This window comes from Lactuca serriola, chromosome 2 (genome assembly GCF_051521515.1).
Source record: "Lactuca serriola cultivar US96UC23 chromosome 2, Lser_US96UC23_V15, whole genome shotgun sequence".
NCBI classification, from domain to species: Eukaryota; Viridiplantae; Streptophyta; class Magnoliopsida; order Asterales; family Asteraceae; genus Lactuca; species Lactuca serriola.
Window position 1 is genome coordinate 73,867,830 of NC_136409.1, and position 72,089 is coordinate 73,939,918.

The following is a 72,089-nucleotide window of genomic DNA, read 5'->3' on the forward strand; positions in this document are numbered from 1 at the left end:
GCTGAAGCTAGGTAGGGGAAGCCTCGAACTCACGACCTCCACCCCCCATTATTTCACCAAAACCTTAACCAGTTGAGTTGATTGCTCACTTGGTTATAACACCCCAAAACTAATTTATATAATAACAAAAAAGTTAATATTTAAATAATTAATAAATTACAAAAAACATTTTTTTACATAACTTATTTTTAAAAATAAAACAAAATGTATTTTAGTCATATTACAAATTTTTTTTTTACAAACAATTTGTAAAAAATGGGGGCCGGAGGTTGTGAGTTCGAGCCTTCCCCCTACCTAGCTTCAGCAAATTTATACATTTTTTCAAACAAATTTCAAAAATGGTCCCTGTGGTTTCTCAAATGTCATGAATTCAATCCTTCTATACTTGAAAAGACGAAAATGTCGTTACAGATTTAATCCCTACCGGCATTTTACTAACGGTGTTAGTAAAAAGGGCCAACTTTGCAAGTTTCACAAACCACAATGACCATTTGCATAAAAAAAAATAAAATAATAGGGACTAACTTTGTGACTTTTGGTAAACCATACTGGTTCGATGGTTCAAGTGGTCCAATCGGTCGGTCCGGTCTCAAAAACCGGAAAAACGGATGATGTCATAATTATATTTAATTATATAAAAAATACAAAAAATGAAAAAACTAAATATTTTTTAAATTTCCGGTTTTGACCGGTTCAACCAGACCGGTTTTTACCAGTTTTCACTGGTTCAAACAAATACCAGTTTTTTTGACCTTTATGAACCGGATCCGGGACCGGTTCCTGGTTGAACCGATCGAACCGCCGGTCCGGTCCGATTTTCAAAACATGGTTTGTGGGTAAAAAAAACTTTATGGAAACATATTTATTTTTCTTTAATATCCAAAAAGTTTAAACCAAAGTTATAAATAATGTGAGGATTGGGTTTGACGGCAATGCCAAAGTTAAGCAATGAAGAGTTTTAGCGAACCATGATGTTTTTCAAAGAATGATTATTTTATATACATTAAATTAAGATAAATCACATAATTATTGAATTTTATCAAATATATCAAGTTCCTAAAAGTGTTATATTAATATTTAATATACAAAGTTAACAAAAACTTACTTATTTTAGACCCAATCAGAAAAAACAAAAAAATGAAATAAGCAAAATAAAAAAAATCATGCCTTCAAAAAAAGTCGCACTGTAACGCGATAAGGTGCGCGTTGACACATTATTTGGGCGTTACATTTAACATATCCGTCTTAAACGTTTTCGTAATGACTACATCACGCCTTGCGTCTTGACATGCATTGAGTTGCGCCATGACATGATTTTTAGAACCATGGTTTTAATCATGGACAAAATTAGCAATGTATATGTAACGCCCCAAAAATACGAGCCAAAAATTTCATTTTTGAAAACATATACTTAGCAAAACATTCGAAATAAAACGTTTACTGTGTTGGGTTTTGAGCAATCTAACACTTCCTAAGTGTGCATGCAACCCTAATAAACCTTGGATCTATGTTTGTCTAAATACATGCAAAATAATAAATTTTCCAAGGTTTATAACCTATCTAACATGGCATGGGGAACATTTCAACATAAAAGAGTTAGAAGAGATTACATACCTTTTGATGAGTTTGGTTCTAAAGAGTTTGAGGGCCAAGCACCAATAGTGTGAATGCCTCAAATGGAATCACAAAACACCACAAACTCTTGGAAAACTCTGAGAGAGTATACACACTTGTATAAATTCGGCCACACACAAACACACACACACTAGTTCACTAGTTTTTCCTTAGGCCCCATTTCATGCTCCATAAGCATGCTTATATAGTGTGCATGGTTAGGGTGAAACCCTAATAACCCATGTATTTTCCTTTCCAAGGATCCATGTGTTAAAAGCTCCATGGATCATCCATGGACTTCCACATAAGCCTAGCCCATTAACAAATGAGTATTAGCCCACACTATATAAAACAAATAGCCCATAATCTAATTAGTCTTCCTTTTAACCTCTAAATTAATTCATAATTAATTTAAGACTAAAACTAATTAAATAACGTAACTTCATATTAATATATTATAACTTATAATATATTAATAAACATATGTGTATAACTCTCATAAAATTATCCATAATAGTTTGGATGAGATGCAACCCAAATGGACCATGCCGGTCGGGTCAAGTATATACCAAATAAGTTATGGACTTAGACACCTTATCCAACATACTGATCATAACATTTTATAAAGATATCACATGTCTGGAAAACATTTCATAAAACATAATAATATCAGAGTACAAATCCCTAGGAAGATCTCATGATGCGGAATACGAAACATGTGTGTGATGGGCCGCTACCGCGCCAGCTCCTTCCCCTTCGAAGAGGAGGTACCTGAAACCAAAAATGAAAACTGTAAGCACGAAGCTTAGTGAGTTCCCCCATCATACCGCATACCATACAATCACATATCACACATATTGTTAGGCATTTCTGGGGTGCCCGACCTACCCGGTACGGCCATTCTGGGGTGCCGACCTACCCATGTCAAGCCATTCTGGGGTGCTGACTACCCATGTCAAGCCATTCTGGGGTGCTGACTACCTTTCGGTCCTGACGAACGAACCTCGGGGACTATTTCACCCCCTACTGCTACTATCACATATATCATAACATAACATATTATCAGACATATCTGGGGTGCCTGAACTACCCTTCGGTCCTAGCAACCGAGCTCGGGGATTGGTCCCCTCCTACTACCTCTATCGCATATAACATAACAAGCCAGCATGCAAACATATAGTCATATACTGTCAGACGTATTTGGGGTGTCTGACTACCCTTCGGTCCTAACAACCGAACTCTACTACTATCACATATAACATATCATGCTAGCATATAACATATCAGGTAGTAGCAAACCTAGATGATATCACAAAGACAATCATCTATCATACATCTCCTACTGGTGGGCCGGCATTGTGGCCTTAGACCCACCGTTACTGGAAGGTAACTCACCTCGTAGTAGCTGCTGATCTGTGTGGGAATAGTCTATCTGCTGCTGCTGCTGCTGCTCCGGAAATCCTCCGGCTGTAATTCCCACCAAACACATAGTCAAATACTGCTAACCGCCCTCAGGGTAAATTTCCCATTTACCCTTAACAAGTCATGAGTTAAGTCATAGTCAACTACTAGTTGACCAAACTCGGCGAGTTGGCTTGCCGACTCGCCGAGTCCCTTTCTCTATACCCCAGTCTTAATAGTCCTGCATCCTACTCGCCGAGTTGTATGAATAACTCGCCGAGTTCGCCTTCATCCGAAGAACACTCTACGATGTGACTCGCCGAGTTGTATGAACAACTCGTCGAGTCTGTTCTTGATCTAAGAAGATTGTCTTGAACTCGCCGAGTCATGGCATTGACTCGCCGAGTTACTTCATGTGTGAGTCTGGCTTCCAACTCACTGAGTCATACCCTATGACTCACTATTCCAACTTGCAGACACAAAAGGGAACAACCCTGGGACTCGCGACCCGACTCGCCGAGTCAGATGGACGACTCGCCGAGTCGGCCACATGCAAAAACCATACACACGATTTTGCTTGGATCCAACTCATTCCATTCATAGATCTGGGTTCCTAGGGCCTGGTTTACACGTAAAGTTTCCAACTTTACGTGTAGAAATGCATATAATGGGGATTAGGGGAGAAATAATGGCTAAGAAGGTAGATCTAGGACATTCCAGCAATTTACTCCCATAAAGGTTATAGATCTGAGCTTTTGGAGCTCAAACAAGACTAGTTCTAGTGGATACTCAACCTATTACGAATTCTATTTCATGCACAAGCTTGGAAAAGGTTCAAGAAGAGCTCAAAAGGTGCTCTAATGGGGTTTTAAGCATGCAAACAGAATAGAGTAGAGATATACCTCAGAGAACTCTGAAATAGCACCAAGATATCTGGTCTCCTTCTCCTCTTCTTGCTCTACTCTCCTTCTTCTCCCAAAAACTTCAAGGAATCACTTTAATCCCTTCAATCTCACAAGAAACGAGTTAGGGTTTGATGTTGGGCGCTCTGAGGGTGAAAGGGGGCGAGCTTGGGTCGCACAAGCTAGCTTAAATAGGAGGAAAACCCTTGGAATTAGGGTTTCATCAAATATCGATGACTCGCCGAGTCCAGGATATGGACTCGCCGAGTCGCCAACTTAAGCGTGCACCCGGACCGCGTCCCTACTCGGCGAGTCGGACCTACAACTCGCCGAGTCCAAGGCTAAAATAACAATTACTTAGATAAATTTTACGTACCAGGAACCAGGTGCTACAGTATATAAAATTTAAGTGGAAGAAGAAAAATCAATCCTCAATATAACTATCAATATATGGAGAGTTCTATATTATGCAAAATATAGTTGTATATTATGCAATGTTTTAAAAATCACGTTTTTAATTAAAGTTGGTATACCGATTGGTTTCGGTTTAACCGGGTTTTTAGAATTTTTATTTTCATATTTTTTCATATTTTCCTATACATACAAACACAAAAATTTAAACATTAAAAATACACACACAAAAAAAAAAACAAATTTTAAATCATTTAAAATATATTACAAAACACATAATCATAAGTTTTATATCAATTTAAATACATAAAAAAGAAAATAAACAAAATATAGTTTTAGATGAATAAACATTTTCAAAATGATTCATAACATTCCCCCATGTGTTTTTCTACAATTTAAAAAAAGTTTAAATAGATATGAAAACCGACCTTTCGATAGGGTTTTAAATTATTGATATTATGTAAAAAATGACATTCTTGCATAAATTAGGAAAATACAAAATATTGTTATACACAATTTTCCCTTATTAGTTTCTTCTTAACTACTTTTCTTAATAAAAACTATGATTAATAGCCAAATAATTAAATTTCAAATTAAATATTATTTGATAAGTATTATTTAAAAACACAATTCTTCATAGTTATGATCACCTCAGAATTAAACATTCCAAAGAAAAAATCATATTCAAATCTTACGTGTTTCGATTTTGGAATGACCCGTCTTTAAAAAAAGAAGACGTTATGTTACTAAAATCAATTTAATACTTTACTACAATAATAGATTTGGTGTAAATCTTATTAGTGACTATTTTCCATAAGTTTATAGATCTAGCTATTTGAAATCATATAATATTCAGATATCAAACAATAACGGTAGGGGATATTTAATTTCCCTAATTTAAATCAAAAGATGTATTTTTCTTAAAATATAAAATAAAATTATGTGGGTGTGAAATCAAAACACATAAATATCCTCTACAAGTCCATTTCGAGAATTTAAAATAATTAATTAAATTTTAATATTTTCACAAATAAACTTATCTAATGTATTGGGAGCCCATTCTAGAGACTAATGAAAAGATACGCATAACACCATTATTATTATTATTTATTTATTTATTTATTTATTTATTTTATTTTTTTTTTTTTTTTTAAGAACCAATCAAATTTCAAACAATGGAAACATAAAATATATATGATATGAAAGAAGAAAAAGATATAACATATACCGTACTTTTTGGCCTTCAAACGAATTTATCGATACTAGTAATTAACTAAAAGAAAACATAAGGTTTACCATAACTCATAGACTACGGTTGTTGCTAAATGTCCATAATGTTCATGTTGATGTTGACTCGCTATATGTTAGCTATACATCATCATGTTGTGTCACATGTCCAAAATTAGTTTGATGTGTAGAGGGCACATGTGACACTTTGATTCTTTCTAACTCAGTAACGACTTCTTTCATTGTTGGCCTATTTTTTCCATTGAAGTTCAAGCATCGCATTGCCATGTTAGCCATAGCCAACAACTCATTCGTAGAACCCTCCTTAACAACCATTGCATCAAAAATAGACATCACACGACCTTCTTCCATGGATAGCATAAAGTATGTAGCCAAGTTTCTATTTTCACCAAATCTAGTAAAGGAAATAGGCTTCTCTCTTGTCAAGAGTTCCAATAAAACAACACCAAAACTATACACATCACTTTTTTCAGTGAACTGGCTCGATTGAAAGTACTCTGGGTCTAAGTAACCAAATGTCCCTTTGACTAAGGTAGTTAAATGAGTTTGATCAATTGATACAAACCTTGACGTTCCAAAATCAGATACTTTGGCTCTATACTGTTCATCCAAAAGTATATTAGTCGTCTTGACATCCCTATGGTATATCGGAATGGAGGTTGCGGAATGTAAGTAAGAGAGTGCTCCAGCAACCTCTGTAGCAATGTGTAATCTCATTGATAAAGAGAATGAGAACTCACCCGTTTCATCTTGAATAAGGTCATATAACGTACCATTTGAGATGAACTCAGAAACAAGTAGTGGGACCTCAGTCTCTAGGCAACATCCCAATAATTTAACAACATTTCTATGGTTGACCTGTGAGAGAATGACTACCTCATTGATGAACTCTTCTAGTTGGCTTTCATCAACCATCTTTGATTTCTTGATTGCTACGATCCTTCCATCAGCTAACATACCTTTATATACTGTACCTTGACCTCCTCGACCCAAAATTCTATTCTCATTAAAATTGTCGGTGGCCTTCCCCAATTCGTTGGAAGTGAAAAGTATGGTTTTATCAACTAAAGCAACATCAGTTGCTTGTTGTTGTTTAAGAAGCAGACCACCATTGCGTTTAAAAAACCTTTGTTTCCTTTTCTTGTCTTTAGTTTTCTTGATTATTTTGTACAAAGTATAGCTGATCACCGATAAGAGAAACAATCCCATACTTATACTAACACCTAAAAGAAAGAAAGTATATCATAATTAATAAATTAACATTTGTTCTAAAAAGACATTTAGCAATTCACGTTGATGTAATATTGAGTATGCCTCCCACAAAAGATATATGTTAGTCTATTATATCTTTAAAAGTCATCAGTTTTTTCTTCACTATCAAACTTATTATTCCATTAGTAAATAGCATAGAAAAATTCTTAGGGAGATTGATTTTTTTTATTTTATTTTATTTTAAATTTTACAAGTAATCCAATTAATATAAAATAATTAACTATACATAGATAAATAACTTGAAGAACTCTTATAAACAAGAGTTTGATCATTTTGAAAAAACAAACAAAGTAATTAATTTCAAATTAAATCCTGGTTAGGTTTTTATATTCTCTGTATATAATTTCTACTTATGAAAAAAAATCTCCATTTAAAAACCCTACAACGACATCTATAGGGAATATGACTAACGCCAACCAACGATAGAGAAATGCTAGATCAGATTGAGATAATAGAAGAAATAACAGGTGTGAGCGGCGATTTCAGAATGCCAAGAAGAGAAACACAAACAATAATCATGAGCTACAAAATAACACGAAATAAAGAAGGTCAATGAAACAAAAGGGAATTAAAACGAAAAATAGTGGGATAAGTGAATCAAATCATTTCTAGAGGTTCTTAAAGGGAATCAGAGAGAAATTGTTGGAAAAAGAAGTCAAGGTGCTTCAAGAACGATCACAATTGAGTCTTGGGACCCGTTAACCATCCCAGACTCGATATGTGTCATTGTGGATAATGATGGAGAGGTGTATTCTATTGCTAACCTGTTCAAGATTTGAAAAAAGCAAGGATATGAACATATTATGATGAAGTACATCATAGGAACATGAGTGTGCTTGGAATTTAAATCTAAAACTGAATGTGATAACTTTAAAAAGATGATGATGTTACTTGTATTTTACATAACTGAAGCCATCAATGAGAAACTTTATAATTAAAGAACATTTGGTGTGATTGGAAATATAAGGTCTTCTGTTATGTGCATGGAAGTCACGTGCATTTGAGATGGTGACGAGATTGTTTTACTAATGACGGTCAACAATATAACATGCATGGCTAATGGTCATGTTTGTATTCAACCGAAGTCAAGAATATAATCCCGGAAAATGTTAATATTTTGATTAATGAGATTAAGCATCATGTAAGGGTAAGATATAACTTTTTATTTCAAGTAGCACTTTATTTTTGTACTTCGAGAAGTATATGCTTCTTGTACTTTTGTGGTCAGTCGATGACACTAGGCATGTCACATATATAGTGATAGACACGCTTGCACACTCTTGTATTTCCTTACATTCATACATTTGTACTCTCTAACCTTTTTTTAATCAATATGATCTGAAACTTATTATTTACTTGTATTATTTCATTACATTTGATTTTGATTCGTATATTTATTGAATAACTCATCAATCGGTATAAGGGCAGGGATCTTTCAAGTCTTTCGAAGAATTTCTTTCGTCTTTCATATTCTAGATCTAAAACTGTTCTTAGATCTAGTTTCCACATTGATAAACATTTCTTTGGTTTTGGTTGTGATTTTTGATCATGTATTTTCTTCTAATCAATTCATACAAATCATATCTTTTTGTCATGGAAAATTCCTCTACTAATACAAATAACATAATGAGTTACACAAATATTCTTGGTTATGTAACGAAAACCTCGATGTTACTTCCAGAGCATTATGATCAATGGGATGATCGTATAGAAGAATATCTTAATGGTCTTGATGAAAGTCATTGGAGTTCACTAACAGATGGTCCTAACGATCCAAGCAAAGTTACCGTAGTTAGTGTCACTGGAAGTTCTAAATCGTTGGCGAACACAAAATTAACAATGAAGCAACATGATGAAAGATGATGAGAGAACTACGTGGACCTCTACCTCTAGTTGTCTACGGTTACATCAGAGTATGTAAACCTGGTAAAGAAATTTGGTAAGGCTAAAAGAAAATTTTAAAGGAAGAGAAAGAATAAAGAAAAGTGTACATATAGATCTAGCTTTTGATAGATTCTATGATTTGGTGTGTCAAATGTCAAAGTATGGTGTGGATAGGAGTACTTAGGAGAAAAATATAATGTTCATTCAAGGATTACGTAAAGAATGGAAAGGAATAAATATTATTTTGAATTTTGATACATATTCCTTATTTGTACTCTTTAACATTCTCAAAACACATAAACATGATGTCAAGGAAATTACTGAGGATAAGGAAGAAGAGGATGAAGAAAAGAATGTTAATGATGATGATGAGATATCTGTATTTGATTTTTAAGTAGTTAGATTAAATTGAATTATCCCTTATAAATTTAATAATGAATTTAATTGTAAAGTAACTAAAAGATAATTGTAAATTAATTATGTATTTAAATTGATTAATTAGTTATATGATAATTTAGATAATTGACATTTAAACCTCGTAATTTGAAAATATTTAAAATACACCTTATACTATATACGATTAAAAAATGGTTGTTGAATGAGTGTTAATTCTCACCCACCGCTCCCTTGCGTGGTGGAAGGTCATTATCCGAACGGATTGATATGACATAACCTCTCAAAAGTATGATGCCATACAGTACTAGAACCCACTTTAAAATCCCACTATAGTTACTTTAGGAAAAATTTGAAATTATATGCTAATCTATGAAAACACATATCATTTCATTATGAGTCGTTAGTGGACCACGTGTGGTTAACCTGCACACGAGTTTGGTACTATAAGGATGAAATGATGAAACAACTCGTGTTTATGATTATTTATGGAATGTGTGTGGTTAACCGACATATCATTGAGAGATTATAAATCGATCGAGGGTACTTAAGCGGATTTGCATGGTTATTCACATCTTAATTGTGATCCTCGGCATCCCAGTCATAATTGGTAATCACATAATCGAGATTAAACATACTATTGATAAGATTCAATGAATCTTAAAGATCTAGGAGTTTCATGTGATTGAAATTGGTGAGTTGACCCTACCTACCTAAAATAGATTCGAATTTGATTACGAGATCCCTCTTCAAAGTTCAAATAAAAAATATGGATCCTAGCCTTAATTTAAATTATGGGTTAATTAAGGATTAAAATCAATAAACTTGAATTCTCTCTTTTCCCAACTTTAGATGTCTTATGAAGATAGAAATGGTCTTCCACGTTCTTATGGAAATGGTTTTCCTAAATCTTATGGAGATGGTCTTCCACATTCGATTCAAGGTTAAATTGTTTTCCCTTCCTTAGGAAATGGTGGAATTGAACATCTTCCTCTTTTAACTCTTCCACCTCCTCCTCATATGATTCTCCGAACGTCATGTTTTCCTTGAGTTGAGAAATATGAAACAACTCAAGCCTTGTTGGCATGTAAACAAAAAGATGGAAATTATGTGTGTGCGCATGTTCTAAAAATGAAATCTTACATTGACAAATTGGAAAGAATGGGTATCATAAAGGAGAGAGCTACTGATGTGGTTCTTATCTAGCTTCATGATTCATATGATCAGTTCGTTAAGAATTTTTGTATGCAGAATCTTGATGTGACCCTAAATGATTTCACATATATGTTGATGGTTGCTGAAGCAAAAAGGCTTAAGAACACAACTAAAGAAGAAAACATGCTTATAAGGTCTAATCCGAAATTTTCCAGGGACATTGATAATGGAGACATTTGTGATCGAGAATGATTTCTCTTCCCATCGAAAGGGATCGGCAAAGGTCAAGCCTTTTAATCGTATAGTAAAAAGAAAGGCTCATTTTGAGATCATTCCATATGTTGAATCCAATGAGTCCATTTGTTTCTACTACCAATTAAAGGAACAATGGAAGCAAAGCTACCTAAAATACTTGAAAGATCTTCGAGATAGTAAAGTCAATTCATGTGACTCTACTTTAGCTACATCCATTATTTGACTCCATAAGTTCCTATTCTTAGACTCTTATAGGAAGAAGGAAGCTTAAGAAAAGTGAGCTAAATTTGATCCTGAAAGAAGGACTTTGGTTGCATGGTTCAATGGTCAGAATTTGGAGCTACTACTAGGGAGTTAGGATAAATTAATAGATTACTATTAATCTTCAGAGAAGTTTAGAAATATAGTTTTAATTCATTCATTTTAAGGACAAGTTCAAATTTTCATTGTATTTCAAATAAAAGCGAAGTTTTGGTATATGTAGTTTCCTTATCTTATTTCCTTGCAATGGAATTAATGAAAGAGTTGGTTATGTTTCTAATAATAGAAATATTAACTGTGGATATGATTCTTATGATATCGCTTGTGGTATTGTCATAATTGACCAAGTGAAAAGAAATCTCATCACCAACTGGACATATACTTGGTGGTGTATAAGTCGTATTGTATAATATATGAGAATCTTGTTCATTGGAAAATAATGACTTAATTCATTATTCACCTGCTTATGTGAGACAAGTGAATGAGTAATGGATGTAGTACATGTTGATACGGACTATTCAGATCCACCACAAGGGAGGATAACTCTTTTCGTCATGATTCACTGATGTTTCAGTAAATATGGTATTGTTTAAAAGATTAAACAAAATTCTAAATACTTTTGAAAAGATTCAAAGAGTAATATAACGAACAAAAGAATCTATTAGGCAGAAAGATAAAAAATTCTCTAATCTGAAAAGCAAGGAGAGTGATTTAGTATCATGTTTTATGATCATCTTGGTAAATGTGTAACTTTATCACAATTAATCCTCCAATAAAGTCTTAGTGCAATTGTATGGCTAAGAAAAGGAACCAAACATTGTTGGAAATGGTTCGATCATAGATGATTCATGCTTCATTCCAATAAAGGTTTAGATCCGTTCTCTAGTAACTATGAATCGTATCTTGAAAATCAAACTAATAAGCATGATACCGCCTCGTAATATGTAGAGTAATAATTTTTTGTTACACTAACACATTTAGAATTGGAGTTTTGATGTTTTTCGTTGATCAAGAAACAAAAGATAAACTGAGTCCTATTCTACGAAGTGTTTCCACATGACTTTTAAATGTTTATTTTAGCGCGTCAAGGAATGTTCCTTGAGAGAAAACTCACATGTCAAGAAGGAAGTGGGAGTCATGTTGATCTTGATCCTGCAAGATTCAACTGACAATGATCAATTTAGTTATCACTAGCACACAACCAGAGTTTGAAAACCTGTTGGGTTTAATTGACATATTTTTGTGCACTTCCAATTTAGTTGGAAATGCTTATGAGTTCTATGTTCTACATTTAATTGAAAAAGAAAAACATGTTAATCAGTGAAAGTACACTGATCAATATGGGTGGGTTGCTAACAACATGCAAGCACTGGTGGGCTATTAAGCTGATAGAAGGCAAGAGATTAAAATAATAGCAAAGTTCAGTCCATGAAGGAAAATTGATTCTATATATGGTTTGTCCTAAACCTTATCTTATGACTGTAGGGTGGAAATGATTGATCCACTTGGATGGGAATGTATGCACCTTTAAATCTAGGTGGCAAAAGGTTTCACTCTAATTCATGAAAATGATTATGAAGGAATACTTTCGCTGAAAGATTTTAAGGATCTGATAAAGATCGATATGGATATTGGTTGTATAAATTGTATTCTCAAATTCACAATATGATTTCAACACCCCTCTTCATATTTTGAATTGTGAGGAATAGCCATGAATTATTTAAACTTTCAGGAGATATGTTGATCATGTCTTGAAAGAGTTTGAACACATACACTATCCAGATAAAGTGCATAAGCTTAAGAAGCCTAATTAGAGGCTTGGCGAAGCATTGCGAAATAGTAATCTGCACTTCCATGAGAAAGTCAAAAGGTATTGATTTCTAGAAGTCTAGTTGATTTTTGAGTATGGGTCAGAGCTACTGGGAGCGTAATTGTTATGCATGGTATTACATGTTGACAATACTATTCGTAGGAAACAATGTTTCTAGTTTGCAAGTTGCAAATTTATATAATTGTTTCGCTATTATGGACTTAAGGGAGAGGGTACTCAGACTTCGTTACCAATCTAAAGGTTTAGATTGTATAGTTTAATAGAACTTAGTCAAATACATATATGAATGGCATGTTGAAATGTTTCGAAATTGGATATTCAATATATGGAAATATTATAACAAGGAATTGAACATATATTGGACCCTTGTAATAATGAGTCGAGCCTCATATGCTTCGGATATAGGATCGATTATATATGCTATAATATTCGATTATTCTATTTATCAAATGATTTTAGCATTATGTGGAACATGATTAGGATTACATGTGACTGAAGTTGTCAAACAACTATTAAGAACATTCTAAGGTTTTACCAAAGAACTGGTTGCTTGTGGACTGTTGGAAGTATGTTACTAGGATGAATTATAGTGACACGTTCTGGATTGAGATGATTCTTTTTCATATGAGAATATGGGAATGGTTCCATAATGGGAGATGCTTGTGAAATCTACATGTGAGTTGGAAACTTTAATGGAAAGAAGTGTTCAAGGAGTGTACCTTGAAATTGAGACTTCATAATCATGGAATTGTTCTGAGTAACAAGTTCCAATGGAACATTCTGTAATATCAAAGGCTGAGTCTGTGAATTTAGAACCTTGACATCACAGAAAGACAATGCATGAAATTTCACTACATTATAAATAATGATAAGAATTTGGAATTAGGAAACGTGCATCATTGAAATAGTGTCTAGTGGATCTATTCACAAAGGAAGGACCATAGGGAGGCATAGTATACATGTTCATAACATAGACATGACTAATGTTATCTAATTCAAAATATTAGTTGATTACTCAAAAAATTATACAATGAATAAATTCGCAATTACTATGGTGATTAAAGAATTGGAATTATTTGTGTTCATTAATTTTGAAACCATCAATAATTAATTTATGATTGTGTTTCACTTTGTATGTTTACTTCCCTGAGTAATTTTAAGATCATTCAAAATCTCACAGTGTCTCATACCTTTGGAAGTAAGTAGTGAATTAAGACTGTCAAGAATTGATTGTAGATTGTCGATTAAGGTTAAGACATTGCAATTGGAATTGCTACGATATTCATGAGTACTTTGAAAATAGAGATTTTAAGTATTGGATAAACCCATGCTTAGATATTACTTCTTGGCTTTTATCACAAGTAAGCGGATATATATATATATATATATATATATATATATATATATATATATATATATATATATATATATCGTAGTTTACGAAGTAATTGTGCATTTTTTTACCCAAACACATCTCGTAACTAAGTGTTAAAAAGTGTAATTCCATCCAAGATTTTGTTAGTAAAATGTATGACAATATAGTCAAAGTAATTTGTTCCGTTTTCCTTAACAGGAATAGCGATATCTTTGAGTCACTCGATGATTTGTTGCCGACATTTGGAGTGCTTGGCAGAGCTCAGACTAAATTGATGTTTTCAGTTAGTAGTCTGAATTTAGTCGTCATAATTCAGGAAATCGAGAAACAAAATCTTGGACTATGAGATTGATTTTAATCCATGTTTCACGCCCATACAATATCTTATAGAACGAATGAATAGTTGATCACTTATCTTAAGGTCGACGTTTGATTTGAGTCAGAGTTTGGCAGTGGCTTTGGAAATCACTCTTTGCTGTTTAGTTCAAGATCAATACTTGCAATAATAGTCACAGATTTATCCAAGTGGGAGATTATTGCATTAAGGTATCTAAGGCAGTAACTAAATTGATATATTTTTGTAATTAGAAGCAAAATCCTTTTTGGGTTGCCCTCATAACTAGAACTTGATTAGAATGAAATCTATAAAGAGATGATGATTTATTAGACTATTATATAGTTAATAAACTAATTGAAAGTTATGAGGATATACTTTATTAATATATTATATGATTAATACAATAATTGGAAATAAACAGTTGGTTTGTTAATTTATTATGTGATTAATAAATTAATATGAGATCAATTGTTAATAATTGATTTGTTAATTTATATGATTAATAAATTAATGAGAATTAATTAGAACTAATTAATTATTAATCAAAATTATCTGGAATTAATTTGGGATTATTTGGAATTAATTAAAGATGTAATGGGTGAATTGTAATTTTTCATAGTTGAGAAAAGAAAGAGAATTCTAGAACCTACCATCAAGGTAGACTGTTTTGGGAGCCTTTATAGGTTTCCAGAAACCTCCCGGATGATAATAAAGAAATGATTTAGATTAAGATTAAATCTATTATTTTATCATTCAAATCTTGCTTTGTCCGTAAGTTAGTTAAACTATAAATAGGACCCATTGGGATCTCAAATTTGTTCATACTCTTCTAAGGAAGATACTTTGGCCGAAAATCTCCTCCTTCCTTTCTCATCTTGTGCTCTAGTTCTAGAGTTTGGATGTGAGCCATTAGAGGCATCATCCTTTTGATAATAAGCTTTCCAACTACACTACAAGGAGATTGATGTGATTTGTTTACTACAAAAAATTGAAGGTATGTAACCCTAATACCATGATTTTGATTATACTAGGGTTTATGCTAGATTTAGTTATCCATTGTAAGTTGCTATCAATATGTATACCATATATCTTTTGTAGGGTGCATGTACTCTATTAATAGTTAATTGTTTTTTACGTATTTTACAACATTGTTTCCTATAAAACCCAACAATATGATTCAAAATAAGATGATTTAACATATATATGATTCAATTTTTTTATTCAACATGTTTATGATCTTTAATTTGTTAAAATCTAAAAATATTTTGATTCAAATATTTTATTATCGTTAATTATATCTTTTATAATTCAAATTTAGATAATTCAAAATATATAATGATCCAAAATTTATTTTTCAACTAAAACTTTATTTAATTGGATATATTATTGATCCAAAATCATATAATTCAAAAATGATATAGTCCAAAATATTATGATTCAAAATTTATGATCGAAAGATAATATGATTATGAAAAAAGTAAGAACGGAAACAATATCATGGTTAATATTTTTCTTATTTAAAACTTTTATAAGTGTTAAAAATTAAAAACTCGAACTAATATTTAGTTCAAAAATATGAAATAATAAAAATACATATAAATAAATAAAAAATACAAAAAAAAAACACTGGTAACTTTAAATATGTAGTAAAGATATTAAATAACCCAAAAATAAATAAATAAAATAAAAATTAAAAAAAAATGAAAAAAATAAAAAAAATCTTAAAACCATATATATATATATATATATATATATATATAATTTTTTTAAATATAAAAAAAATTAAAACTCACTTAAATGACGTTCTATAAACGTTCGTCGCACGTGATTAAATAATCAAAGACTGTATTACCACGAACTTGCGTCGCATGCGAACGCGTCACATCTAAATATTGAGTTTGACGTTTGTGCTCTTGAGAAAGTGAGTGATTGAGACTTTTTATCGCAATACTCAACATTTTTTGAGTTTTCACCGGATCTACACTCACTCCGTGAAGAACACAAATTGATTTTTCACACAGATATAGAGTTTTCATTTCCTTGGTTTAATAGTATGAATTTGAAAGTTGTGATTAAATGGTTAAGGATAACACTTGACTGAAACCGAACAAGCGCTAACAGAAACAAAACTTTTATATAGAAACAGTCTCAGTTTCGGTTTGACTATCAAACCGGTATCCCATTATATGGTTGCAATTAAACAATAAACATAATTTTGATTAAAGAATTATAGTACCTTTTAGTTATCTTTTACAAAGTTCGACACATGGATTAAAATTGCGTTCCTATTTTTTGGAATCATGACTCAAATGTTATATGAGAGTTGAATAATGACCTTTTAGTTAAAAGGGTCCTTCATTACCGTCAAATCAAAAGTCTTTTGGTTATTAAAATTGACTTTCTAAATAAAAATATTGATATTTCACGAGGAAGTTAAACATAGTGTCTGATCAACCATTTTTTAACAACTATTGATATAATACTGCAAATATACTTACTTTTAACAAATATTTGATTAAATATTAAAAATCTTTTAGATCGGAAAAAGTTTGAGTAAATTACACGAATGGTCCTATGGTTTGGGGTAATTTGCATACTTAGTCCCTAACTTATTTTTTTAACTCGGAAATACCCTACTGTTTGTTTTTGTTACGTGCTTGGTTCCTACTGTTTGTTTTTGTTTCGTGAATGGTCCATTTCTTACCTAAAAAAACTATTATTTAAATAGAGAAAAATAATTGGGTAGGTAAGGTAAAGTGAAGAGGTGAGGTTGAAGGTGTGTTTTAACTACATTAAAAAAAAAATAAAGGACAAAATAGTCATTTTAGGTAAGACATGGACCAAACGTGTAACAAAAACAAACAGTAAAGACCTTTCAAGTTAAAAAAATAAGTTAGAGGTGAAACGCACAAATTACCGTAAACCATAGGGACCATCCATGTAATTTACTCAAAAAGTTTTAAACAAATATTAGATCAAATATTACAAAACTTTTAGTTCTCATAACAAAAGCTTGAACTATATTTTATTAAATTCTAACATGAAATCATAAAATTTTTTATGATACTAATACATGAACCCTGGTTGCCTTTAAAACATGTGTGTTTAACTAACGGTGGTTGATGAGCTAGGTTAATACTGTACGTTTTACTTTTTAGGTTATTGAACAATGAACATTACTTAGGTTATTATCTGAAAAGTAAAACATATTAACTTTATCACCGGAAAATGAATGTTTTAATCAATTTTCAGATTTTATAAAAAATAAAGAGAAAGTAGAGAGCAAACAAAAAACCGACAAAGAACATATAGTGATTAAGAGAACAGCTTACCCAGAATGACACCTATTTTTTTGCTCCTTCCGTAAATATAACAACTCGTACCCGAGGCTGCGTCAACATTTATGGAACAATACCCTCCCTTGATTTCACACCATTTGCATTCTGGCGAACTTATATCTCCGGATGTTGAATAAATCAAAGAAAGTGTTATCGGAACATAAATGTTGTCCCCATCAATAGATTGTCGAGGAAAGCCTTTTTCGAAGTATGCACTGTTCATGAAGAAGGCAGTCCCACAGCTTCCATCTCCAACCGGCCTTTTCAACCTAGTTCGATTCAAGTTAAACGATTCGAGATAATAAGAAAACGTACTTTGGCAACAACCGACTCCAAAGCAGTTGTTTCTGTCACTAACAGTTTTTTTGCGACAAATCGTTGAACAACCAGCGACAATGCTCCCACTCTTTGTCACGTTAGCATAAATATTGCCACATCCCTTAACGAAGAAGCTGTTGTCGTATACCGAAATAGCAAAGGGACTCTCGTCACTTAGGACAAGAGTGCTATTCTGCATTGAATTCTCGCAATCAAAAGTCATGGATACGTTAACAATGACATCTCCGGTGGAGCTTGCATGCAAGACCTCCACGTTGTTGAGTGAAGGTAGATATGGTATCGAGGAGTTACAGTCAACGTTGTACCATTTGTTCAGAAAACAATTTCTTCCAATCCCAAAAGGGAATGGAATCAAGATCCCTCCGCACGTATCATTGCATCCTTTTTTGCTGATGCTCTTGGCTTTTGTTAATGTTGTTGTTCTTGTTAAGGAGATCAAGATAAGTAGATGCAAAACTCGAAAGACCTGCATTTTCTTTTTAACAATAACGATGGAAGGCTTTGAAGAAAGAAAACTATATAAGTCAATTTATGTGCTCCAGGGTGGTGCATGATTTGGTTATTTTTTGGAGAAATTTTATTCTTAGTTGACTTTGTGTCATATTTTTGCCATTCTAAAATCAAGTGGCTGATATTTTTTATGTATATGTTTTGGAATATTTGACTAAATCAAATACGTAAAACTAATTAATCTTTTCGTTCCCAGAAAATTATTATAATGCCTAATAAATTTTTGGAAAGAAGAAACCCTTTTTTTATTATTATTTTTTTTATAGCAACGACTTTATCAAAATATTATAGGTAAAATGAGATTTAAGGAAAAAAAAAACCCCATATCGTGTTTGTCCCTGAATAGAAAACTAAAATAAGAAACTATTATTGTCGACTATTTCGTACAAACATATTTAATTTAGAGAAATTAAACATCCTTTTATTTTTTGTTTTTACAAATCTTTCCATCTAATTAAATAGTGACATATAACATTTAATATTTATTTAATGATATTTTAATATAAAGAGAAATTAAATTACCTCTTACCTTTTATGTCTACAATTATTCATACATACTAAAATTATGACAAATGACTATTCAATTTAATTTTATTTGATATATTTCTAATATAGCCTTAACGAGTTAGTTTAAAAAATATGGAATGATGATAGTTGTCATAATTTTATTGAGTAAGAACATTTGTAGGCATAAAAAGTAGGGAAAAAAATTTAAGTTTACTTTAATATATTAATATGACACATGTCATCATTTAATTCGGTAGAAAGATTTTGTAGGAACAAAAGTATGAGGATATTTAATCACCTATTTATTTATACAGAAAATCAATAAATGAGCTAAAAGGGGATATATAACAAAACATCCAACACTTTTTGCTTTTATAAAACTAACCATGAATTTTACACAACAGAAAAGCAGGAAAGTCTGTAAGCCCCAAAATTAGATTGATGTATCAATCAGATCCACTTAATGATGCAGAATCACAATCAAGTGGATGATGCAAGATAGAGTGGAGAAGAAGAAGAAGAAGAACTTGATGAATCTCTATGAATTGATAATAAGAATGATGCTCCACATAAGATTCACACACACACACACACTCTTCTTCTCTCTAACTTTCTCTCTCTACTCAACAATGACTTCCCTTTTTGATATCCCCCTTCTCATATGCACTCTAGCCTCACCTAACTCTCCTTTCTCAAACTATATATATATATATATATATATATATATATATATATATATATATATATATATATATATATATATATGGACCTAAGGTGAAGCCCAAAATACTAGGCCTTGATCGAAAACACATGCGTTCTCGGTCCAAGCTATAAATAAACCAATAATATTTTCGGCCCAAGACTAAAAACAATAAATATTTAGAAAAGCAAAGTATAAACCATATTTTTAACCCAACAATCCCCCTTGGTTTATAGCTTTCTTTTCTTTTGACCCAACAAACTCCCCTAGGTTTGTAGCTTGCCTTTCTCTTCAATCTTCACTTTGAGCTTGACTTTAGCGTTAATCTTTAAATTCTTCACAACTTCAAGATGAACATATGAATCTTCTATGTGAGTGACTTCATCTTGAGCAGTTGGACTTTTCTTCAAAATTTGACATTGAACGCACGTTGAGTGTGAAAGCTTCATGTAGAGATTCTTGAAAATCAACACTTTTAGCTTAAGAATCTTCAGAGAGAACGACAAAGAACGAATCTTCTGGATCACTTCAGCAGGTACATAGATAGCAGCAAATTGATTAAGGAGGCTTCAATGCAATCTGTCACATAATCTTCAAGTATAACTTCACCTTGCTTCTAGGGTTGAAAGAATAATCTTCATTTCTTGTTCTTTCGAATGAGAATTCTTCGACAATCACAAATGAAGCTTTGGCTCAGAAAATCTCGATACAGTCTCCATGAGTCCCATCTACATCTGAATTCAGTTTTCAAGACAAATAAAAATTTGAGATAAAAGTGAAACTAAAAGAAAACTTAACACACAATATTTTTTGAATTTTTTTATATTTTCTGGAAAAATAAAACAGAAACAAAAATATTTTTGGATTTTTTAAATTTCTAAAAAAGAAATAAAACAGAAATAACACTATTTTTGAATTTTGAATTTTTTATTTTTCTGATTTTTGTTTGACTATTAAAATTTTTAACTCTCCCCCTTTAATTTGTGCATAGAGGAAAACTATGAACAAATTTAACAGAAACAAAAATCATAGCTAACTTTAAGACTGATTTGGGATCAAAGTTGTCAAACAATTCAATATCGTTTATCAGCACACACTTGCATGTTTAGATCTGGTCAATCACCGGTATTATGGTCCACTTAAACACGAAGGATGTTGACAAATTGGACAGATAATAAGTGACAATACATTTCACCTATATTCATATATGGACCATTTAGCTGACGATGACCAAGGATATTGTTGTCCACTTAAATTCAGCAGCGAGATCTACAGACAACCTTTAAATTGTTCAATTTTAGATGCACTAGAACGTGTTTCCTACTTCCTGATATACCCCGGTTATCAAGAACTTCCAAAGAACTCCTTACTTTAGATGAGTATTCAATCATTAAGAAAGAAGTCATATATAGAGCTACATATGTTGTATCCCAGGTCGGATGTCTTCCAATCACGCAGAGGGAACAACATATGACTAACATAGATAGAGGGATAAAGAAGTAGAAGGGTACATATGTTGTGCCCCAGGTCGAATCTTTCGATCACGCAGAGGGGACAACATATAACTAACAGATAGAAAGAATTGCATATATAAGGAGGTGCATAGAAATAGAGTTGCATATGTTGCATTCTAGGTTGGATCTCTTCCAATCACGCAGAGGAGACAACATATGACTGACATATAGAAAGCTAGAAAACAATTTCCTACAGACCTACTTTATCAGAATCCCCCAGTCACCCTATCAGTACCGGAATTAAGGACATGAGTCCATACATCGAGGAAATGTTAAACCACAATTCTAGATACATAAGACTTTAGTGTATCCTACAGGTTCCCATGTTTATCTCACTGCTCAATCTACCCGAGCGTCGTATTGTTAGACCAAATAGAACTATCTAAGTCCACAATGTTAAGTCCTTTCATTGTCAATCTACGTCTAGTCCTTTTAAATCCTCCGTGCCTACCAACGCATTAAGCACAAAGTCTAAACAACTTAGCTTCAGTACATTACACGAATCACAAATTACCATTTAGCACTAGACTTCATATCACTTCCCAAATGATTCCCTACAGACAAACGACAATTAGAACATATTTTTGTATTTTGATTTTTCTTAATTAATTATTATTATTATTTTGTATTTTGATTTCTCCCCCATAAATTGAGCACGGGGAAGAAATAAAATAAATGCACAAAATTAAATAGAAATTTGTCTTTGAAACGAAGCATTTTAAGAAAAACTTAGGAGCATCGAAAGAATTCAAACCGAAAGTCAGTAATTGAAGACGCAAGCAACAACGAATTTAGCCTTAGCTGTGTTTCAATCTCGGAACAGATCCAAAAATTCTGCATTGGACACGTTCCATCACAGTGTCCCAATCGTGACCCATCAACAATTCGTCCACCAAGACAGGTTCCACAAGCAAACTTTACTGATTATCACTCACACGCATCATCATCATGGTTGCCGGACACCGGTGCAAACAGTCACGTGGCGCCTAATCTCAACGGTTTTGACAGCTCCGAGCCTTATTATGGTGAGGATACACTTCATGTTGGTAATGGAAAAGGTTTTCCTATTCTTCATATTGCTTCTACATCTTTTAACTCACCAAACAAAACCTTTTCAATAAACAAAATTCTACATGTCCCTCAAATCAAACGAAACCTTCTTTCTGTACAACGTTTTTGTCAAGACAACAATGTGCTCTTTAAGTTTCACTCTACCTTTTTTTGTGTGAAGGATACAGTTACCAGAACTATCCTCCTCATGGGTCCTAGTAAAGATGGTCTTTACTCTTTCTCTCTACCAAAGATTCATCCCGTTTCCAATGTTGCCTTTTCCACTATTCGAGCTTCTCCAACAACTTGGCATCAAAGACTTGGACACCCCCACCCACAACTTTTACACTCTATGATTTCGAAAAACCATCTTCCTATTACAAAAAATTCTGCCATTTCTTTTTGTAATCCATGCCCTATGGGAAAATCCTTAAAAATGCATTTATCTTCTTCAAATCATACAAGTTCACATGTCTTGGATTTAGTACTCTGTGATGTTTGGGGACCCGCTCCTGTTACTTCCTTTTATGGTCATTGTTATTTTTTACTTTGTGTTGATCATTATACTAGATATATGTGGCTATTTCCCATAAAACAAAAATCTGATGTTCTCAACACATTTAAACAGTTTCATACAATGGTTGAAAGACAATTTGAAACTGAACTCAAATCGGTTCAAACTGACTGCGAAGGGGGAATTTCAATACTTATCCTCCTTTTTCACAACTCTTGGAATCATACACCGTCTCTCTTGCCCTCATACAAGCAAACAAAATAGATTTGTTGAGTGACGACACCGCGGTATGGTGGAAACCGGTCTCATCCTCTTGGCTCAATCTGGCGTTCCAAAGCATTTTTGGAACTTTGCCTTTGAGTCTGCTACATATTTGATAAACTGTATGTCCTCTCGCACTTCATCAAATATCTCTCCTTTTGAACATCTTCTTAATCGCAAACCCGATTTGTCTTTCTTACGTGTCTTCGGGTGTCAACGTTTCCCTCACCTTCGTCTATACAATCCACATAAGATGGATTTCCGCTCTCTACCTTGTATCTTTTTAGGGTATAGCTTATCTCATCATGGGTATCAATGCCTAGATCCCACTACATATCACATTTATGTTGCCTGACATATACGGTTTAATGAAGCATATTTTCCTTTTATCCAAACATCATCACCTACACCTCCTACGCCCTCACCCGATCCATATTTCTCATCCTATCCATCACTTATCCCACTTAACTCAACCCCAACCGAAATACCTACCCCATATACAACCCAAAATACAACCGACCCTAACCAAACAACCTCCTCACCCTCCTTTCCAACACATAACACTGACATTCCCACCACCAACACCTCATCGCCTCCTAATAACCATTCACAACCACCTCTACAACATAGCTATCGCCGCCGAAAAACCACCCAACCCACTACTACTACTACTCAACCTCCTACAAATACCACCACAACCGAAAGCCAACCGCGTACTCGACCTCCAAACCTTTGTCAAAACCCTAAGCATAAAACTCCATACAATGCATTTGCCTTTCACACCTCCACAGACTCTTCCCTTACCGAACCCTCCACTTTTTCTATTGCCAATCGAATTCCTCATTGGTGTGCTGCCATGAATGAGGAATTCACTGCCTTGATGAGAAACGACACATGGACCCTAGTACCACCTGTTCGTAATGCTAATGTTGTTGACTGTAAATGGGTGTACAGGTTGAAACTTGATCAAAACGGCAATATAAAACGTTACAAAGCATGTTTGGTGGCAAAAGGTTTCAACCAATAGCCGAAAATTGATTATCATGAGACATTTAACCCTGTGGTAAAATCCACAACTATTCGTGTAGTTATGTCACTTGCTGTTACAAGGCAATGGTCTCTTCGTCAACTAGATGTTTAGAACGCCTTCTTGCATGGTGATCTCCAAGAAACCGTTTATCTACGCCAACCACAAGGTTTTATTGATCCACATAAGCCGAATCATATGTGTCTGCTTCACAAGTCCTTATACGGACTCAAACAGGCTCCAAGGGCCTAGTTTAATCGCATTTCCGGAGTCTTGTTACAACTTGGATGTCAGGGGTCTAAAACAAATCCCTCATTGTTTATTTACTCCTATAATGGTAATCTTCTATATATGCTTGTTTATGTGGATGACATCATCTTGACCGGCAACAATCCTTGACTCATTGACCACATCATTCAGTGACTAGGTACTACTTTTGGGATCCAAGACATGGGTCGACTTTCATATTTTCTAGGGATTGAGGTAGTTCCCAAAGGTAGTGATTTGCTTCTTTCCCAGAAGAAATACATCGCTGAATTCACAAGGCATGTCTCTCAAACTCCAAAGCGGTCGACTCTCCCATGGCTACAAACTCAAATTTGACTCTTGCTAATAGCCCTTTGCTTGAGAATCCGGTTCAATACAGACAAACAGTTGGGGCGCTACAATACCTAACTCTTTCCAGACCAGACATTACCTTTGTAGTTAAAAAAGTCTGTCAGTTTATGCACTCCCCCACAGAAAATCATTGGTCAGCGGTCAAACGAATTCTTCGGTATCTTCAAGGAACCTCTCATTTCGGCTTGCTGATTTAACAAAAATCAGTCCCTGTCATCCACGCATACACTGATGCCTACAGTCGATCTCTCACAGCCTTTTTCGATGCAGACTGGGTTGGCTCTCTCGATAACCGTCGATCCACAAGGGGATTTGCCATCTACCTTGGATCTAATCTCATTTCGTGGTGTGCTCGTAAACAACGTAGCATCTCTTGGTCATCTACAGAGTCCGAATACAAAGCTTTAGTAGACATGGTTGCTGAGTTAACTTGGCTTGAGGCGCTTCTAAAGGAACTTCGTGTCTCCTTGATATCAGTTCCTATTTTGTGGTGTGATAATTTAGATGCCACCTACCTTTCAGCAAATTTGGTATTTCATGCTCGCACAAAACATGTGGAAATTGATTTTCACTTTGTCAGAGAAAAAGTCGCTCAATGAAAGCTCTCAATACAATTTATCAAGACAGATGATCAAATTGTTGATGTGTTCACAAAGCCTCTTTCCTCTCAACGATTTCTACTTCTTAGATCCAAGCTACAGGTCTTACCCCAACCTTAGCTTAACGGGGAATATTAGACAGTGATGGTGTGCTAAATATGTCACTGATTGTAATTATCAATTAGTGTTATTAGACAATTAGTTTACTATAATTAGATTGATTATGACTCTATGTACAGTAAAATATCAATATACAATATACATAATTCTTATACCAAGTTTGTAAGTTGCCAATATCTCATAAAGCTTAAATCTATCCGCAAAATCTTCTTCACTAGTGGCATTATGGCATCCTGTGTGTTGTTAGCATTGAAAAAACAATTAATGCTATATATATGTTAGATGTTAATAACACATTTCTTTACGGCTACTTTACCGCATTATTCTAACAATGTTAATAATAAAGTACGAAACCATGTTTAAGTCTTTGTATATAAAAACATCTTCTTTATTTTTTTTTATCCAAAATAGCAACATACTTACATTTTTACGTAAAATAATAGCAATATGTAACTCAATATAACAACGTACTTACATGTTCATTACACAATAAAAATGGTAAACACCATTCGAACAGACAACGTTATCCTGCATCAAGGCCCACATGGGAGGTCAATAACAGAACATTAACAATATTTTTAGCATGTCAATTTTTAAACACTAGACCTCCTGCGTGAAATTTTGCACCTCAACTAATTTCATTACACATAATACCAACATACTTATAATGTTTGTTTTTTTTACCAATAATAACAATATATAAAAAAACCCCACACCATTATATGAAGCAAATTATTATGGGTAAAAGAACAAAGCACATTACCCATACCATTCTACTAGCAAATTACTATTATAGGTAAAAAAGAGAGTAAATTACACGAATGGCCCCTATGGTTTGGGGTAATTTGCATGCTTGGTCCCTAACTTATTTTTTTAACACGGAAAGTCCCACTGTTTGTTTTTGTTATGCGCTTGGTCCCTACTGTCTTACCTAAAAAGACTTATTTAAATAGGGAAAACTGTGGGGTAGGTAAGGTAGGGTGAGGAGGGTGGGGTTGGGGTGTGTTTATTTAAATAAATTAAAAAATCAAGGGCAAAATAGTCTTTTTAGGTAAGACAAGGACCAAGCGCGTAACAAAAACAAACAGTAAGGACCTTCCGAGTTAAAAAAATAAGTCAGGTAAAAAAGTTACATATCTATTATTGGTAAAGAAACATAACTACATTGTTATTGTCCGTAATTTTCCATACATATTATATTAAGAGTAATATAGTTTTTCTAATTAAACAAATAACAACATAATCAAATTCCTTCCCCCCTTCTCGATATGAATTCCGTCGTCTGGCAACCAAACACACCATGGAATGGAATTTCGGATTCCAATTTTCCGTACTTAACCAAACACGCGATGGAATGGAATCTCGGATTCCAATTTTCCATACTTGTTAAGATTCACGGGGTCCATCAAAAGATTGAGTTCTTCTCAAATTCCAATGAAGACCATCATGGATACTATGCAAGAAATCACTGGTGGAATCGCCTCTACACGCGGTGGGAACTGGCCACGCCGCCATGCTACACACCAGCGCGTCTCCCGGAGCCAATTGTTTCCTGTCCTTACCGTCGAAGGACGCCCATGCATGGCCTCGGCTATTTAAAGGTACTTGAATCCTAAGTGTTACATGTTCGGGTAGTATTAGAGGTCGGAATGATAACGAGTGTGGACAAATCGGTGTGAATAGAATCCCTGGAACCTGTATAAACATAAGGGTAAACTCGTCATTTCATTAAAAAAAATGTCAATGAGCAACGGCAACATACTTGTGGATGGACCATTGAGCCTCCGGCTGCAAGGGAGTATGCGGTGCTTCCGGATGTTGTTGATAAGATCAAGCCGTCTCCTTGAACCGTTGTGACAAATGAGTTGTCAGAGTAACATTCAAGATTTGTAAGGAATGAGGAAATCCCACGATCAATTGTCACCTCATTTAGCACAAGTATCGGCCCTTCATTTTCATTTTCATTTTCACTTCCTTCTCGAATCACATGGCACTGTAAACGGTGTCTTAGTGTGATACTGATTGGGCCTTCTAGTATTGATTTTAGGCATTCTTTGTAGCGTTCACTATCTAATTATGGTTAAAGTTAAAGATCACTTACTTACTTATCATCACATGCTAAGGGCATTTACGTCTTTTGCACATACAAGGGGAATCGAGACGGAAGGGACTCCTAGTACTTCCTTTCTTGGAGGGCATTTAAGTCTTTTTCCACAGATTTTGGGTGGGACAATAAACTATTCACATTAGTCTCACTCCAAGATGAGGGCATTCACGTCTTTTGCACATTTGATAAATCACATGTTACATTCTTTTGGATGGGACAAAAAAATTGTTTTTTTTGTCCTATTGACATCAGTACCCGTTTGAGTCCTTTATAGGGTTATTTTGAATGACGAGGATGAGGAGGGCATTCACGTCTTTTTGCACAGACGAGAATCATGTTCCACCAATTTTTATACTTTTGACATTGGTCCCGGTCTACAAGGCCGTCATTCTTTCTTGAATTATTTTGGGTTATGAGAATGAGGGGTATTCCCGTCTTTTGCACAACATCATTTCCACCTTTTTGGGTGTGACAAAGATTGCAAATTTTGTCCCATTGACAACAGTTCAAGTAGTACAGATGTCATTTTTATTTTATAGGGCTATTTTTGGCAATGAGGATGAGAAGGGCATTCATGTCTTTTTGCACAGACAAGAGATATGAACAGAAAAGGATACAAAATGGAGTCATGAAACCCAAGGAACCCAAAGAAAATGGAACAATTGGAGGAACAGGTCCTTTGAACTTTGATGCAGCCTACAAAAAAAAAAGGTAAAGATACTGAACAAACTCATCCACATTTAGGGTTTCAAACAACATAACTTACTAAAAATAAAATAAAAATTAAAAAAATATATAGTTTAATAAGATCATTTTATTCCAAAAGTAATATAATAATAATAATAATAATAATAATAATAATAATAATAATAATAATAATATACCCAAAGCACTGTCCCATCTCCTCCAAGAGTTACTACAAGATCAACTACCTCATGCAAACGCCACATCTCCTTATCTGTAAAGTCATAACACAAAATAAAATTTCCAACTTATTTCAACCTTCAAAATAAAATTTATGAATCTATAAAATATAGATGAAATTGACTCACCATCTATCCATGATTGTGCAAAGTTGAAGTATGAGGATTCTTCTAGAAGTTCATTCCTTACTCGTGGTTCAACAAATATATTCATACTTCTCTTTTCCTTCAACCAACTGGAAAATTCAAATGATCACCAAATATATTCATACTTCTCTTGTTACATACTTTAACAGAAATCTTTGACTAATAACCATATGCCAAAAATACCCTTTAAGAAGACAATTGAAGTCATAATAATACCTGACCATTTCTGCACAAAGGATTTTGACTGAAGTTGAATTTGGTTTTGTCAAGATAAGCACAGTTTGAGGAGGAGTTTCCCACTTCAAAGAAATCTGGATTATAAAATGTAAACAATATAATGTGTCTCATCATATTCTTCATGAATATATAAACAATGACTAATATAGTATAGGGTAAAATGCAAGAAATATATAAACATATTTTCATAATTAAATGAAAATATACCTGTTTACTGCTACGTTCTGCTGTGGTTATATTTCCCTTCTCAAAGGAGACAATGTCATGTTTATGTTGATCATCTTTTTTACTTTTGCTACACCATTTTAGTTTAAAAGATGCCTGAATCAGAAAAGATGCTATTAATAGGTTAAAAATAGAAATGATGAATAAAAAGAAGGTTGCAGGAAATTGAGGGAACTGGTTATTGAACACTAACTCTGAAAAGAGGGGTAAAATGGTCATTTATGGTCATTCAGATGGTTCGTTCCGGACAAAAAAGGAACAACTTTTTTCATTTTTACTACTTACTTCATACCGACCTCATTTATCTCAACAAATGCATCATAAAACCAATATGAGTTGAGTCCTGATTATGGTGTATCATTAGATAAGTTAAGTGCCTAAGTTAGGTAACTAATGAGACATAAAACTGATGAAATGACTAAAATGCCCTTATGGGAAGCATCAGAAGAAGATTAAGTATGACTTTTCTCATTGGACCAGGATCAATACTAGAACATTGATCAAAAACTTAAAGTCATATTTTCAAAGCCTACTTAAGAGCTAACAACTCCCTAAAATCTAGGGTTTCTTTAAGTTTATTTGTTGAAATGACTAAAATGCCCTTATAGTACCTTACGAGTAATTTTGCTGTGAATATTAGGGTAAGAGTCGGGTCCCCTATCCCTAAGAACCTCATGAGAGCAAATCCCATTTTCCCCACAACACCTTTGAGATTTTTCACCAGTTTCAGGTTCAATTGCAAGGTGCTCAATAGAGTCTGAGCCTCCTACTTTTTGCTCAAAGTTTCCAGGATTCTCAGCAAATGTTGGACCTAAAATGAGAGAAAAAAATGGTTTTGTGAATATATATTTCGATTACTAAGAAAATAATAAGTCAAAAAAACTATAGGTGTTCCAAATAAGATGCTAGTAAAGCTTTGCCATAAATAATGTTAAGATGTCATGATATACAGATCGAATGCAAAATTCAATAAGTTGCACATAATAACATGTTTAAAATAGTGTTGTTGACTTTTTTTCATGGATATTCTTTTGATCTTATAGAAGTTCCAAATAATATGTTTAAAATAGTGTTCACATAGGAGTTCCGAGATACTAGTAAAGCTTTACCACAATGATAATTGTTTGAGTAAATTACAAAAAATGGTCCCTGAGCTTTCGGACTTTACCATGTTTAGACCAAAATTGAAACATTTTTCAACTTTGGTTCTTATTTCAAGGTTTCACATTGATCTTGGAACCTTGTTTTAAGGACCCAAATGAAAAAGGTTTCAATTTTGGACTAAACATGGTAAAAACAAGAAAGCACAGGGACCATTTTTGTAACTTATTCTATGTTCTGTTTGGTAAAGCCCAAATTTTATATCTACCCTTTTTTCACGGATATTTTTACGAAGCGAATTAAAAAATCTATCCAATTATAGCAATGTCATCCCATAACTAAATAAAGAAAGCAAGATGTCATAATAAACAAATAAATGAACTCAAGTTGCTATTTTTTTGGATTTAATTAACCCTATCTATTTTGAATGTTAGGCATTAGTGAATTTCAAAGTGGTGCTTATGTGTCACACCTTTTGTTTCCAATTGCAGATTCTTTTCTCTTTCCAATTCATATTTCTGTTTCCATTCTGTAGCCTCAGCTTGAGCAGCAGCTTTAGCTTCTGCTGCTTCTCTTAAGACCTTGCCAACAGCTTATGAATGACATAAACCACAAGGATCAGACACGAACCTTATTCTTTACAAAAGCATCCTACTTTTATTTCACCTAAATGAAAGCAATCATATTCATACTTCTCATGGCTTCTGAAAACTCCACAAGCTGATCTTCAATCCCATCAACAAGTGGAAGTGGCTGATCAACAATTTCTTTTATAGCTTTCTCTAAGTTTCCAAGAGGAAGGAAATCATTTACACCATTCTCCTGTGCAATATTATGTGCATTCCCCTATTCAAAATTGAATGGAAATTTGGAAGATAGTAAGTAGAAAAGAGGGAGAAGGGCTCTACAAAAGTTAAAAGGCAACAAATAGCAACATAATTTCAGTTATTTGTTTAGTATAGCATCCTACTTCTATTTCTTCCAATTGCAGCATTGTATTTGAAAAATATACTTGATTATAACAATGTCATCCAAATACAAAGCAACTTTTACTAATATAATTATGTGGAATTTTCAAAGTATGGTGTTCTAATAAGAAAATCTTGGAAGTACAATGTCTTCATAAGAAGAAAAGTGGAAGCAGAATGTTGTGATAGAAAGAAATGAAAGTTAAGATGAAATCATAGCAAATAAAAGAAAGTATGTTACTATTTCTTGCATTTAGCCTTTAGTAAAATACACCCAATTTTAATGCTTTGAACTCTCAAGATACCCACTTTATTGCTTCAAATAAAACACATACAAGTGGTTCATATAGGTGAAACTCCCAAGATTCCCATTTTATTGCTACAAACCCCATAGATCATTAATTGAATAGATGACCTCCAATTCAATAATGAAAAAATAGGAGAATCTTGTGGATCACAATCAATAACATCATGATGATGATGATGTAATGACAAAATGGACAAGTAAGTAACCCTAGCTTGAATATTTTCAAGAAAAAATTAAAATGTTGTAATCTTAAGGAAACATCCCAAAATGGATATGAGTGAAACTGTTTGTACTAAAATGTTATTTTCAAATTACTTCATCAATCTCCAATATTATTATTATTACTACTTACTTCAATGTTGCATCCGAATCTATTACATGGAATAAGAAGTAATATCTTCTTTGTTAGTAAGGCTGATTTGTTTGTAGGATAAAGATTGTATATTCATGTAAGTTAGGATAGAGAGTTCATGTAGAATAGGAACTTAGTGATCATATTTTTCTGATTTCATGTATGGCACTGTATATATTTAGTAAGTAAATTTTGGGGAATGCTTCAAAGAAATTTGAAATAAATATTAAGCTCAGAAAACAAAACATAGGTAGGGTAATCTTGATGTCATTGTATGTTATACTGCCCTTAAAACTACTATGGCAGGAAATGGATTTGTTTTATGTAGCTCAACAGGAAGAATTGATAATCAAAAGTTATATACAAGATACTACCTTCATAGAAAACTAGATAAAAGAAACTCAATATCTAATGTCTCATTTATGTAAAATCTTAGTGGATGACATTGTTCCTAATCATCCTCAAGTTAGAAGCAATGTTGACAAATAATCATTTTATCTTGTTCCAAATATCAAGTACAAAAGATAACCATTACATGATATTCGAGTCCAGGAATAAACTTCAAAAAGCAACAAACATCTATAGTAGGCAGCTCTGAACAATTCTAATCAGAATAAAAGCAGAAAACACATAACCCTAACTAACAAATCACCAATATATCAATCAGAAATGATTCAAGTTGAAATCATCTGATTTAACACCAAAATTGAAGATTGAAGAAAGATAGATATATCGTAGACAAAACCTGTACTGTAGAGTTAACATTCGAACGCTTCATGGCTGTTTCTGTTTGATCGAGAGAGAATTGCGACCGAAAGTGATATAGTTAGAGTGCCTTTCTCGGAGATTCGAGACAACCCAGTCGCGATTTACATTGAATGGAGTTAATAGAAGTGTTATTCGGAATTCTCAATCAGCTCAACTTTTTTAAAGCAACATTGTAATTGGTCACGTAATCACGTGGGTGGTTGTGGGTCAAGAGACGGAAAAGTTGTTTGGAAACGAGATGGGGCAAGTTGATTTCTCGGGTTCTAAATTAAACACAAATTTTCAATTTTTCAAAACATAATTGTGATACTGTAAAGTCTCAATATTTTCATCGACTTAACAAGAAAATCCTAAGTTTTATTTTTTTGACAGTAAAGTCCAAATTACCAACAATTTTTAACACTTTTACCATTTATTTTTTTGCCAGTAAAATCTGAATTCCAATGAAGTACAACAATAGGTTGAATCAAAACTAGGTTTGTTTGATAGTTGTTGTCCGACAAAATGTTATTTAGAAAAGTGTTATATGAAAAAGTTTTCTAACTGAGAAAACATCTAACTTTACTGAATGATGAAAAATGATAATGTTATCTTGCCGTTCAATATTATAATGGATAAAATTGCTGAATAATTATAAAAACATACAACTTATTATATAAAAACAAAATTACAGGATAATCATTAACAAATTCAAATACAAATTGTCATACAAAATAACTAAAAGTAAATCAATTAAAATCCAAATATAATGTTGATTAGGTTGTTTTTATTTTTTTGTTTTCAAGTTGATGTTATATTGTTATTTTTTATATCTATTTTAATTTTTTATAATCCAATATGTGATTCTGGACCTGGTTTATAATATTATCTTGTCGTTCAATATTATAATAGATAAAATTGTTGAATAATTATAAAAACATACAACTTATCATATAAAAACAAAATTACAGGATAATCATTAACAAATTCAAATACAAATTGTCATACAAAATAACTAAAAGTAAATCAATTAAAATCCAAATATAATGTTGATTAGGTTGTTTTTAGTTTTTTGTTCTCAAGTTGATGTTATGTTGTTATTCTTTATATCCATTTTAATTTTTTATAATCCAATATGTGATTCTGGACCCGGTTTATGTGTGATAGTGGTGGGATAACTATGATTTTTTTTATAATAAATTAGGATGATGGTGGTCTTCTTCCAAAAAAATATGAATTAATCCAATAAAAATAAATTAAAAAATAACTAAAACAAATTAATAATCCAATAAATTAATATTTATTAATATATAAATATTATATATTATATATAATATTTATTAATATATAATAATCCAAATAAAAAGAATTAATCCATAAAATAGAAATTAAAAAATATATTAAAAGAAATTAATAATTCAATAAAATAATATTTATTAATATATAATAATCCATTAAAAAATAATAATCCAATAAAAAAGAAATTAAAAAATTATTTAAAATAAATTAATAATCCAAGAAAAAAAAGTAAGGTTTGGGGCATAATTGTCTTTTCAGCCCATTCAGTCAGAAAAATATGATATTCGAGTGAGGGAATGCTCCCAACATTCTCTTTCTTTCTGTTATTTGTCATTTTTTTTACTAGCCTTTCCAACGGTTAGTTTTTTTTAATTTAACAACGGCTACCACACACACACACACACACACACACACACACACACACACACATATATATATATATATATATATATATATATATATATATATGTCTTTTACCACTTTAAACAACTATAATTCCTCACTATTATCAACTTCAAATTCACACATTTTTCTATCAGTTTCTCTCTATTCTCTTAAAAAAATGAATCCCAACAATCCAACCCTAAAGTCCGATAGAAGAAAAAAAAAATCAATGTTTCAAATTCAAGCAACACAACTCGAAACATTTTCATCATCAATCCATCTCAATGGGTTTATCGTCTCTAACTTGATGCCCTCATTTAATCTCCTCCACAATTCCAATACCAAAAGGGCAATACTACCCTATGCAAGTGCCAAATGTTACTCCACATATGTTCACAAACTTTGTTGTTTTTCCTAATCAACTTTCACCAAATCAACCCCCTAAGCCAAAGGTCACTCCATCAATCTCAAATCCAAAGCCAAACACCATCCTTTCACTCTCAACCACAATACCAAAGCCTCGATGAGTCAGAGGACAAAATTGTAAAAGAAACTCAACCCATACCACCCTCACCGTGCTGAAGAGGAAAACAACTGGTGCAAGAGACTACAAGACAGAAGCCGCCATTATGGATTCCCGAAGAAGAACTAGTGTTGACAAAAGCTAGGGTTGACATTTCAGAGGATTCAACAAAGGGAAACGCAGAAAATGCACAAATGGGAGTTCATTTTTGGATTCGCATTCTTGAGAGATTCCGCAAGGAGTTGGTTAAAGAAGATGAAGAGTATCATACTAAACACCAAATGAATTCAAAGTTTCGAGAAATAGCAAAAGTCGTCTAAAAATGAACGAGTTGTATAACAACCTAAAAACTCAAAGAAAGAGCGGTCAAGGAGATGAAGAAATTCTTCAAGAGACTTTGCATTTATTCGTGAGGGAACAGGAAAAGCATTCAAGTCGCACGACTGTTGAAAATTGTTAGTTCATAGCCCAAGGTGGAAAAAATACAAACAAGATTTTATACTAAGTGAAGAAGGCCAATGAAAAAGAACATGTAACACCGGAGTCCTGGTACACTTTTAAACTGTTGAGTAATTATTTTGTAAGGGCTACTCGACGAGTTGGTAGCCCTAACTCGTCAAGTAGAGACCCGTCTAGACGCAGGGTTTATGTGACCTACTCGACGAGTCAGGAGCCTCAACTCGACGAGTAGGGCTGCCTGATGGAAACCCTAAGTGTAAGGTTTTGGCCCTCTATTTAAGGGGACATAGCGCCTCTGTGGCCTCCCTTATCATCTCCGAACGTCCAGAAAATCCTAAACCACCATTGTTGAGCTTTGGGAGTGTCTAAGTGCTATTTTGAGGAATATTTATACACTTTTGAAGCTTGTGGAAGAAGGAGAAGATAAAGGGCTCAAGAGGGAAGGAGTAGATCCAGAAGCTACACTTCAATTGTTGTACTTCTTGGTAATCAAGTCTCTAACTTGATCATTCCTTTCCTAGATCTATCTAGGTCCCTTTTATGAGGGTTTTGATTCAAGAACCTTGGCCTTTGGGATTTGGACGCCCCAAGTGACTTATACTTTAGATCTGGGGTCTAGGAGGGGTTCCATGGCATAAAGTGCAAACTTTATCACCATGGAAGCCCCATGCAAGCTTTTAAGCATTTATATGGCATTTTTAGCCAAAAAGGCCATGCATGGGGAAAAAGCTTAGAACTTTACGTGTTATATCAACCCCAGGAGACCGGATCTATGTTCTAGATGCATTAAGCCTAACTGAAATAGACCTGGTAAACTTGGGCTTTGAGGGACTCGCCGAGTTGCTAATAGGACTCGGTGAGTCGGGTCGTAGTTTTCCCCAAACGACTTTTAGAAATGATCTTTGGTTGAGTTGAGGGAAAACTCAACATGTTAGGGGGTTTGTTGTGGACTTGAAGATCAAAGGACCCGACGAGTTCAAGGAAGAACTCAGCAAGTTCAAGGCAATGTACCAACCACATGAAGACGGACTCGACGAGTTCATGGAGAACTCAGCGAGTCATAGACTAAACACCTTCATACGGATAAAGATGAACTCGACGAGTCAAGGATGAACTCGACGTTGAAGAAGGTCCCAATAACTGTTGAAGGCGAACTCGTAGATCTCTTGCTAGACTTGACGAGTAGGGAAGGGGTTGTGGCATTTTGTGGACGTGGGGACTCGGCGAGTTGGTGGACCAAATCGGCGAGTCTAGTCAACCAGATGTTGACTTCGACCAAAGTTGACTTTAACCAGGGTTTTGGACCTTGAATTTTATTGGGACTTGAGTTGACCCTTGTAAGGGGTTAAGAGTATGAAATGGTGATGTAGAAAGAATGTTGTATAGTGATTGAGGAGTCGAGAAGAGTTGATTTCCACATCGAGGACAGTGCAGACATTCACGACATCGAGGTGAGTTACCTTCCAGTAGAAGTGGGTCTAAGGCACCAAGGTCGGTCCATTAGTAGTTTATTAGAGTGAGATGATTGTCTTTGTGATAATTATCTGGTTTGATACTACCTGGTATGATTATGTACTAGTATGATATATTATTTGTGATAATGATAGTAGCAGGGGAATAGTCCCCCTGTTCGGTCGCTAGGATCGAAGGCTAGGTCAGGCTCCCCAGGTATGTCTGGCAGTATGATTATGATATGTTGTTGTATGGTAGTAATAAGGGTGAAATAGTCACCGTTGCCGGTTGAGATAGACTGGAGGGTAGGTTGGCACCCCAGAATGGCTTGACATGGGTAGGTCAGCACGCCAGAATGGCTTGACATGGGTAGGTCAGCACCCCAGAATGGCTTGACACGGGTAGGTCAACACCCCAGAATGGTTGGACATGGGTAGGTCAGCACCCTAGAATTGCCCGGCAGTATGTATGATTGTATGGTATGCAGTATCATAAGGGAACTCACTATGCTTTATGCTTACGGTTTTCAGTTTTGGTTTTAAGTACCTCTTCGTCGAAGGGGAAGGAGCCGACAGGGTAGCAGCACATCGCACACACACATGATTCTGATTTTGAGATTTTTGGGACTGTACTTGTAACATCCCGGAATCGCAAGAGTAGAGTTGAAGGGCTAAAAGTGTAAGTTTTAGAGGGTGACTCGGCGAGTCCATGGATAGACTCGGCGAGTCAGGTCGCGACTATGGTCGCGTATCAAGTGGCCTACTCGGCGAGTCCAAAGATGGACTCGGCGAGTAGGTGCTGTATGGAGAAAACCCTAATTTTCGGGGTTGAGCCCTATATAAAGAGCATTATAACCCTCCACAGCCTCCCTTATTTCCCCCTTGAGTTCCAGAAACCCTAAATTCGTAGAGAGTCCATTTGTGGAGCAAATTAGAGCTTGGAGAGGTGTTGTTTGAAGAGATCTTGAAGGAGAAGTGGCTTGGATCAAAGGGCTTTGCTTGGATTCGAGTTTGGTTGCTATTGAGGTACCTTTTGGAGGTAACACTTCCGTTCCTTGGCTGTATCTTCCTAGTTTCTTCATTTTGGGTTGTGTGACATTTTGATGTTGGAGGATGGATCTGAGGTTGCTACCTCAGATCTGGAGTGGAGAAGACCTTAAGAGCATTAAAGCCCCTGTTCTTGTGTTGTTAATGAAGCTTCCATGTCCCAAACCTTGGTTCTAAGGTGAATAAGGCTTAGATCTCTTTAGATTCACGTAAAGTTTGCCACTTTACATGATGGATGGATTGTAGGAGGTTGGATCTATGTTTTGGATCATTTGCATGGCCTGAGATGCTTCTGTATGGATTCAAACCGGTGGTACTCGACGAGTCACATGGGTGGACTCGACGAGTTGCTTGAAGATGGCCTGGAACTCGACGAGTTGGAAGAACAACTCGGCGAGTAGGTTGAAGATAGCCTTGGACTCGACGAGTCCATTTGGACTCGGCGAGTCTTGTCGAGGAAGTCCCAATATTTCTGGTTGAGTCAATGAATCGGTGAGTCAAGGGATGACTCGGTGAGTTGGGTGCGAGTGGACTCAGAGTTGTTGGACTCGACGAGTCTTGGGGTGACTCGGCGAGTTGGGTCGCTGATTGAAGGATGTTCTGAGCATATGGACTCGGCGAGTCATCGGGTTGACTCGGCGAGTAGGGTCTGTCAGGGGTTGACTTTGACTTGTCCAAAGTTGACCAATTGTCTTCCAGGGGTATTTTGGTAATTAAGAGTATTGATTGAGTTGTATGTTTTGATGTTCAGTGGAGGAGTTAGTGTCAGAGTTCGGAGCAGCGGGATCTTATCTTTTCAGCCGACAGTTTCGAGGTGAGTTATCCTCACTATATCAACAGGGTCTAAGGCACCAAGGCCGGCCCTTTATTGTATTGAGATTCGGTTATGGCTATTATGTTATTGTTTGATGTGTCTGCATCCTGGTAGCTAGGATGGTACATGCTAGGAGACCTTGTTAAGGTCAGTTTCCCGATATACAGAGTGATGCTATGCTAGTGACCGGTTAGGTCGGTAACCCGGTTAGGGTAATGATATGCTATGTGATCTGCTTGCTCGGTTTGTTGACTATGACTGTTATATGAATGTATGTTTTGTGCACATGGTTGTTTGGACTGGAGATGGGTTGAGGCGGGTCCTGCTTTGTGCTGTAGGCCAAGATACCCAGGGCGGACCGGTTGTTCCGAAGGCCCAGCGAGCGGTCCGGATAGGCTGTAGGCCCCACGAGGGCGGACCAGACGTGCCGAGGCTCGGAGAGTGGACCAGGCCGACTGAAGGCCCGATGCGGGCGGACCAGTCACACTGTAGACTCAGAGAGTGGACCAGGTGGGTTGAAGGCCCGATGCGGGCGGACCAACCCCACTGTAGACTCGAAGGACATGACTAGACCTGGAGGATGGATCAGGTGGACTGAAGGCCCAATACGGCGGACCAGTCACACAGTTGACCCGATATGTATGGCTGTTCTATGTTCTGTTATGTATGTATGTTCTATATGTTTTGGATCGGAAGGTCGCGGCCTGGAAGGGCGTATGCGTGGTTGGTATTTTGGGGGTATCTCACTAAGTTTTCGAGCTTACAGTTGTGGTTTAATGTTTTTCAGGTTCTTCAGGAGACTGTGGCAAGGCGAAGGCGCGATCGTACCGCTCCTCATGATTTTGTAGCAATGTGATTATGGGAATACTCTAATGATTTGTATTGAAAACCTTTTTGTAAACATTTTAATGAAAATCAGATTGTTTTGAAAAATTTAAATTGGTTGTATATTTTTCGGACGTTACAAGTTGGTATCAGAGCCTTGGTTTGGGTGAATTGGAGGAACACTTGTGTGACTCCAGTCTCAAATCGAGGAGGGTTTTCAAAAAGACAATTTAAAATGGTTTTCAAAATAAGTAAAGGAGGATGCGGAGGTACGATCAGCCGGAGCCAGTAAGTAACCCCAAAATACCATACATGACAATTGTTTTATTTATCTTTGATAGAACAGCATGCTAGAGTTAGGCTAGGGATCTTCGGGATTTATTGATGAGTTGCCTGATTTATGATGCCTGCTAGCCTAGGGTTCCTTGTGAGAGATTTCTAGTGTTCCTCTAGTTGTGAGGATAGAGCGTTGTTATGTATGTCGCTAGGGTGTTGTGGGAGTACTTCATACAAATATGGGTTGGTGTGGAAGGTAGTATGGGCCCGTACTACTGAAAGCACGGACTCATACGCGTATCAGGGAAACCATGACCTCTAGGGTTGGGATGAGAGCTAGTTCCCGGGACAGTGGAATAAGTCTGAGATTTGGTGTTTTATTTTCAGTATGGAGATTTCAGGGCACGCTGGGAGTGGATCCGGGTCAGGATCAGGAGCAGGAGAGGGAGTTCCGGGTGGGTCTGTGCAGCCAGAGGTTGTCAGTCAGATGAGTACGCACGAGTTGGATGCGAGGATTCGTGAGATCCTGCATGATGAGGTTGCTGCATTGTTTCGGGCTGAGCTGCCGGAGTTGTTTGGGTCGATCAAGACCGCCATGGTGGAGTATTTTGATGAGCGCTATGCGGCTCTCACGGAGACGGCTGCCGCGGCGGCTACAGCAGCTGTAGCAGCGGCAGGGGGAGGAGCTAGTAGAGGTTTTCAGTATCGGGACTTCGATAATACGAAGCCTCCCACTTTTGATGGAGTTCAGGATCCGATCGTTGCTATGAGATGGTTATCAGATCTGGAGGGATGTTTCTTCACGTGTTCATGCCCTGCTGATCAGAGGGTGAGGTGTGCTCTGAACCTGTTAAGGCTCGGGGCAAAGGATTGGTGGAGATTGACCACGGGGTCGTACTTGGATGCGCAGAGAGCTGCGATTTCATGGGATCGGTTCAGAGAGATGTTCAGCACTCGTTATGTTCCGCAGGTCGAGAGGGAGAGGTTGGCTCAGGAGTTCTTGGAGCTGAAACAGGATTCGGAGTCGGTGACGGAAATCACCAGGATGTTTACTGAGCGGGCGATGTTTTGCCCTGAGTTCGCTTCGGAGCAGGCTCAGATGTCCCGATATCTGAGTATGCTAAAGAGAGACATCAGACAGTTTGTGTCTGCGCAGAGGTGCGAGACTTTGCTGGAGTTGCAGGAGGCCGCCAGGCGGCGTGAGTTAGAGATTGAGTGGCAGATGCGTGAGCTGAGGCAAGCTCCGGTTCAGTCGCAGCCGGCGACAAAACGGTCTAAGACCGTTGATTCCAGGATGGGAGATCAGGGTAGCCACGTCTGTGGAAAGTGTGGAAGGGGTCACGCCGGGGTTTGTCGGGCTGGTGGAGCATGCCACAAGTGCGGAAAGGAGGGACACTATGCGAGGGATTGTCGGCAGTCAGTGTCGGTCCGGGATTTGAGGATATGCTATCATTATCATCAGGTTGGACATTTGAAGGTCAACTGTCCACGGCTTGCTGCAGGACCGGTGCAGGCTCCAGCACCGGCTACGTTGAGGATCACAGGTGGAGGTCAGGGTGGAACGGAGCCCCCAAGTGCTTAGGGTCGTGTTTTACAGCTTGCTGCTACGGGTATGTTCTTTTACTGTTTTTGATTATTTATGATTTGTGGAGTATTGTTATCTGCTAGTTTCGTTGGTTAGTTATGGAATTGCGTTTCAGGTTCTCGTGTGGTATCCGTTGTTCCCGGAGGGTTTGGCGAGTTGCGATCGAGATTTCGTTTTGGCATCCTTTGTTCCCGGACGGATCGATATGGTTATGAATTAGTACGTCGAGCTATCGTTGATTATCTTCGTGAGGATTGGTGGCGGATGCGGCGTTGGTTTGAAGGCCGGGTAGATTCTGCAGTCTGAGGAATGGATATTTGGAGATTGGGTTCCTTGCGAGCGGGTTGTTTAGTGTGGAAACATGATTTTCTATGAAAGTTGTTAGCACTGGTGAGAAACATTTTGCGTGTAAGTGTTGATTTTCTGCAAGGTTGCTTTGGGAGATCGGTGATGGCGACCGGTGATTAAATTGTCAGTATCTTAAGTGGGGGAGAATTGGAGATTCTCCGGATGATCGTTGGGTCTGAGAGGTTGTTTAGCTGCTTGGGGAAATTCAACGATATTTCTATCAGTCGAGATCAGGCTTGTATGGGTGAGTAACAGGTGTGCGGGGCGGAATACAGACCTAGAGCAATTGATTGCGGAAGGCGTGGGAGCAGGCCGGGATCGAGTATGTATGATGGAGATAGAGTTCGGAACCCCTAGAGGGCTAGAACGGTATGCACGGGAGGATTTCCCAAAGAGATAGTTTGGAATGATGAATGTTAGTTGAGCGGTCCGGATAGACTGAAGGCCGGTAGGCGTACCAGTCAGGCCGAAGGCTCGGAGGACGGTCCAGTCAGATTGGCTGAAGGTTCTGAGAGTGGTCCAGATTGGCTGAAGGCCTGGGGAGGCGTTCCAGTCATGCTGAAGACTCTGCGAGTATTGTTGGATCGGTTCGAGGTTATGGGTTGCGTATGTTGCAGTGGGATTACATTGGGAGGTCTAGCCCCGGGTAGCAATTTTGAGCAGTAAAGGTAGTGCATGGGCTTGAAAGTCCTTGCGATGAGAGTCAGCGTAGTGGTGATGCATGGATGTCGGGTACGCTTTAAAGAGGTAGTGTAGCGTGGGATGAGCACTATAGTGCCTGTCATGGTGACTGGGCGGACGAGTGGTTTCCTTGGTAAGGAGAGAGGGAGGAATGAAATTCCAAAAGGGAGAGCAAATTCACGGAAGTGAAAGCGGCAGTGTAGATTTATGATTGGAGTGGTCCGTCGATGGTCTTTGAGTAGTGTGTTGCGGCGGTAGAAGAAAGCTCATTCGACTTGATATGTTGCTCTGGGCGCGAAGGGAATACCGTGGCGTAGAGCCAGGGAGAGGGGTTCGGAATGGATACAGAGAAAGAGTATTGGACTCTCAGTGACATTCTAATCAGGATCTTGGGTATGTATCAGCGGTTCATCCTGGAAGGATGTTTGAGGATATCATCAGTGTATCAGGTTATCCAAACCTGAGGGTGCTAGAGCTAGATCAGCATGTGTGTGTGATTGCGAGAGGAGAACTCGGGGGAGTTGCTCCGGAATGGAAGAATGGGTCTTTCGGCCGACATGGGATGGATAGAGTGGAATTCGGATCGGGGATGCGATGGTTCGTGGCTTTATAGCCATATGAGTCAAGTGAAAGATGAGAATTGGAGCAGTAAGGCATCATGGGTATTTCTCGGTTGTTGAGTGAGGTTATCGGAGGGTACAGCTGGTGCCCGGTTTGAGTAGGTGGTGGGGACACCGTATGGAAGGAGAAAGTGAGCTTCTGGTTTCTATGATTGTACCTTGAGGGACTTGGTTCGGTCAAGGTCAGGTAGCGCGTCGTGGGAAGTAATTTGAAGATGAGATGTTGTAGGCTTCGAGGACAAAGCCTAATTTAAGTGGGGGAGAATTGTAACATCCCGGAATCGCAAGAGTAGAGTTGAAGGGCTAAAAGTGTAAGTTTTAGAGGGTGACTCGGCGAGTCCATGGATAGACTCGGCGAGTCAGGTCGCGACTATGGTCGCGTATCAAGTGGCCTACTCGGCGAGTCCAAAGATGGACTCGGCGAGTAGGTGCTGTATGGAGAAAACCCTAATTTTCGGGGTTGAGCCCTATATAAAGAGCATTATAACCCTCCACAGCCTCCCTTATTTCCCCCTTGAGTTCCAGAAACCCTAAATTCGTAGAGAGTCCATTTGTGGAGCAAATTAGAGCTTGGAGAGGTGTTGTTTGAAGAGATCTTGAAGGAGAAGTGGCTTGGATCAAAGGGATTTGCTTGGATTCGAGTTTGGTTGCTATTGAGGCACCTTTTGGAGGTAACACTTCCGTTCCTTGGCTGTATCTTCCTAGTTTCTTCATTTTGGGTTGTGTGGGGTGCTTGGTTGTGTGACATTTTGATGTTGGAGGATGGATCTGAGGTTGCTACCTCAGATCTGGAGTGGAGAAGACCTTAAGAGCATTAAAGCCCCTGTTCTTGTGTTGTTAACGAAGCTTCCATGTCCCAAACCTTGGTTCTAAGGTGAATAAGGCTTAGATCTCTTTAGATTCACGTAAAGTTTGCCACTTTACGTGATGGATGGATTGTAGGAGGTTGGATCTATGTTTTGGATTATTTGCATGGCCTGAGATGCTTTTGTATGGATTCAGACCGGTGGTGCTCGACGAGTCACATGGGTGGACTCGACGAGTTGCTTGAAGATGGCCTGGAACTCGAAGAGTTGGAAGAACAACTCGGCGAGTAGGTTGAAGATAGCCTTGGACTTGATGAGTCCATTTGGACTCGGCGAGTCTTGTCGAGGAAGTCCCAATATTTCTGGTTGAGTCGATGAATCGGTGAGTCAAGGGATGACTCGGTGAGTTAGGTGCGAGTGGACTCAGAGTTGTTGGACTCGACGAGTCTTGGGGTGACTCGGCGAGTTGGGTCGCTGATTGAAGGATGTTCTGAGTATATGGACTCTGCGAGTCATCGGGTTGACTCGGCGAGTAGGGTCAGTCAGGGGTTGACTTTGACTTGTCCAAAGTTGACCAGTTGTCTTCCATGGGTATTTTGGTAATTAAGAGTATTGATTGAGTTGTATGTTTTGATGTTCAGTGGAGGAGTTAGTGTCAGAGTTCGGAGCAGCGGGATCTTATCTTTTCAGCCGACAGTTTCGAGGTGAGTTATCCTCACTATATCAACAGGGTCTAAGGCACCAAGGCCGGCCCTTTATTGTATTGAGATTCGGTTATGGCTATTATGTTATTGTTTGATGTGTCTGCATCCTGGTAGCTAGGATGGTACATGCTAGGAGACCTTGTTAAGGTCAGTTTCCCGATATACAGAGTGATGCTATGCTAGTGACCGGTTAGGTCGGTAACCCGGTTAGGGTAATGATATGCTATGTGATCTGCTTGCTCGGTTTGTTGACTATGACTGTTATATGAATGTATGTTTTGTGCACATGGTTGTTTGGACTGGAGATGGGTTGAGGCGGGTCCTGCTTTGTGCTGTAGGCCAAGATACCCAGGGCGGACCGGTTGTTCCGAAGGCCCAGCGAGCGGTCCGGATAGGCTGTAGGCCCCACGAGGGCGGACCAGATGTGCCGAGGCTCGGAGAGTGGACAAGGCCGACTGAAGGCCCGATGCGGGCGGACCAGTCACACTGTAGACTCAGAGAGTGGACCAGGTGGGTTGAAGGCCCGATGCGGGCGGACCAACCCCACTGTAGACTCGAAGGACATGACTAGACCTGGAGGATGGATCCGGTGGACTGAAGGCCCGATACGGCGGACCAGTCACACAGTTGACCCGATATGTATGGTTGTTCTATGTTCTGTTATGTATGTATGTTCTATATGTTTTGGACCGGAAGGTCGTAGCCTGGAAGGGCGTATGCGTGGTTGGTATTTTGGGGGTATCTCACTAAGCTTTCGGGCTTACAGTTGTGGTTTAATGTTTTTCAGGTTCTTCAGGAGACTGTGGCAAGGCGAAGGCGCGATCGTACCGCTCCTCATGATTTTGTAGCAATGTGATTCTGGGAATACTCTAATGATTTGTATTGAAAACCTTTTTGTAAACATTTTAATGAAAATCGGATTGTTTTGAAAAATTTAAATTGGTTGTATATTTTTCGGACGTTACAAGTTGGTATCAGAGCCTTGGTTTGGGTGAATTGGAGGAACACTTGTGTGACTCCAGTCTCAAATCGAGGAGGGTTTTCGAAAAGAGAATTTAAAATGGTTTTCAAAATAAGTAAAGGAGGACGCGGAGGTACGATCAGCCGGAGCCAGTAAGTAACCCCAAAATACCATACATGACAATTGTTTTATTTATCTTTGATAGAACAGCATGCTAGAGTTAGGCTAGGGATCTTCGGGATTTATTGATGAGTTGTCTGATTAATGATGCCTGCTAGCCTAGGGTTCCTTGTGAGAGATTTCTAGTGTTCCTCTAGTTGTGAGGATAGAGCGTTGTTATGTATGTCGCTAGGGTGTTGTGGGAGTACTTCATACAAATATGGGTTGGTGTGGAAGGTAGTATGGGCCCGTACTACTGAAAGCACGGACTCATACGCGTATCAGGGAAACCATGACCTCTATGGTTGGGATGAGAGCTGGTTCCCGGGATAGTGGAATATGTTTGAGATTTGGTGTTTTATTTTCAGTATGGAGATTTCAGGGCACGCTGGGAGTGGATCCGGGTCAGGATCAGGAGCAGGAGAGGGAGTTCCGGGTGGGTCTGTGCAGCCAGAGGTTGTCAGTCAGATGAGTACGCACGAGTTGGATGCGAGGATTCGTGAGATCCTGCATGATGAGGTTGCTGCATTGTTTCGGGCTGAGCTGTCGGAGTTGTTTGGGTCGATCAAGACCGCCATGGTGGAGTATTTTGATGAGCGCTATGCGGCTCTCACGGAGACGGCTGCCGCGGCGGCTACAGCAGCTGTAGCAGCGGCAGGGGGAGGAGCTAGTAGAGGTTTTCAGTATCGGGACTTCGAGGTTCTTCCCGGAGGGCTCGAAGGTTCGCTTTTGTTACGGGTTGTTTGAGAGACAAAGCTAGGAATTGGTGGGATTCGGTTGGTGACTCACTGGGAGCCCCAGCCATCGAGGCTATGATTTGGTCGTACTTTGTGACCAGGTTTAGGGATGAGTTTGCGCCAGCTATGCAGCTTCAGCAGCTTGTCGGGGAGTTTCTCGACATGAGACAGACTACTATGACAGTGGCAGAGATCACCGCCAAGTTCCAAGAGAGGGCCTTGTTGGTACCTCAATATGTAGGGGATGAGGAGATTCGGACGACCTGCTATCATGACATGTTGAGGGCTGATATTCGGGAGCATGTCATCCATTCAGCCTGCCCGACCCTAGAGTCCATGATTGTCAGGGCGAGTGAGAGGGAGATTGATTTGGATCACCTCAGGAAGAGGAAGGCAGATACGGATCAGGTTACTGGGGTTTCGCGGAAGAAACCCAAGGGATCCGACACTCGGTCAAAGGGCCAACCGGGTCAGAGCCGCTGCAAGAAATGTGGCAGGCCGCACGAGGGAGCTCGTAGAGTGGGATCTTCGGGCTGCTACAAGTGCGGTAAGACGGGGCACTTTGGCAGGGATTGTACTGCCCCTGCCCCCACTGTTCAGACATCAAAACTGTTGAGATTAAAACCCTAATTGAGATTTGTTGAACAAGATGCGGAAAATAAGAACAAACACAAATATGAAGATTAGGTCGAATGATCACTTGATTTATTCAAACAAGAGGAATAAATTACACTTTCAGCATAGACTAAAGAATCTAACACTACATAAGAAACCTCACGTGGTGGCTACATTTTGCCTCACTCTTAACCCTAATAATGAATAACACATGACTATTTGTAGGGAAAAGACAAGTCTTGGGCTTTTAACCTACAATTCATCAAAGGGGCCCATTGCCATCATCCATGGAGTGCTTTGAAACCCTACAATCTCCCCCTCAAAGTATGGAATGGATGACATTGCTTTAACTTCCAAAACAAGCATCTAGCAAATAAAAAAATCCACAACGAGGAATATATGAAGCAATCCACGAATCTTGATTCTTCAATAGTCTTCAAACACGGGCTCTAGGATATATAAACCAAGCACTAAAGTAATGTCTTTAAACTTCATTTTCGAATGTAATCCCAAAAAAATTCATGAAAACCAAACCCGCCATAAAAACCCATTTCAGAACAAAGAAAGTGAATCACTTCTTGTCTTTGAAGAGCTCCCCCTCCAAGTCACAATGATCTTCAAATAAGCTAATGATATAAGCCATCAAAAAATATCATGTAACAACCCAAACTTTAAGATTCGTAACGCCACTTGATCGAGAAAATACTAGAAGTCGGAGATATAACAAGTCCTTAGCAGAGCTCGATAAAGAACTTCCGCTGTAAAGGATACTTCTCTGTAAAAGATTTAGCAGGGCTCGATGAAGAACTTCCACTATAAAAGCTACCTTCATAATTCTACCACAAGCTTTAATAAAAATCTTCAACTTTGAAAAGTCACAAATTCAATTTCGAATGACCACACCAAATTCTCCCCCGATTTATAATAAAAAAACATGATTATAAAGCCTTCAAATGGTCATGAGAATGATCTTGAATGGATGAAAATTTACTAAGCTCCCCTGCGACAAAATGATATACACAATGAAGTCTAAAATCCGAAAAAGTCGTGAAAATTTTGACGTTATCATGAAAAATGACTTTCCGAACCGCGAAGACTTGATGGAATCTTTATTTTTCTGTTCACGAAAAAAATATGTGCGTTAAAGAATTCAAAACTGTTCACCAGCCCTTAAAATTGTAAACTTTTTCGAAAAATGAGTTGAAATTGTCACTTTCCAGAAACTCAGGGGCTGAAATTGTAATCATGCACCAATAAACCCCTTTATTTGTAACAAAATATGGAATTGGTCCAAAACTGCCAAGGCATGAAACACATAGGGACCAAAGGAGTGAACTCACCGAAGTTTCAGGGACCATAAGTGTAATATGTTTATCTTCTTCCCCAATTTATCTGTGATTAAAAGAACAATTGGAATGAATCAAATCGTAGATGAAAACCAAAGTACCGATTCCAATCAATTCCATCGCTTCCTATCATGAAGACGCGAATCTGAGTTACTTTCGTTTCAAGCACAACCAACCGAACCTAGGTTCGCTCCAGGTTCATTGAACCGAAACCATGTTCGGTCCGAGCACAGGTTCCCTTTTGGTCCTCCCCTCTTTCTTCCAAGTGCTTTCGTTCCAAGAGCAACCAACCGAACTTAAGTTCGTTCCAGGTACATTCCAAAACCATTGATACAAAAGCGAACTCAAGTTCCAATAGCTTAATTTTGACTTTCGTTTGACTTAAGTTCTTCTCAATTGTGTCCTGATTTCTTTCGTTCTCAATGAGTTCGCTTTGCAATACCAATTTTGACCTTGAGAATTGACCTATAAAAGCGAACAGATACGCAAAAACCATTTTGTATGCAGGACCATTACACCAACTACAGACCATCAAATGGCAATTGAGGTTCAACCCCGATTTCACTCATTCGCAGGTAAGGTTTTTCACACCGATTTTAACTTTGAGGTATGACCTACAAATGGCGAACACACCTAAATAATTCCAGTTAAATGCCAAATTCGATTGCATAGCTTCTAGCTTCAGTTCCGAATCAATTCATTTCTCATCACAATACCGATTGCGAATCAACAGCAACCCAATTGCAATGGGGATAAGAGTTCCAATTTTGAAGCCTGTTCAAGTTCCGTATGCCAAACAATTTAACATCACACTTCGATTCCGAATCCAATCGTTTTAATTCCGTATTCTGATTTCATTGGTTCTAATTACGAGACCCATTACACAGGGAACATTTAGAAATGTGAATCAGCGAGTTACAAGCAAATGAGATCACTGGTCAAAAGAAACCACTATTTCAATTTTGACTTTTTATTCATTCATCGACTGTTTGTCAATTGATCATCACAGGACTCCAAAATTTCCATTCAACAATCTCGGAACGCAACTAATATTCATTATTCAATGAACGAATGAATTGACCAGTTTGAACACAAAATCAAATAAAATCCATATTTATTTTGACAAAATTATCATTCACAAATAACGACTCAAGAATAGAATAACAATGAAGAGTCGCCTTAATGAATAAGAAATCGGAGAAAGGTTAAATCGATGAATTAATATGGGATGACCAAAAAAAATGAACAGTGGACGCAATTTATGGGCTAAAGTAAATGAAAACTGATCAATCAATTGATTTTTGGAATAAATGATTGGCTCTAATCAGGAAGTACATAGCGGAATACCACAGATAAAAAAAAAATACCAGATGAACAGTAGAAGAACACCATAAATCTTCATGAACAGTAATTTGAACAAAATTTTGATTCCAAGATGCTAAAACACCAATGATCTTCAAAATCTATTGCAGAAAATCATCAAATCAAGAACCGATACTTCAAAGATCAATAGATCTTCGAAGACCCGTTGTGATACCACTTGTTGAGATTAAAAACCTAATTGAGATTTGATGAACAAGATGCGGAAAATAAGAACAAACACAAATATGAAGATTAGGTCGAATGATCACTTGATTTATGCAAACAAGAGGAATAAATTATACTTTCAGCATAGACTAAAGAATCTAACACTACATAAGAAACCTCACATGGCGGCTACATTTTGCCTCACTCTTAACCCTAATAATGAATAACACATGACTATTTATAGGGAAAAGACAAGTCTTGGGCTTTTAACCTACAATTCATCAAAGGGACCCATTGTCATCATCCATGGAGTGCTTTGAAACCCTACAAGACCTGATTTGCTTTCATTGCAATCAGAGGGGACATAAAAAGGCCAACTGCCCTATGTTGACAGCAGCAGCACTAATGGTGGTGCCAACTCCAGCAACTACTTGGGTTACGGATGGCCGGAACGTCAAGTTATATGCTCCAGTGGTAAGGAGCCGAGCTTTCCAGTTGACAGCCGAGGAGGCACGTGCCACACCCGATGTGGTGATGGGTATGATTTTGTTTCTCTCTAACTTTTATATATCAAGCTTGTGATGTTGATGTGTCATGTTATATGTTTTGTTTAGGATCATTCCATGTGAACGGTATCCCAGTTCAGGTGTTGTTTGATTTGGGTGCTACCCGATCATTTGTCTCTTTTGCACTTAACAAGAGGTTCCATGAGTCTTCGGGCATGTTGGATTGCCCTCTAGAGGTCGAGATTACGGACGATCGATCAGTGCGAGCATCAGCGGTTTTCAGGGATTGTGTTTTGAGGTTGTTCGAGGAGCGTTAATTGGTAGACCTGGTTCCCATACCATTGCGGGGGAATAATGTTATCATAGGAATGGATTGGTTGAGCCCCAACGGGGCAGTGATCGACTGCGCGTAGCAGTTGGTCCGAGTCAGGACCCCAAGTAGGGGAGAGTTAGTGATTCAGGGCAAGATGCCACAATGTGGGCCAGTTTTATGTTCAGCAGCGAGAGCTAGGCGCTATCTCCAGCAGGGGTGCACGGGGGTATGTCGCCTATGTGTTGGATACCCGGGAGCCAGTTAAGGCGACAGTGAGTGACTTACCGGTGGTACGAGAGTACGCATATGTATTCCTAGAGGAGCTGCCTGGGATACCTCCGGAGAGGCAGGTTGAGTTCAGGATCGACCTAGTCCCTGGTGCGGCTCCGGTAGCCGAGGAATCGTATCGGTTGGCTCCTCCTGAGATGCAGGAGTTGTTTACACAGCTGCAGGAGCTGTTAGACAAGGGATTTATCAGACTGAACAGTTCACCCTAGGGAGCCCGAATTCTATTTGTGAAGAAGAAAGACGGGTCGCATCAGATGTATATAGATTACTGGGAGCTAAATAAGGTAACGGTGAAGAACCGTTACCCACTCCCGAGGATTGATGATCTCTTTGACCAGTTTCAGGGAGCATCTTGGTTCTCCAAGATTGATCTGCATTCAGGTTATCATCGGATGAGCGTCAGGGAGGAGGATGTGCAGAAGACTGCTTTTCGAACATAGTATGGCCACTATGAGTTTGTGGTGATGCCTTTCGGGCTCACCAATGCTCCTGCTGCGTTCATGGATCTCATGAACCGCGTTTGCAGACCGATGTTGGATCGGTCTGTAATAGTCTTCATTGATGACATCTTAGTTTATTCCAAGACGCAGGAACAACATGAGAAGCACTTGCGAGAGGTGTTGGATACTCTGAGGAGGGAGAGCTTGTATGCCAAGTTCTCCAAGTGTGAGTTCTAGTTGCACGAGATGCAGTTTCTTGGACACCATGTCAACCAGAGTGGGATTTTGGTTGACCTGGCTGAAGTGGAGGCCATGATGAGGTGGGAGGTTCTGAGGTCTCCATCTGAGATTTGGAGCTTCCTATGACTGGCAGGTTATTATCGGAGATTCATTCAGGACTTCTCCAATAGAGTCGCACCCTTGACCTGGTTGACATGAAAAGTCGTGGTTTTTCACTGGAGGCCTGAGCAGCATGTCGCATTTGAGACACTGAGACAGAGATTGTGCGAGGCGCCAATCTTAGCCCTGCCAGAGACGTGGAGGATATTGTAGTGTATTGCGATACGTCCATCTCGGGTTTAGGCATGGTATTGATGCAGAGAGGGCATGTTATCGCCTACGCTTCGAGGCAGCTGAGGCCTCGTAAGGCGAACTATCCGACGCATGATTTGGAGTTAGGGGCAGTTGTTTTGCCTTCAAGATTTGGCGTCATTACCTTTATGGGGTCTGTTGTACCATTTACACGGACCATAAGAGTTTGAGATATCTCATGGATCAGCCGAATCTAAATATGAGGCAGCATCGATGGCTTGATGTGGTGAACGATTACGATTGTGAGATCCTCTACCACCCGAGGAAGGCCAATGTCATGACTGATGTGCTTAGTCGCAAGGCAACCCCGATCAAAGATATTTTCTTAAGGATGACAGTGGTGACCCTACTATTGGAGCAGATTCGAGAAGCCCAACAGGAGGCTTTGAAGGAAGAATTTCGTAAGAGTGAGCGTATTGTGGGTTAGGTTTCCTCCTTCGATTATGACAGCCGTGGATTGTTGACACTACACTGTAGGGTGTGGTTCCCATGTCATGGGTGTGTGCACTAGGCATTGATGGCGAAGGCGCACAAATCCAAGTTTTACATCCATCCCGAGGCGACGAAGATGTACAAGGATCTTCGTTTTGATTACTGGTGGCTCTGCATGAAGAGGGATGTAGCATGGTATGTAGAGTGGTGCTTGACCTGCAGGAAGGTCAAGGCTGAGCACCAGAGGCCACACGAAAAGATGCAACCGCTAGATATTCCCATGTGGAAATGGGAAGATATTACCATGGATTTCATTCGAAGCCTCCCAAGACCGCTCGTGGAGTCGATTCAATATGGGTCATCGTGGATCGGTTGACCAAGAGTGCTCATTTTATCCCGATCCAAGAGAGTATCTCGGCCGAGAAGCTAGCCGAAATTTACGTATGTGAGGTGGTGGCACGGCACGTGTAACGCCCGTAGATTAGGGCTAGTTAATTTAGAGATGATAAACATCAAAATTGACTTTTTGATAGAAGATTATTTAGAATGAATAATGTTAAATAAGTTGTAGTATATGTTACAAGGATCCCGTACATATAAAGAACACCGAAATCCGAGTTATAGCAAAAAAGTTATGACCTGTCGAAGTTTCGCAACAGAACCGGCACGACACAACGCAACGTAAATAGTGAATTTACGGTAGAGCGAGATTTTGCCTTAACAATCTAAACGAAAGTCGTAGAATACATTAAACTGAGAGCGTACATAAAAAGAACGTCCAAATCTGACTTTGTTTGAGGAAGTTATGATTTTCCGAAATTTCGACTTAGTAGTATGCAGCTCGAATACTCGAATTGAGATCGAGCGGTTTCTAGCCGAAACAATCTAAAAGATAATCAAAGATCTCGTCAATGGTAGTGCAACGGTAAAAAGACATACGAAAACGGACGTCGGATGAAGAAGTTATGAATTTATAACGGAGTTTTCCTGTCCCGGCCTACTAAAATAATATAATAAAAATAAAGTCAAAATTAGCCGACGAAGTCTAAACGAAAGTTGTAGAGCATAGTCTCACCTACGTGTCGATATAAAGAACGTCGAAAATGGAGTTTGCATGAGGAAGATATAAATTTTTTAAGTCTATTAAATAATTAAAATATTAAATTTAAATATAAATTTCGATATTATCCGAATGGGGAGAGTCACCGGTCTGATCCGGGTTACGCCTAGCGTAGCTGAGCATTATGCCCAACGTAATGTGTGATTCAGCCCCTATAAAAGGGATGCGAGGGCAGCCGAGTTCTTTGCCAATTTTCTTTCTTTCTCTCTCATTTTTGCATCGTTTTGCGTGCAAGAAATACCCCGAAGCCCCAATATTAATCCCGAGCCCCGAAGAGAGTCCCGAAGCCCCGAAGATCTCAAGAAGTAAAATTCCCGAGCTAAAGCTCTGCCCGCGAGAAGCCCGATTTTTGGAGAAAACATCCCGGTTTTGTCGGAAAAGATTATTCCAAGAGATGAGGCGTTGTCTGATCATCTTCTTATCAAGTGAGTGTGTAGTTACTTTCTTCTAACACATAAATATTAAGTATTTTCTATGAAATACGTGTTATGTGTTTATATATTGTTGTTTATATGTGTGAGTGTATAGTCCCTTTTATATACACGATTTTAATACGAAGTATTGTTTATAAAATACGTGTTGTGTGTTTATGTGTAATGGGTTATTTGAAATGAGTATTGATTGAATGTTATATATATAATCTACAAAGATGTTGGGTAGAACATGGGTAGATAGTGGATTTATGGTGAAATAAAATGATGAGGTGCCTATCGAGTAAACCTTGGTGATGATGTGACTTCGTGCCTATCGAGTAAACCCTGGAGACTGTGCGACTTAGTGTCTATTGTATAAACCTTGGTGACTATAGAGTTAGCGTCTATTGAATAAACCATTGCGACTATGCGATTTAGTGTCTATTGTATAAACCTTGGTGACTATGGAGTTAGCGCCTATTGTATAAACCTTGGTGACTATGAAGTTAGCGCCTATTATATAAACCTTGGTGACTATGGAGTTAGCACCTATTGTATAAACCTTGGTGACTATGAAGTTAGCGCCTATTATATAAACCTTGGTGACTATGGAGTTAGCACCTATTGTATAAACCTTGGTGACTATGGAGTTAGCGCCTATTGTATAAACCTTGGTGACTATGGAGTTAGCGCCTATTATATAAACCTTGGTGACTATGGTGTAACGTCGTGATTTTCACCATAATTTTTTTTCTTTTCAAAACATTTATTTAACAGAATACGTTAGCGGAAGACTTAGTTTTTAAAACATTTTTAAATCACAACATTACCTCCAAAATCAAAATCATGGTTCTATCTCGTTTAAAAGTAAACAAAGTACTTTAAAGTAAAGAATCAAAACGTGTCCAAGAGTGGTATCGTTAATATAAATCTACTACCCATAAGAACCCCTCTCACTAAGGCCAATCTTTTAAACTACCTGCACCAATCAAGGCACAAAAGAGAAAAGATTCAAGTATCAGCCCCTGCTGAGTGAGTTCATAAAGTTGCACATAAAACATACAAACCCCAAATGGGTCAATCATTCATTTTATGATGAAGCATAAAAATGATAGACAAATACCACTTAGAAAACAACTGCATATCATAATTATTCCACCGCAAAGATTCATATATGTTTAATCACAATTCTACCACATAACATATATATGATCAACCAAATACCACATAAGCAACCGCATAACATATAAATAATCACATTTCATATTTAAGCAACCTTTTATTAATAACCAACCTTTGTTATATATTCAACTTTTTAATATGCAACCAACATTTTGTTACATGTTCAACCTTTTATTAATAACCAACCTTTGTTATATATTCAACCTTTTAATATGAAACCAACCGTTTGTTACATGTTCAACCTTTTATTATATCTATCCAACTGATTGATAGAAAAGTGTCTCTTAGTGCTACCTAACCCAAGAGAAACACCTTGTTTACTACTTGTGTGCACGGGCAGCCGAATGCTCTAAGTGGCTCATGACTTCCACCCGAAACACCAACCCCGTGACTCCACTTTCGCTACTCCGACTTTGCAAAGTACAAGTACCTCGCGGTGTCATTCAAGATCGGTACAAACGGTTCCAATTCCAACGATACACCTCCCGATTCCCACGTGATGTTTGCGTTGGCCGCGAACGAGGAACCAACATCACTCCAGCCCACGAACACCGAAGTGCCCGCAAACCCTGTGTCACACGGTCATCTAGAAAGACCGGAAACTAATTACCATTGTGGATATAGCTCTTCCTATAGGTACTCTTTCAACCTAGTAGACACCCTCAATGATCCGGATAGGGTTTTAGGCAAAGATCATGAACTACCCAAACCCTCTACGCATAACCCCGCAATGTCATTTATAAATTAAGCAAGTTCTATAATGCATACCATATGAATGTGTATTAAACATGCAATGTATTCATCACCAGCACATCAAAGCATAACCATATATCATATTTCAAGCAACTTAAGCTAGCATGCCATATACATCAAGTACATCAAAGTGTAAGCAACATAGCAATTACGTCATATCAAGGCATTAGCACAAAGCATATATTAGCATCACAAATATCATATCATCATCAAGCACAAGTAATGACATGGTCATCTTAAAGTGAAACAAATCACCATCTACGGATTGCACGTTTCAATCATGCAACTTTAGTGAGTTAAAACGATGAACTCACCTTAAAATTTTTGTAATATGGTGTCATGTATGTTGTCTTGTATTCCCTTTAGTTTGCCGATAGACCTAAGCACGATCACGATCATTTATAGTTTAAGGTCCAAGAATTTTCATTATAATTTTAATGTAAATATAATTTATATTTTATATCATTTTACAATAACATAATTGTAATTGTATGATTAATTAAATTAAGTAATAAAATTAACAATCCTTATTACCATTACATAAGATTTATTTGAAATCAACAAGTTATATGTAACCGTATACATCCCAGCGCCGAAATTTAGAGATGATAAGCATCAAAAATGACTTTTTGATAGAAGATTATTTAGAATGAATAATCTTAACTAAGTTGTAGTATATGTTACAAGGATCTTGTACATATAAAGAACGCCGGAATTTGAGTTATAACGAAAAAGTTATGACCTGTCGAAGTTTCGCTACAGAACCGGCACGACACAACGCGACATATATAGTGAATTTACGATAGAGCGAGATGCCTATCGAGTAAACCTTGGTGACGATGTGACTTCGTGCCTATCGAATAAACCCTGGCGACTGTGCGACTTAGTTCATATTGTATAAACCTTGGTGACTATGGAGTTAACGCCTATTGTATAAACCCGGGCGACTATGCGACTTAGCGCCTATTGTATAAACCTTGGTGACTATGGAGTTAGCACCTATTGTATAAACCTTGGTGACTATGGAGTTAGCGCCTATTGTATAAAACTTGGTGACTATGGAGTTAGCACCTATTGTATAAACCTTAGTGACTATGGAGTTAGTGCCTATTGTATAAACCTTGGTGACTATGGAGTTAGCGCCTGATAGCTATGGATTTAGTACCTGAGAAATTAAACCTTGGTAACTATGGATTTAGTACCTGATAGATAAACTTTGGCAACAATGGACTTCGTGCCGATTCCTTAGGTCAATCCTTAGGAATGAATGAATGAAGGATAGTTGATTCTTAGGGTAAAACCTAAAGAGTAAAGAAGATAATGGGGATGGGTAATTGGGTTGATTGTTTGATAATTGAATATACTAATTATATTATTGTGGATTGAAAACCCTATATGCTCACCAAACTCCCAAGCCTGACCCACTCAGTTTTCTTTGTAACACAGGTATCAATACAAAGACATATTTCACTGCGAGATTAAAGGATATGTAAATCATTAGTGTAAATAAATGTAAGTTTTGTTTATGCTTATGTGTCTGTATCAGAACATGACATCCCGAGATTTTGTTATATAATGAAATACTTTTCTTTAGGAAATGCTTTGATAAATTCTTATCATATTTTGTTTTGGGAACAAATTCCGCAACAGTTTTCTTTAAACGATTACTTTGATTTTAAAAACAAAGCATAAACAAATCTGTCTTTTCTGGCCGTGAAATTGGGGATATCACAGCATGGGGTGCAAGTCTCGGTGGTGTCAGATCTAGATGTTCGTTTTACTTCCAGGTTTTGGAAGCGGTTTCACGACGAGATGGGTACTCGTCTCCATTTCAGCACCGCTTTCCATCCCCAGACGGATGGGCAGAGTGAGAGGACGATACAGACTCTCGAGGACATGCTTCGCGTATGTGTTTTGGACTTCGGTGGCAGTTGGGATACGTATCTTCCGTTAGCGGAATTTTCGTATAACAATAGTTACCACGCTAGCATAGATCGAACTCACTTTGAGATGCTCTACAAGAGGAAGTTCAAGACCCCAAACTGTTGGGGCGAAGTCAGTTGAGAGCCATGGGGAGTACCGAGGTGATACTCAGGACTACTGAGAGGATTCAACAGGTCTGGAGCAGACTCCAGACTGCTCAGAGTTGACAGAAGAGCTACGCCGATAAGTGGCGTTCCGATTTGGAGTTTTAGGTGGGCGGCATGGTCCTCTTGAAGGTGTCACCCTGGAAAGGTGTCATCCGGTTCAGGAAGCGGGGCAAGTTGGGCCCTAGGTATATCGGTGCGTTTAGGGTTTTGTCACGGGTGGGTTGAGTTGCTTACAGGTTAGACTTTCCAATAGAGCTCAGCCAAATGCACAGCACCTTCCATGTTTCTCAGTTGTGGAAGTGCTTAGTGGATGATTTACCAGTTGTACCCCTTGAGGATATTCAGGTTAATGACAGCCTGAACTAAATTGAGCGACCAATATCTATCCTCGACCGAAAAATGAAGACCTTGAGGAACAAGGTTGTAACACCTACAAAATTTACGCCAAATTTAAACTTTTAATACTAACAAAAGAGTCAAATAGTAATTGTTTTTACAAAATGTTTCCAATTCTTTTATCATCAGAGTGTCCCAAAATAGATCATGAGGATGAGGAGCGGTACGGTTACGCCTTCGCCTTCCCTCTCTCTCCTGAAGTACCTGAAACAATAAACTGAAAACTGTAAGCCCAATGGCTTAGTGAGCTACCCCCAAAATACCAATACCACACTGGCAGAAGCCATAGCCATAACGATCAATCAAAAAACATACATACTGGGCCATCGGCCGGACTGGTCCGCCCTGTTGGGCCTACAGTCTATCTGAATCTATCCCGAGCTTCGGTATGATTGGTCTGCCGAGTGGGCCTACAGTCTCCCCGGACCGCTCAGAGGGTGTGTTGGCTTCAGCACAAAGCAGGACCGCCTCAACCCATCCAACCAGCAACTAACCATGTACGCATACTATCATATACGGGCACATACACATAGCAAACATATCTATCTCAATTACCATCAATCATAGAGTTTCATGTGTAACTAGAGCATTGACCTAACAGGTCACTATCATACCAATCCTTACGGATCATAAAAGCATATCGTGCTATCTGTCCTGATTTCGATCTAACAGATTAGAATCGTATGCAGCATACTATGACAACCGATCTAACCGATCTCTAGCATAACAACCATCCTAAACAGGATGAATTCTAACATGGCAATCACATAACACCCATCCTAAACCCGGATGAATCTAACATGGCAATAACAAAGCAACTATCCTAGACCAGGATGTGAATCATAAAGGGCCGGCCTTGGTGCCGTAGACCCTATCGATATAGTGAGGATAACTCACCTCTCAGATGTTGATTGAAATGCAAACCCCAACTATCGGATCACTTGACACCGGCTCCACCACCTATAACCATAGCACAATATACTCATAAGTTCTTACTCTTATGAGACACCCCATAACCCCTTAGTAATTCCTGATCAAGGTCAGAGTCCTCAGTCAAGGTCAACAGTCCATGTTGACCTCAACTCGCCGAGTGCACTTGGCCACTCGCCGAGTCCATGGAGCACATTGCAACTCGCCGAGTCATCGGATTGACTCGTCAAGTTCCTTCGAATCCCGATAAATCCTTAAGGGCCACCCGTCAATTTTCCTCCTTGCAACTCGATGGGTACACACGCATGCCTACCCAAGGGAAAAGCCATCCGACTCGCCGAGTTTTATGGTGATATTCATCGGACTTGTCGAGTTGTTCATCCAAATCGCCGAGTTCAATGACCATCTTCATGTGACTCGCCGAGTTCACTCTTGCGACTCACCGAGTCCATCCAGTCCTCTTTCCATACAGACTTGATTTGGGCCATGCAGCAGCTCCAAATCACAGATCCAAGCTTCTAGGGCATACTTACCACGTAAAGTTGCAAACTTTACGTACATGCATGGTTATAAAGGCTCCAAATATCTATTTTAACTTCTTAATGGAGATTCTAGTCCAAGAGGGACTCCAACCACAACCAATACAGCAACTTTATGACTCTAGCATCAAGGGAGGGTCCAGATCTGAAGTTACAACTTCAGATCTAGCCTATACCTCAACATCCCAACTTGAAAATCCATAAAAAGCCCTAGAATCAACAAAAGGGAAGAAAAGGAAGTAAGAATGGTACTTTGATACCTTCAAACGATGCTAGCTGAGGCAAAACCCGCTTCCCACTCCTTTCTTGTTTCAATTTCCTTTGCACTCTTAGCTTCCTTCCTCCAAGATCCTCTTTCCCAAGCTTCAAACCCACACCAAAGCACACGCACACGAATTAGGGTTTCAAGTGCTCTCAAAGACTGCAAGGAGGCCCAAAAGAGGCTGTGGCTCCTTTAAATAGGGGTGCAAACACCGAGATTTAGGGTTTCATCTGCTAGCTCCTACTCACCGAGTCCCAATAGTGGACTCACTGAGTAGGTCACTAAACGCGTGTTCTCACCCCACTGCTACTCGACGAGTAGGTCGACCAACTCGTCGAGTAGAGCCTCATCCCTAAATTTTTAATTAAGTAATACCTGAGGATTGGGGCGTTACAAAGGTGGTACAGTTAGTGAAGGTGCAGTGGTAGCACCGCAAGGGTTATGAGTGGACATGGGAAACCTAGGAGGATATAAACGAACACTACCCAGAGGTGTTTGCAGATGCGATAGACTTTGAGAGCGAAGTCTAGGACAAGTGGGAGAGAGTGGTAACACCCGAGTCCTGGTATGCTTTATAACTATTGAGTATTTATTTTCTATGGGCTACTCGACGAGTTGGTAGTCCTAAGTCGTCGAGTAGAGACCTGTGTGCACGCGGGGTTTATGTGACCTAATCGATGAGTAGGGCTGCCTGATGGAAACCCTAAGTTTAAGGGTTTGGCCCCCTATTTAAGGGAACATAGCGCCTCTGTGGCCTCCCTTATCATCTCCCAACGTCCAGAAAACCCTAAACCGCCATTATTGAGATTTGGGAGTGTTTGAGTGCTATTTTGAGGAATCTTTGTACACTTTTGAAGCTTATGGAAGAAGGAGAAGATAAAGGGCTCAAGAAGGAAGGAGTATATCCAGAAGCTACACTTCATTTGTTGTATTTCTAGGTAATCAAGTCTCTAACATGATCATTTCTTTCTTAGATCTATCTCGGTCAATTTTATGAGGGTTTTGATTCAAGAACCTTGACCTTCGGGGTTTGGACATCCCAAGTGACTTATACTTCAGATCTGGGGTCTAGGAGGGGTTCCATGGCATAAAGGTGCAAACTTTATGACCCTGGAAGCCCCATGCAAGATTTTAAGCATTTATATGGCATTTTTAGCCAAAAAGGCCATGCAGGGGGGGGGGGAAGCTTGGAACTTTACGTGTTATATCAACCCCATGAGACTAGATTTATGTTCTGGATGCATTAAGCCTGACTGAAATCGACCTGGTAGACTTGGGCTTTGAGGGACTCGACGAGTTGCTCATAGGACTCGGCGAGTCGGGTTGTAGTTTTCCCCAAACGACTTCTGGAAATGATCTTTGGTTGAGTTGAGGGAAAACTCAGCATGTTGGGGTTTTGTTGTGGACTTGAAGATCAAAGGACCCGATGAGTTCAAGGAAGAACTCAACAAGTTCAAGGCAATGTCCCAACCACATGAAGACGGACTCGACTAGTTCATCGAGAACTCAGCGAGTCATAGAGTAAAAATCTTCATACAGATGAAGATGAACTCGATGAGTCAAGGATGAACTCAGCGAGTCAGTTGAAGAAGGTCCTGATAGTTGTTGAAGGTGAACTCGTCGAGCTCTTTCTAGACTCGACGAGTAGGGACAAGGTTGTGGCATTTTGTGGACGTACGGAATCGACGAGTTGGTGGACCAACTCGGTGAGTCTAGTCAACCAGATGTTGAATTCAACCAAAGTTGACTTTACCAGGGGTTTTGGACCTTCACTTTGACTAGGACTTGAGTTGACCCTTGTAAGGGGTTATGATTATGAAATGGTGATGTAGAGAGGATGTTGTGTAGGGATTGAGGAGTCAATAATAGTTGATTTCCACATCGAGGACAGTGCAGACACTACACGACATCGAGGTGAGTTACCTTCATGTAAAAGTGGGTCTAAGGAACCAAGGCTGGACCATTAGTAGTTGATTATAGTGAGATGATTGTCTTTGTGATAATTGTCTGGTTTGATACTACCTGGTATGATTATGTGCTAGTATGATATGTTATCTATGATAATGATAGTAGAAGGGGAATACTCCCTCTGTTCGGTCGCTAGGACCGAAGGGTAGGTCGGGCTCCCCAGGTTTTCCTGGCAGTATGATTATGATATGTTATTGTGTGGTATTGATATGGGTGAAATGGCCCTCGTTGCCAGTTGAGATAGACCGGAGGGTAGGTCAACACCCCTGAATGGCTTGACATGGGTAGGTCAGCACCCCAGAATGGCTTGACAGGGTAGGTCAGCACCCCAAGCCACCCCAGAATGGCTTGACATGGGTAGGTCAGCACCCCAGAATGGCTTGACACAGGTAGGTCAGTACCCCAAAATGGTTAGACATGGGTAGGTCGGCACCCCAGAATTGCACGACAGTATGCATGATTGTATGGTATGCGGTATGATAGGGGAACTCACTACGCTTTGTGCTTACGGTTTTCAGTTTTGGTTTCAGGTACCTCTTCGTCGAAGGGGAAGGAGCCGGCAGGGTAGCAGCGCATCACACACACACATGATTCCGCTTTTGAGATTTATGGGACTGTACTATGACATTATTACTATTTGATGATATGGTTTTGAGACATATAACTATGGTTTATGGATTTATATGATATCAGTAACGTTTTCCCCAAACAAATTTTATAAGCAATATAAATTAAAAAAAAAATTGGTCTCGAATCTTAGGATGTTACAAAATAAAAACAGGCTCTAGTAGATACACAACTTCTTCTGATCCTCATGTCGAGCTAGATTTAACGACGAGGAAAAATTGGAGCTAGAAGAAATTGCCTGACCAATGGGTAGGGACAAAGCAAAACGAAAGAGGAAGGGGACTTCTTCCGGTGCATCGGATTTCAGCATGGACGCGGACGAAATGCGGAAAATTACGGCGACATTTGATCGATACAATCTGAACATTGTTGAACGTTTGGCATTCGATAAAGAAAAGAAGTCGAAAAAAAAAGGAACGGGTGAAAAAGGCAAGAAATGGAGGATATGGAGTTTTTGATGGAAAACATTGATCATCTTTCACGACTAGTTTTCGAGCTAGTTTTGAAGAAGAAATAGAAGATCATGAAAAAATATTTCTCGTAGATCGTTTCTTAAATCTTGGTTGTTTTCAAGGTTTTTTTTATTCTTAGATTGTTTTTATATAATCTTTATTTTAACTAATGAAGTATTTTTTTTAACTATTTTTTTTGTTTATTAATCATTTTTAAAAAATATATATATTTATTTTTTGAATTATAAATCTTAAAAATCAATTATTTTTATTTAAAAAATAAATGAAAGGTAGTGAAAGGTGACAATTTCCTGCCTTTTTGGTTAAGGAAAAGTGAGTGAGGGAAAGCTAATGTTGCAATCAAAAAGTCAAAGATGCTTCCCATATATACCTTGTGGTCTTAGGTGTTGTTTGTCTTTTTGAAACGAAAATTCATGAAGTGTGACATCCTCAAATTTTCAGAACCAATTAATACTTTTCTTTACGCTTGCATTATCATTGATGTAGAATTTCCCAGTACACGTAATTGTCTCAATTTAATAAAACCCTAAGGATTTCATAATTTATACTGAAACATAAGTTACATTGTAAAGACCTAATGATCTTGAACTCTATTGCAGGTTGTCTCTTAATCACTTAGCTTCCTAATCAAGTTCCAGTAGCTTAAGTCTTGATATCTTTGATGCATATAAAATGAGCGGGTCAAGTTTGGAAACCTGGTGAGATGCATAGCAATTCCAATCCCACAATATTGTTTTGATAATATTCTTTAATTATCAGACCTGCAAAATCAATTGTTACTATACAATATCCATCTAGGCTTACGTTCCCACATATCTATTCCTATCGATCCTCAAATATTATCAAAAGGAAATTATCTCTCCTAATGAACTGTTAAGAGGCTCGATCACTCGGCTAGGGGCTTCCTTGGTCGGTGTAATCATAAAGGCATATGGGTTATCAGAGTATTTGATGAATATGGTATCCCATCTCATCTACGTCTATGACTAATGAGCTCACGCCACCAGCGTAATTCACAAGACTATCTAGAATGATCAAGTGTTGTCACCTACTTATGACATCCCCAATTTCACAGTCAGAAAATACCAATTTTTTTATGCTTATTCAAAATTAGGAGTATCCTTTTTGAGGAATAATATTGTGGAATTTGTTCCAAAAACATGATAATGATATTATTAAAGCATTTCTGAAGAAATGTAAATGCAGAAACATAAGCCTAACGAAATATTACAAGCCTTACAATAATTAAACTAGTGGCCTAATACTCATCGAATCTCTCAACAGAATGTATCTTTAAAATTGCTACATGTGATACAATAAACTAAGTGGGCCATGTTTGAAAAACCTGGTGAGTACGTAGGGTTTTCAACTCACAATATTATAATTAGTTTGTTACAGTTATATAATTCACATCAAACAATTAACCTGATTATTCATTCCTGTTATTCTCACTCCCTGATCCTAGATCAATGATCTCAAGGGATCTATCCTAAAGGATCACTAAGTAAACAATATTGCTTTGTATGTCCACTAGAAATATGTTCCAATAAGAAAGTCATGGAGTGAATGGAGTACCAATATGAATAATTCATTCATACATACAGTTTGTAGTCATGTTCGTATGAGGTTCCTTAACATTTACAGGTCGGGGACTTAACGATGTATAATTTATAACACATATAGGTCGACGACCTGTCTGTGTATGGTTCATCAATGCCTACAGGTCGTAGACCTGCCCGCAAGATAACTTGCTAACACCTACAGGTTGTATACATGCATGTGCTTGATTGATTAACACCTACAAATTGTAAACCTGCCCTTCTATAATTGATTAACACCTGCAGGTTATAAGCATGCCCGTGTACGATTTAGCTACATCTACAGGTTTCAAACCTGTCCATGTTGACCAGACTTGTTTAGATTAGTCTGTAGCTATCCTCTATACTCTACTAGATGACTAATCCTGAGAAGTACAATAATACCATGTTGGCTATAATCCCTCGTTATATATTACTTCATATAACCCTTTACTACCCAATACACTTCAGGTATTATAAGATAGTTCAATATAGTATAACCAAGTAATCATTTCGAGCACAAGTATTGAAAATTTAGACAATAGGCACACATAGCATCTAAGTAGTTAAATACTTCATATCTATGTGTAAGATGAAAGTAACTATGCACTCACTTGACAAAATGTTTGGTGATTGGTGTACTTCCCTACCAAACGATTTTTGAACATCTCCCAGGATAAATTTTCCTGGTCATACTCGTTGAGAGCTTCATATGTTGCTTCCCACCATACCACGACTTCTCTGATGAGCATTGCAGAAGCATAATTAGCCTTGTCTTCATTATCCACATGAGAGATACGAAATATTTTCTTTGTGTTCTGAATCCAAGTTAGAACAACTATGGGATTAAGGACACCAGAAAACTCCATAGCACCACTACTCTTGAAAGTTTTGAATGAGGGATGTCTCGCCTTCTCTCCCGAAGATTCTCTAGTGGCTTTCTCTTTACCCTTATTATTATTCTTTTTATGTTCCCCAAGAGTCTGCCGAATCAGTGAGTTTATCCATAAGTCGCTCCTCACGAGGGGATACTGGAGTGTCTCCTTCATCAAGACAAGGATCTCCACCCACCTCTGGCATATCACTACTCACTTGTTCATCCATTGCTCTGAAATTTGGAGTAATATAGTATTTTAGAATATTAGGATTTATTATTACCTAATACTTTACTTAATCCTATAGTTTGTATCCATATACTTACAACGAATCCGTTCATATATTGAACTTCCAATAGTTTAAGTCTAAATACCACTCCATGGAATTTAGTTCAATTAAACTACAGCTCTGATACCATGATTGAAAGACCCTAACTTTCATACTAAGAAACATTATTACTCCAAAACATGCTACATGCATATTCATAAAAACAATATTTTACATTTATAGTTGATTACAAAAGACTGGATACAAACCGACTAATTTTTAAGTATATTACATCACTACCCAGGATATTAAAGTTTTATACAAACATAAACCTAAGTACAAAAGTAATAGCATAAACTATTCTAAATCTTCTGACAGTATATAACTATACTGGTTTCTTATCTCCTGCAATCGTAAAAAATTGAGAGGGGTAAGCGGTGACGCTTAGTGAGTTCAATAATAGATACAATATAATGTTATGCCATATATATATATATATATATATATATATATATATATATATATATATATATATATATATATATACTTCAATATAGCAGAAGAAAAGAGGAACAAGGAACAACAAAAACATATGTGAATCATGCGACAAGCTTTCCATATCAATCAATGATTTGATTCAATGATATACAATAAATGAGACATAACAATTTCAATACTTGATATACATCAAGAACATTTCGTCCCAAATGGCACAGAAGACACACAATTTTGGATTATCATTTTTGCTAGAATATACAGGCTTTCAGCCCTACATAGCCCTATGCCAATACTAGAAGTTATACGAGTCATGCTCTACATGGCCAAAGGCACAAAGCCAATATCAGAAGTGATACGAGACATGCTCTACATGGCCAAAGGCATAAATCCGATACCAGAATAATACGAGACATGCTCTACATGGACAAAGGCTTAAAGCGAATACCAGAAGTGATACGAGGCATGCTCTACATGATCAATGATATAAAAATCAAGATAACACAAGATAAGCACATATCACCTATAATACATAACATTCAATTGTTCCTATATATTGAACTCACCTTGAAATAACCGGGGGTTAAAATATTAATTGGGATAGCACTTCGGCTCTGAATATGACTTTCTATGACGAAACCGGGGATTTTAATTGAAAACCGGGCCTTACTTGGGCAAAGTTTCGACTAGAAAATATGATTTTCTCGTGGACTTCGGGGTGTCGGGACTTGCTTCGGGTGTCGGGATTGATACTGGGACTTCAGGGGCTGATAGGGTAAATTTAGAGGAAGTAGAGGGAGTAAATGTGTGAAATTTGTAACATAAACCCGGATGGCTAGATTTCTATTTATAGGCTGGAAAATCGACTCTCACGTTGTGAACCATGTATGTTCATGTCATGACTTTGATATTGGTCATCCCCTAGGCTTGCCGTGTGTCATCTAGGCTCGAAACGCGTTGTTCATTGAGTCCACATCGTGAATGCAATCAAATTCTCGAAGTTTGTGCTCCGAACTTCAAAAATCCATATCTTTCGCATACGAGCTCCGTTGGCTAATTTTGAATTTATTTTTAATATTATATTATATTATATTTTTAACGGGCCGGGACATGAAAAGTCCGTTAAATTTTCATAACTTCTTCATCCGATGTCTGTTTTTGTCTGTCTTTTTACCGTTGTACTACTATTAACGAGACCTTCAATTCTCCTTTAGGTTGTGTCGGCTAAAAATCACTTGATCTTTATTTCGAGTTTTTAGCTGTCTACGGCTATACCGAAACTTAGAAAAATCATAACTTCCTCATACGAAGTCAGATTTAGACGTTCTTTTTTTATGAAAGTTATCGATTTAACGAATACTATGTCTTTCATTTAGATTACTAAGGCTAAAAAGTAGTTTATGGAAAACTCACTTTTTACGCTATACGACGTCGTGCCGGTTCTGTCGCGAAACTTCGATTGGTCATAACTTCTTTGTTATAACTCGAATTTCGATGAGGTTTTCGCCTAAATGTTTCTAACGGGATTCTATACAACTTTCAATAATAAAATTTTACTTATTTCAAATTTTATATTTTCGTTAAATTTTAATATTAGATTGGAATCTTATAATTTTTCGAGTAATTCTAAACATAGTTTTACTTCAATTCTAGTAAAAAATATCTTGTTAGAACTCAATACTCAATATTACATAATATTTCATAATATTATTTACATTTAACATTTACAAAACACGATTTCAAAACGTGTACGTTACACAACTAGTGCTCCATTACCAGCCGATCAATAATGGTTACTGAGACAACCGAATCTTGTTGATGCTGGATACCCAGCCTGTTGAACCCTGACTGCAGACCTTCTACATAGTACCCTTGAACCGATCCCTTCCACAAACCAAGATAATACTGAGCGATCTTTTCCCGCCAATAGGGAGCAACCTTCTATTAACCACTAATGATCCACGGTATGCAAATGGCATATTACATCTCTTGAAGATATATCCCAACCACTAACACTGACTAAAGCACTGAACTGCCTACAACACTGAACTGACTGAAGCACTAACTACCTGAAGCACGGAGCTGACTGATGCACTGAGCTGCCTGAAACATTGTACTTGCTGAAGCACTGAACTACCTACAACACTGAACTGACTGAAGCACTAACTGCCCGGAGCACTGAACTAGCTGAGGCATTGAACTGCCTACAGTTCTGAACTGACTGATGCACTAACTGTTTGAAGAACTGAATTGACTGATGCACTGAGCTGCCTGGTTCATCTTTCATTCAATCAATACGACCCCACGGGTCTCTGATACTAGTTGCAGTCGCATCTGACTGCGTAGGTCGCCATCTCAGACCATGATCTCGTTTCCTCTATCCCGTCTGCCTATCTAAACCAATCTCATGTTCTCGAGTTACCCCGACTACCCTATCGACCATCTGAACAACTCCTATCCGACCCTAGAACTTAGCGATCACCCTATCAGCGACACACCCAAAGATGGCGGGTAACTTCTCGCGTACGGCTCGCGAAACCTCCACAACGGTCTGATTCTGTATTGAACTCTTCTAAATACAAGGTGTATAACCCACCTCTGATCATCAAGCTGCCTGAATCTCGAGCCCGAACCAGATCCCTTTACTGGCATCTGTATTGCTAACTGGCCTATCATGTAGCGCCATCGTGCTCGAAGCATCCATAACAACCATCAAAATACTCATCATAACTCGAGGGATCTTACACACTCCGAGTTCCCCGACTTTATCTCAGCCCTCCTTGATTTGAGTACGGATCCTATGCTTTAAGTAGTACACGCCCATACTACCTTCCACATCTATCTGTACTTTCCTCAAGTACTACCTTGACTTCACCAGGTCCTTTCTACTACTACTACTTCACACGCTACTCTCATCCTAGGCTTGCCCTAGGGTAATCGCCAACCCACTCTCCGCCATCAACTGCATACGAAATCCCTGCTATCCCCTCCTAACTAGCTCGCGAATACCATTACATATCACTCAGACTATATAATTCTTCGAATGAGAGATCCTACCCTACAATGGTTGGACTCAAACAAGAGCTGCAAAATAGAGCTAGACATAACCTTCTAAAATTATTTAGTCCTCGCAATATGTAACTTAACATATTCGTTTACTAGTTAGTAAAAGACAACTAGAACTCCTAAAAGCCCAAAGCAAGCAACATTCGAGCATTGAGTAAACACAATCAAGCATATACTAATCAGGCCATCATATTGACTAATATGTACTAGCATGCAATTCATAAAGTTGATACACATATAACAGGAACATAAGGCATCCTTCCTAGATCCTTAGCCATAATCTAGCATGCTGTTCTCATAACATATCATAACATAAACTTGTATGGGTAATTTGAGAGTACTTACTTGAGCTCGGCTGATTGTATGCACCACACCCTTTTCTCTTTTTGGAAATTCCTTTATCTTTTCAAAATTCTTTTTCAAAAATGATTTTTCCTTGAAAATTTTCATACCAAGTCCTTGGTTTGAGTTCAGACACACCCAAGGATGTGCCCGAATCCCTCAAGCCAAGGCTATGATACCAACTTGAAACATCCCAAAGATACAATCTAAAAATTTCGTTTAAAAGCATTAATAAAACCATAATTATCATTCCACATATAAAAAATCATAAATCATGTATCTCAAAATATCATAACATCTATCAAACATATCAGAGTATAAACATCCTAGGCTGAACAAATGGTGTGTGCATTGCAATCATCCCGAGCTCCTCTTTTGAAAACCGAAATACCTGAAACCAAAACTGAAAACTGTAAGCACGAAGCTTAGTGAGTCCCCCCAACTACCATACCATACACATAACATGCAACTAGGAGATATGGTCCTTGCCTATACTCATGGAGATTCGGGCCCCGCCCACACTTTGTTGTTTAGGATATTCGGGCCTCACCCACACTCCTCTGTCTAGGAGATTCGGTCCCTGCCCATACTTTGTTGTCTAGGAGATTCGGGCCCCGCCCACACTCCGCTATCTAGCATGCATAAAAGTATCACATAGAGAACCAGTATATCTAATTCTATCAAAAAAATGACATATCCATAATATGATGCTACGAGATTCAGTCCCCGCCCACACTCACATGCATAAGCAAACATATACAAGTATCACACAAATAACAAGTATAGCAATCCAACAATCTGACCGATATCTATACTCTGATGATAATGAGACACGGGCCCCGCCCACATTCACCTACTAACATATCACATATACGGGCCGACCTTGGTGCCTTAGACCCGTTACTACTAAAGGAAACTCATCTCACACTGCTGAAGGCCCGCAGACAAAACTCTAGCTGTTGGATGACAGATTCTCGAACTGTCAACATCAAAATAACACCCAATTAATAATTGGGTTCCAACACATAAACATAAGTCCATACTTGGGGTAAAACACTATTTTACCCCTAACTTAGCTTTATTCAAGCCTAAGGCTCAATCCAAAGGCCCAAAAGTCAAACTAGGAATCAAAGCCCAATATATGGCCCGATTTTCCCAACTGGGCCCAACCCTTTACATGGTATTACCCTAAGGCCCAACTATTTATTCCAGTCCAAACATTTGGCATTCTAATGGCCCAATATCATATAATCATCAAGACCCAAACTATGGCCCATCTATGGCCCAATTATCCAAATTGGGCCCAAACCCTCATCTGGGCCTTCCCCTAAAGCCCATCTAAATATTCTAATCCATATGATTATTCTTGGATAGACCATTACTGGCCCAATTACCAAAACCCAATAGGAAGGCCCAAGCAAGATTAGGGTCTTTACATAAAATGACAATCAGGGTTAAGTGTTTCTTACTTAACCCATTAAGGACTTAATCCATTAAGTCCATCAATCTACAAGATAAATCATATGGTGTGATCAGGCTTAATATATAACCCCAATCTGGTTGTCCCAAATGTGGGTCCTGACAATCCAAAACCCATAAATCCAAAATTAGGGTATTCTAAACCCTAATTAGGGTTTCCAACCCAATCTTAGCCCAAAACTAAGTCCTTAGGCCCATTAGGGTTTCATTAGGACAATTAGGGTTTTCCTAAGTTGGGAACCACCCACTACCACCTCGGGTAGTGGTGGTTGGCGACGGCTTACCACGGCGGTTATGGTTCTAGTCCATTTGTCCAAGCACTCCAAACACATGCAAAGCACACCGTCACCCAACAGGCGACTGGTTGTGGTAGGAGGCGGCAGACACCACCTCACGGTGGTGGTTATGAGTTTCTTTTTATTATTCCGACACGATTACAGTTTTACAATGAAATTTCCAAAATAAATACATACACTAAGCTAAACACACACATACACACAACCACCCTTGTGGTGGCTGGCGGTGGCAGATGGTGGCAGCCACCACCTCATGGTGGTGGTGGTGGCTTTTCCGGCTAAATAAACACCCACACTCCTCTCCACTGAAATAGACACACACATACATGCTTCTGATTGCAAGGTGGACCCAGCCATCGACCTAGCAGCGTACGACGACGCCAGGAACGGGAAGGCGATAACAGTAGTGTTTTGCGATGACAACCACCACCTCAAGGTGGTGGCGACGGCTTCCCTTGATCTTTTTCCCATCAACATTCAACACATGCGATACATGATGCAAAACAACAGCCCTCAGCCACTGACTTGGCGGCTGGTGGTGTTGAAGTTAGTGGAAGCGGTGGTTGAGGCCAGCGGCGGCAACAATGGCTCGGGGGATAGTTGCGACAGAACAACAACGCTATAGCAGTGCTTATGGCGGCTAATGGAAGA

At 38.0% G+C, this 72,089-nt stretch overlaps 2 protein-coding genes across 3 annotated transcripts; both read right to left on the bottom strand.

Moving 5' to 3' along the window:
• Positions 1–5,494: 5,494 nt before the first annotated feature.
• On the bottom strand, positions 5,495–18,552 carry LOC145086407 (wall-associated receptor kinase-like 2). The gene is made up of 2 exons (XM_079024156.1): positions 17,672–18,552; positions 5,495–6,799 (listed from the first exon to the last, which is right to left on the bottom strand). Exons 1-2 carry the CDS (start codon positions 18,486–18,488, stop codon positions 5,697–5,699), a joined length of 1,920 nt encoding a protein of 639 aa, XP_078880282.1. The 5' UTR covers positions 18,489–18,552; the 3' UTR covers positions 5,495–5,696.
• Positions 18,553–26,557: 8,005 nt separating this feature from the next.
• LOC145086408 (NAD(H) kinase 1-like) lies at positions 26,558–32,731 on the bottom strand. 2 transcript variants are annotated; one of them, XM_079024158.1, is made up of 11 exons: positions 32,549–32,731; positions 30,869–30,998; positions 30,649–30,768; positions 29,687–29,886; positions 29,058–29,171; positions 28,830–28,924; positions 28,596–28,702; positions 28,428–28,501; positions 28,161–28,239; positions 27,199–27,506; positions 26,558–27,131 (listed from the first exon to the last, which is right to left on the bottom strand). In XM_079024158.1, the coding sequence occupies exons 1-11, from the start codon at positions 32,579–32,581 to the stop codon at positions 26,823–26,825; spliced, it is 1,569 nt and encodes a 522-aa protein (XP_078880284.1). In that variant the 5' UTR covers positions 32,582–32,731; the 3' UTR covers positions 26,558–26,822. The 2 variants fall into 2 exon arrangements, with proteins under 2 accessions (XP_078880284.1, XP_078880283.1); XM_079024157.1 differs by having other exon boundaries at positions 30,869–31,022.
• Between the last annotated feature and the right edge of the window lie 39,358 nt (positions 32,732–72,089).

Excerpts from the sequence above, each read along its gene's own strand:
- LOC145086408 (XM_079024157.1), bottom strand. The coding sequence starts at position 32,581 with ATGAAGCGTTCGAATGTTAACTCTACAGTACAG. Across the intron at positions 31,023-32,548 it reads ATGTTAACTCTACAGTACAG|GGGAATGCACATAATATTGC; the intron begins GTTTTGTCTACG and ends AATTTTGAATAG. Across the intron at positions 29,887-30,648 it reads TCTGCAATTGGAAACAAAAG|GTCCAACATTTGCTGAGAAT; the intron begins GTGTGACACATA and ends CTCTCATTTTAG.
- LOC145086407 (XM_079024156.1), bottom strand. The coding sequence starts at position 18,488 with ATGCAGGTCTTTCGAGTTTTGCATCTACTTATCTTGATCTCCTTAACA. Across the intron at positions 6,800-17,671 it reads AAAAATAGGTGTCATTCTGG|GTGTTAGTATAAGTATGGGA; the intron begins GTAAGCTGTTCT and ends TCTTTCTTTTAG.